The sequence below is a fragment of the Syzygium oleosum genome, unplaced genomic scaffold, assembly GCF_021117445.2.
Source record: "Syzygium oleosum isolate NSW1041296 unplaced genomic scaffold, Sole_v2.1 Sole_v2.14, whole genome shotgun sequence".
Classification (NCBI taxonomy): domain Eukaryota; kingdom Viridiplantae; phylum Streptophyta; class Magnoliopsida; order Myrtales; family Myrtaceae; genus Syzygium; species Syzygium oleosum.
Window position 1 is genome coordinate 9,893,517 of NW_026607498.1, and position 68,268 is coordinate 9,961,784.

A 68,268-nucleotide genomic window follows, 5' to 3' on the forward strand; every position below is an offset into this window, starting at 1 on the left:
CTATTGACTCATTTTCCTAAACGAATCGAAGATCGAAAAATGAGAAAAATATTTATCCCGGGCCTAAATAAGGCTGTGCATGACAACTTGCCAAAAAATATTTGATTTTGTTCTTTTGTTTCCAGAATCAGTTTGGGAACAGAAATGCGTTTGCTTAATTTTTTGATTCTGGGCACAATTTTGTCAAAAATTGTTCCCAGAATCAGTTTTCAAGAATAAAAAAAAGTAGCTTCTTGATTCTGGGAACAATTTTGAGAATCAATTTTTTTTTTCTTCTTCCTTTTCTTGGTTTTTAATGTAGCTTTTAATGTCCTGCCCGAGGATCGCCCTCGCCGGATCTGACGAGAATAAAATATTTTAATAAAAAGTATTATTAAAATAAAAAATATTTTACCGGCCATGGCCGGCGACCAGGCCATGGCCAAAAAAAAGAAAAAAATATTTTACCTGCCATGGCCGGTGACCAGGCCATGGCAAAAAAAGAAAAAATATATATTTTTAATAAAAATATTTTAATAAAAAATATTATTAATAATAATAAATATTTTACCGGCCATGGCCAACGACCATGCCATGGCCAAAAAAAATAAAAATGTATATTTTTAATAAAAATATTTTAATAAAAAATATTATTAATAAAAAAATATTTTACCGGCCATGGCCCAAAAAAATAAAAATGTATATTTTTAATAAAAAATATTATTAATAAAAAAAATATTTTACCAGTCATGGCCGGCGACCAGGCCATGGCCAAAAAAAAGAAAAAATACTTTCTAATAAAAATATTATTAATAAAAAATTAATATTTTACCGATCATGGCTGACAGGCAGGCTTCATGATGCAAAGGCAGGAAAAGAAAAAAAGAAAAAAAAAAGAAAAAAGAAAGAAATATTAAAATATTTAAAAATATTATTAATAAAAAGAAATTTTGTGGTGTTCTCAAATGCATTTGTTCTTTTTCTATTCAGGGATGGAATTTTGGGTAGTTAACAAACGCCTTAAAATGCTCAGAATCAATTTCGGGCACAGAATCAAAAAGAATCATTTCTGAGCAGAATCTATTCCCGAGCACAGAATCGTTGTCATGCGCGGTCTAACTCTCCAAGTTAGCGATGAAGTGGTCGAACTTTATGCAGTCTACAGTGCAGACGTGTAGTCCACGTGGCATCCAATCAGGCGTGGGATGACAACTGGTGGTGGTGGATTAAGGGGCTCTGAAGTCAATGGAGTTGGGAGACCGCGATAATAATTAAAACCTGCTATCACGGTCAAACGCTTCGAGAAACGGTGACTTGGGACCTGCTATTCCGGTGACAAGTCACCGTCCGACCGTAACTTCTATGGACCGGAGCCGAGGTGCTCACACTTTGCCAGATGGCGCCGTGCATCGATCACGGCCGCACGGGCAAAACAAATGCATGTACGCCATAGGATCATGCGAATTTCACGTAAGCCCTCTCATCTCGGTGCATGTAAATTGGGCTCGTAAAATTCAAGTCGGGCTTCTTTTGCGCGTGGATTTGCGAGGGACAGAAGATTGAATGGATTGACTTCCAAGCAACAGCTGCAACCAACCATGCCGGGACAAGGCAAATCTGCCACCTCCTCACGACGTTGACTCCTGATGATAAGAGGAAAAGGTAACTTGGCATAATCCAGCCATACCGCACAGCCACGAACGCAAGACATAAAAATTTAACGGAGACGATATAAGTTCGAGGAGGACGAGACAAAAATAAATAAATAATGCATATGCACGTTATATTAATAAACGCCCTTACCCATCTAACGCGGTAGAGGCGCGACGGCCATCGGTAGCCCCTCTCGAGCTCACCCGCCCAATGTCACGCGCTAATTACCCGTGATGGGGTTACGTCGACGAGAATTATCGCGCGTGTTGTGCAATTGACTCGTTACATCACGCGATCAACGAATTCTAAGATCCGTCAAACGGGTTGATCGGGTCATGAATGGTCCGATCCAAATTGACTCATTAACCCGTTCATGACCCATTTATCCGTGATGCAAATTCCTCGTCCCACGCCCGACCCGATCCCGTGTTGGAAATTGGATCATGTGCATAATCTATCATGGGGCGGGTTGAATAATCACATTGTAACCGTGTGGCCCGATCGAGGGACGGTGGGAACGACACTCGGACACGCAAGTTGGAAATGGGAGACGCAAAGGTGGTTGGTTCGCGTTCGTTGTCGTGGAATCGCGCACACGAAAGCTCTGCACCTCCCGCTTCCTTCCTTCTTCCGCAACTAACCCCCACCACCCACGTCCCCACCCACCTGCGCCCTACCGTCACCCGCCGGTGACCGTTCCCCCCTCACCCTTCACCCCACTTCCGCAGGCACTTTCTGGTCCTTATTTTCCCCAATTTTTTCCGTACCATGCTGTGCTTATGGAATGATTAATTGAATCTCGGTTAAGTCCACACCAGTACTACATACCGGGAGTCGCCTTTGAATACTTGATGTTGGTTATCGAGGGCACCTCACCAAAACAGGAGAAGTCTAAGCTTCTAAATGGTGCTTAATATACATATGGCGGGCTGATAGAACTGCGTCCCTTATTTAACATGTTGATGCCCGCACATCCAGCCTCTCATTTGGAGTAAAAAATTTTCTTTCCTCTCTTTAGAGAATATCCCGTGTTTAACGTCCCAAAGTTCAGACGAAACATTCTATAGAAGTCCCACATGAGTCCTGAGCTCCGGAAAAATACCGGGTTTGGTTTTGGAAGTATTTGACCCATCTAAATTTTAAGGCGAAAAACAAACCAATTAACTGGTGCGAAGTGGGTCGACGAAAGCGACAGCCAGTTGAGCGGACAGAGACGGCGTGTTTCGGCAACACCGAGAAAAATGCCGAAGAAATCATCAAGAGAATCTTGTTCGCGCATATGTTTGGACGGAGCAAGTGAGTAGAGACGACGATAACGGACGACTCATCATCGAGGCTTGTTTCCCAATGACTTTAGTGAAAAGCCAAGGCAATCAAAAGTTGACTGGGTTCCTGATTAAGGCGCGATTAAGAAAGAGATGTTCGACTTGGTTTAGCGTGAGAACCATTTGTGTGTCCAAGGGAACAACAGGTCTTTGCTAATGCTTAGCTGTCCCGCGCCTTTCCAACGGGAGAACAAGGACTGTCGACTCAAGTAGTTGAGGGGATATCCTTATTCTCAGCTTCCAAAGTACATTGGAACAAGCAAAAGGTGCTAACTAATCCTTCTTCCTTTTTTTAAAAAAAAAAAATTAAGGTGGATAGGCTCGTAAGGTATCATTGCACATGTTGCGTACGACCCATATTCTTGTAGATCTTATCTCGGTAAATCCGGCGCGATTTGATTTCGAGAAAACTACGTCAATCGGGGTCTCATAATGGTTCAGAAAAATGCTAAAATGTATTAGAAACCTTTGTTAGATAATTAATTTACCGGTGGCGATGACAGGTGTTTACAAAAATGGCGATATTATTTCCGCACAAAAACAGCACAAGGTTTTTTCTTTTTTTTTTTAAAACATCGGATTAACTCTAGATATGTTTATTTAAGGAGCAATGTTTTTGGTAAGAGTCATGGAACTTCTCTTGATACAAATTGAGATGATTGATCTTCAGCATTCCATGCACCATCCCTAATGTTCTAATGACATACTTTTCGTATGAAATCATGACCAGCATTGCGTGCTGTAATTATGTGTCTTAAAGTTTGTAAAACCTTAATAAAGCAGTGTATTCATAAGGTGGTCCATATGGGCACACTGGTCCAAGTTGCTGGTACATGATGGCATCATTAAAGGAGCAAAAGTGAGAAGGCAGAGAAAAGAAGAAGAAAAATAATAATAATAATAATAAGTAAAGAAGGGAGAGAACCGTTAGGTAGTAAAAAAATATTGATTTTAATTTGTTGAATTTTAGCCTTTTTCACCTCATTGCCTATGGGAGATTTGAATGAACTGCCCTAGGAGAGATTATGCATATTTGATGAGACTTGCTAGTTAATGAGAAACCATGTTGATGGATCCGAGCATTCCCTAATTTATAAGATTAAGGCCACAAAACACCATAAATTATGTTCACCGTGATATCGATACCTCAAACTTTCATTTTGTGCCGTCTTCTTAAATTGTGCGTACCGTGACATCAAAAGTTCAAACTTTTTTTTCATGTCACTAAACCTCTTAAACTATGTTCACTATAATATCAATGCTCCAAAATTTCGCTGTACCGGTACAAGTTTGGGATATTGGTAATAGGAAAAAAAAAATTGGTTACTGAGCGTGGGCAACGTTCTCTTTTTCTTTTTTTTTTGTCATACAGTGGGTAACTTTTAGGATGTTTTTTGTGGTAGATAACTGTGGTTAGCGGTGGTGGAGGAACTAGATTTGAAAAAAGAGAGATTCTAGTAGTAAGATATCTAATTAAATCGTGACTGAAGTTGAAATCTCGTTCAAAGATAAATATATCAGATATCAAAATATATTATACGGGATGATCGATTTGTAAGGACCATGATTTGGATTTCAGGTAGTATTCGTATGACACCGGTACAAGTTTTGTGGTTTTGGTAATGCATCAAAACGTTTGGAGTATTGATATCACGGTAGGCATAATTTATGATTTTTGGCAATATTTTCCCTAATTTATACGTGAAATCTTGCTCGCACCTCTATTATTGGGGGGGGGGGGAATTATATAAACTAAATTTCGGTGTCCGGCCAAAAAAACAAAACCTAAATTTCGGTGGGGGAATATAATAAATTATACAAAACACACCGCGTGAGAATCCCCCGCCCCCACTAAATCCCCCTCCCTCCAAATGTAACGCAACCCCACCAACGAAAAATAGACAAAAAAAAAAGACAAGAATCCGCGTGTTCTTGTCATTTCACGGCTAAATCCGCGGAGGGCGTTATGGTAAAATTCCGTCCAACTCCCCCACCACCCCGCGTCCCCGTCCGTCACCGTACGGCGGTCCAAAGCCTATAAAAACTCCCCGCGTCACCCGCCGGTGACCATAGCAAAAGCCCTCCCCCGCTCGCCGCCTCGCCCTCATCTTCGTCGTCGTCGTCGTAGTTTAACGGCTAAACCACCATAAATACAAAACAAAAGCGGTGCAGATCCTCCTCCGCCGAAGCTCCTCCTTCCTCCGCCGTATCTTCCTCCCTCCCTCCCGCCGCACTCTCGCCGCCTCGTCGATCGTTCCTCCGCTTGCCTTCCCCTTCGAAGCCGCTCCTCGCCGCTCGATTCCTCCTCCTCCTCCGTCTCCTCCTCCGTCTACTCCTCCTTCTCCTGCTTCGCGCGGCGAGATCGCTGAGCGTATATAGTCGTGGGGAGCTCTCCGTATCCGAGGCACAGCAACCGGTGGTTTGGTATTTGGATCGGATTCGGTTGCGATTCGAGCCATGTCCGGCCGAGATCTCGAGCGAGGCCCCGGGAAGGGCCCCGCCGCGGGCGGCGGCGGTTATCCTCCCAGCGCGGGCTACAACCAGACGGCGTACTACCCGAATCGCCGCGGCGACTCCGACAGCCAGTGGACGTCGTGGCTTGTCCCGGTGATCGTCGTCGCCAACGTGGCGGTGTTCATCGTGGCGATGTACGTGAACGATTGCCCGCGGAACAACCCCGGGTTCGAGGGCGGCTGCGTCGCCAGGTTCCTCGGGAGGCTCTCGTTCCAGCCGCTCAAGGAGAATCCCCTCTTCGGCCCTTCTTCCAATACGTGAGTTCGATTTTTGCGCTTCTTCGTGTGATTTTGTATTTCTCGTTGCTGTGCGACTACTCCTGGCGGTTGGGGAGCTCGTGTTCAGCTCGGAATTGAGAAAATCCCGAGCATTGGACTTGTTGCTTGATAAACAGCCTGTCCCGGTGCAGAAATGTGTGCTCCAGTGTGTGTTCCACTTGATCTGTGAAATTCGACAGGCTGGTCTAATGGAACTAAGAACAAGGAATTCTATTGACAATTATGCCTTTTTTTTTGTGTTTATTGGTTTTGGTTTGTTTCAGCGAATTTGATTAGCTATTGTGGGATCATAAGTATGGCTAAGTCTTCTTGTGCTGAACTAGATGGTTCTCGAAACTATGTCTTGTTGAATTTGAGTTCCAGCTCGGGGAAATTTTTTGGTTTTTGAGTTTGTCTTGAAGCTGCTCATATGGAAAATTTGCTGGCTTCCCCCTTTTGAAGGAGTTGACGTGTCTTAATCATGGAGAATTTGTGGTTCCATCTCGTGAACATGGTAAATTATACTATTGGATATCGCTATTGTCTGTATATGTTAATAAATAAATAGATGAATGCAGATATTGGCCAAAGAAAAAGAGATGAATGCAGCTGCGTGTTGATCTGCATTGGCGTTTTGATTCCTCCTGCTTTTTTTGTTTGCATAGTCTATAATTTTAGATTTGAGTTCTCCAAAGTTTCTCATGTTGCGTTTAGTCAAGGCAAATCTTGAAGCATTCCTTATGCAAGGTATTGTCTTTATGTTTGTCCTATTCTTTGTGTTTGAGCTGGGAGGTTTTGTAATGTTGTGAAGCGTCATTTTCTAACAGCTAATTTGTAGTTTTCAATTGACTTAAATTGTCAGGAATAAAGCAAATCGATTGGCGGGACAATCTTGTTTCTTTTTATATGACATGGTTCTTGTTTGATCGTAAATTCTATTTGCATAAAATAATGTTTATGTTCTCTGTTCTTTATAAGTTCTGATGTTTCACAAAGTTGGCCCCTTGACTTTTTCTGAAGGTCTTTTCCTTCGGCCTTTTCAATGAACAAAATGTTCATATGAAGTTTTGTCTGGATTTAAGATGTACTGGTTTCTTTTCTTTTTAGGAGTATCGTTGGGCTGAAAAATTTTCCAGGTTAACATCCAATTTTCTGTCTGACCCTGTTTTATGTCAAAAAACTTCGACTCGGTGCACAATTAAATATGAGAAATTTCATTCACAAAATCTCAGATGATGGAGTACCACTGTTGCTTCTTGAAACCTTTTCATACGTTCAATTAGGCTTTACTGAGCTGATGAAGGACGAGGAGTCCCACAGTATTTTACGACTTTAGTTTAAATGGCTAGAAGTAATTGAGTGACATCTTTAACAGAAACTTAGCAGCATTACTTTCCATCACTAACTAAGCTAACGGATGTAGACATCTTTATAATTTACTGGAGAATCTTTATGGCGATATGGGATCGCTGATGAACTTCATCTTGGTTTATTATAGATTGCAGAAGATGGGAGGTTTGGTGTGGTACAATGTTGTACATGGAAACCAAGGTTGGAGACTTGCCACATGTATGTGGTTGCATGCCGGTGTCATTCATCTGCTTGCAAACATGTTGAGCTTGGTCTTCATTGGAATTCGCCTTGAACAGCAATTTGGCTTCGGTATGTCAACTGCCCATATCACATAATAAGGTCTCAAAGCTGCTCTATAGCAATATTCTGTATGGTGTTTCATTCCATTGCCTGTTGATTAAGGAAGTCTTCTACTAGATGAGTTTCACCACCGTGGACTCTAATTGACATTGCTCTCCTGTGGTTACCCCTGCAGGGAGAGTTGGAGCAATCTATCTAATATCAGGATTTGGTGGTAGCATTCTGTCCTCCCTTTTTATTCAGAACAATATCTCTGTCGGTGCTTCTGGCGCTGTCTTTGGGCTTTTGGGAGCGATGTTGTCAGAGCTTCTAACTAACTGGACCATCTATACCAATAAGGTCTGATGCTCTCTCCATGTCACTGTTTATTCCCCCAACCCAAATACCTCAACCTAACAAGAAATAAAGAAGAACAAAATGGATGTTCACTTCTTCATGCATCATGATTTATGCCTGCTAATGTAGGTTAAAGCGCCATATTAATTACTAATGAGACACACCCGTAGATCTCGATTTTGATTCTTTAAATTTGTTCCTTAGCCGTTCCAATAACATGACTAGAGAATGGCAAAATCCTAACGCCAAATAATTTTTTTGAGGTTGGAATTGAAGATTTTTGGGGCAGCTCTCATTAGCCTATGACTACTCTAGCTTTTTAAGTTTCACCGAATCTAAGGAAAGTAAATGCTTTGACCATGGTGTTTATAGTGTGTTCAACATGTATTGAACACCGTCGGTAGGCAAATTTTTTTCATAAGCAACCTTCTTTATCTCATGCAGGCTGCAGCTCTTTTCACATTGATATTCATCGTAGCCATTAATCTAGCAGTCGGGATTCTCCCTCACGTGGACAACTTTGCCCATATTGGAGGATTCTTGACAGGATTCCTCCTTGGTTTTGTTTTGCTCGTCCGGCCCCAGTTTGGCTGGGTGGAGCGTCGCTATCGTCCTGCCGATGCTCGTGTCAAATCGAAGCACATGGGCTACCAATATGCCCTCTGGTTGATTGCCTTGGTCTTGTTGATAGTTGGGTAAGCTCTTTATCCTGGACAAGATTAACGCATGCATCGATGGACCAAGATCTTTTCTCTTTGCATCATTTGCATGAATAGGACATTTTACCTTATCTTACTAGTGTCATCAATTTCTCTCTTAGACCCTTGACATTGCCTGGAACGGTGTGTCTCGAATGCTTTGCTTGCTAATGGATTTATGAGTGTACCTATGGACTCTCGGTGAGTTGCATGCCGTGAAAGATTGACCTGAGCTTCTTCTCTTAACCGCTGCAGATTTGTGGTGGGGTTGATCATGCTTTTCAGAGGCGAGAATGCAAATGACCACTGCAGCTGGTGTCACTACCTCAGCTGCGTCCCGACTTCGAGATGGAAGTGTAATAACTGAGAAAAGTCCGAGAGTTCTGTATCTCATATGCTCGTGTTCATTGGTACATTTGATTTTCTTTGCATGTCATAACTAGTTCTTTCATTTGTTTATTGCGTGACATCCCTTACCGCTTGTGTAAATCTGTAGCTTCAGACACCTCTTCGTTATTTTGCCCGTCAATTTATAGAAATACAGTATACCCAGGTCTCTCTCTCTCTCTCTCGAACGAATTGCCTCCACTTGGATTTGCAATAAGGCAATGTGTGAAACATGCAGAAAACAGCATTTCCACGACGGTTTGTTTTGTTTGTTCGCGCCTGTTGTCATGCCACAAGCAAATGAAGAGGGCACTGTTTAAGGAATGCACTCGGGTGCGGTAAAAGAAAGTTGCGTAATTCCTATTAAAAGTGATATCTTCCTTGACAATTGTGGATTCCTAATACTTGGTAGAACAAATGTAGCAGAGTCGCGGAAGTTAGATTAAAAAACCGTGCAAACTAAACTAGAAGCTCTCTAGAGCAATGATGACCCTGTCGGATAACCGATATAACACAGGCTTCGGTTAGATATGAAGACCTACCCTAATGGTGACTACTTCAATTCTAAGATAGTTTGATACATGCCAGCAACGAAAAGACCGTGCCCGTCACCTCTAATATCTATATCCGTACCCGTCGCCTCTAACTGGCATCCCAAGCCTGTCCAAGCGACCGGACCCTGGATATGCTTTGTTCGCGAAACTCGAGTGCAAGGACAAGACCTTCTGTGAGATGGACCTCGATTCGCCGAAACCGTGTATAGAATGCCTCTTCGCAGAACTAGATTTCTCGAAGTGAGGCCGCTGTTTAGGGGCGCTCATTGACCTGACCTTGGCCTTCGAAGATTCGGTGTAAGCCATGTAGTTGGGGTGGTCTGAGTAGCCGCTTAAGTAGCTTCTCGAGCCATCGCTCTTGGTGGGAGTGAACGGGCTTCTCCTAGAACTACCGCCCCTAGAAGACGCCGAATAGAATTGGGGGCTGTTATCGGCAGTGCAGAATGCGCCTTCCTCCACCTCATGAGAGAAATCCACCGGGCTTGGAGATTGCACCTCACACGAAGAGGGGCTAGGAACCGTTTGGCGCGCCGTCGAGTCTTTTGAAGTGGTGTAGCTATGACTCGCTTGGTCTGAAGGCAACGCGTGCCGAGACGACTGTACAAGACTTCGGCGCTTGGGTGTGAAGGAGGGTTTCCCTGGATCAATTTCTAGGATCTTATCACTTTTCTCATCATCCGCATGCCCACTGTTCGCTGAAAGTCCCCGTTGATCCCCCAGTCTCTCATCGACCCGACGCTCCGACCAATTGCGGCCCAAGGGTGCTCTTTCTTGAAATCCAACAATCCTGCCACTTGCTCTGGAACCATTCCTCTGCATTTATTGGGATCAAATTAGTAAAGGCGTCAAAGACAAACAAGCACTAAGAGTGTTTCAAAGCAAAGGGGGGTTCAAGCAAATTAAAGGTTCGTTCCTTCAGGACAAACTAGTCCTCGAGCTTTCCTGGGATTTTAAGCGATACATTTACTTTTATAAAGAACACAATAAACGTATAGCACGCAACACTTAGTTAAGGGCCGAGGCATACCCGGAGAACCGGTGACTGATCCTGTCTTGAACTCTTGCTTCGAACCACATACTCTGATTTTTCAGGAGTAGCGGGACCCTGTAATGAGGTTGTTGTCATGAATAGTTTAAAATGTAGCTCTCGAAGGTCCACTTGTTCTCGTACATAAAGAACTTGCCAAAAGCTAAGCATAAGATCATCAATACAAGCGATGCAAACAAATAAAAAATCGCTGGTCCAGAGGAAGACGCAACAAATGTATAAGAAAAAGGGATAAGTGGAGGTATTACAGGGTGGTGAAAGTGAGAGGACTTGCTGCTTGATTGTGAAGATTCAGACACCTGGGCCCTCTCGGCACGTGCCCGAGCCTGGGCTCGCAACACGGCTTGCATTTTGCGCACCAATTGAGCAGTTCGCTTCCTCTCGATGTGCCCTCTCACCAGTGCTTGAATCTTGACCAGTCCCTTTAATGCTCGCAGCGCTCGCCTTGCCTGCCCAACCCAAAGAAGCAGGAGAAGAAAGATTCAATGTACAATAATCTTTTATAAATTACAGAGGGACCCATCTTGATTAAGAAAGAAAATTGTGAGTTTTCACAGCTATAGGTAAAGGTAGCAAAATGGGAATAAAAAGGCAATTCCTCCAGCTCGCTTGAATTTAAAAAACACATCGCCATAACAAGAAAAGGCACCGTCACAGATTATTCGAAACCGCACTCATGTGCAGTAAGTAGATAAGATGGGGTCTGTACGGCAAGGTTCACTTAGTGAGATAGTACTTGCCATGCTTGGGACTAACATAGTGACTTAATTAAATGAGCTGAGCACCTCGTTAGACGATAACATGTACGAAAGCTTTTGATGAGAGAACCAAGTGGGTTTCAATGAGGCACCAGGCCGACGCAACGCTACCACCGAGCAAAAATCAGCCTTGAGCACGTGAGCACAGTTCGGCCCAGGCTAGCGTTTTAACTTTCCTAAAGTACAATTATCTGAGCACAAATCGGTATCCAAAGTACAGCCATTGACAATAGACGTGGCACCGGCACTGGCTAAAAGTGGGTCATGCAGAATAGTGTATGAAGCGTGACACGGGTCATGCTATGCCAGGTAATATCATTCGCAAGTGGTAAATTCATATTGATTTTGCGATTATTGAAAACTTCTAAATGGATTTTGTTGACTCGTGAAGTAAATATATAATTTCCAATATTCTACTTTTTCTCGTGTAATCATGTTACGTGAATTGAATATTTGAAAGAACGGTACATGACATGATACCTAGAAAATGCAAACATTCAACAGTCTTAACATAAACATGTAAATACGTCACAGGGTAGCTACTTTTCCATCCTGCACGAGAACTGCATTTACCATTCCTTGACTTTAAATCGAGATGGGCTTTCCAAAATGGCGCCAAGGGGAAGCAAGTGCACACATCAACATGCGAAAATGAAAGGGAACAGGCGCCATAAAGAGACGAGTTTTCACCCACTCCGCACCCCACCACCTACTTGAAGTTGAAAAAGAAAAACAAGGGTGAGAAGAAGAAGAAAAAGCCTGACATTGCATCGAGAAGACAAAGACGTTTCGCTAGCCGCCCTACAAAAGGCAAAAGAGACTTGGTTCACGAGTCCGTGACCATGATTACCACAACAAAAACTCGTAAAAGTAACCATCTAATCCAACTTTCATCGCCAAAAAGCACATAAACCCACTTAAGGAAATCAGCACCGAGCCCCATCTCCAGAACTTGTGGGGTCAAGGGCCACCCACTCAATATAATCCCGCAAAAAAAAAAGTTCAAAGAAACCAGACCAAGAGTTGACCTACCTTCCCAAGTCTATCCGACCAGCCACCTACTTCGATTTGAATTAGTAGTCCGCACTTACTCGTTTGTCAATGATACGAAAAGAAGTTGATGTGCATGCAATTGCAAGTCTGTTTCTGAATTGCCAAAGTCGTTCACCGTCAAGATTCAATCACTTTAACAAGTAATTTTAGCACAGAGATTCATACGATTCCATTAGCTGGTCGAAATTGCAAAACAGAGACCTCCATAAAGCAAAAGACCAATTACCCATCGACCACGTACGGTTGGCAACCACACGGAACAGAGTGAAACCCATATCTCTCACCCAACGAACGGGAAAGGCCAGGCAACGAGCCTCTACCCACCAGAAGTAGACAAGTGCTCATTATAGGAAAACGATACAGATAAACCCCAGAAGAGGAGGAAGGGCAGGCGACGCAACCGCAAACAAACAAAGAGTAGAGTAGAGTGGGGGAACGCGAAGCACCGAATCCTCTTTCTCTCCCGATTAAATAGCGAAAACGCCATCTCGTGTCGCACGTGACGGGAATTTCTTTTTGTACAAGGCCCACACGGCTTCTTCTTCTTCTTCATCATCATCGTCGTCGTCTTTATGGGATATGCACATCAGATTCTATTTCGGTGAATCTCGGAATCGAAGAAATGGAAACGGTAGCGAAGAGTTTCGGCATCGCTGTTGCATAGCGAGCTTTTCTCAGTAAAACGACAGGAAAGAACAACTCGGACGAAACCGACGGGCGAGAGAGAGCGAAACAAAACGACAGCGTCCTGATAACGGATAGTTCCCTCGCAGGAAAGAGAGGATGAAAAAGGAAGATCACGAGTCGCCTAAACTGTAGGTAGACGAAGGATCGCGCCTCCTTCGTCGGAGATTCTGTTTATCTTATGCTGAAAATCCGAATGCATTCGACTCCATGAACTTCCGCTGAAATTCGATTTTTCATCTTGTGATTGATTCTGCAAACGAGGGACCACGGAGGGACCACGGAGGGTCGGATTTAGCTTTAGCAACTGCAGAAGAAGAGCAGCAGCAGCAGCAGCGAGGGAATCAAACCAGAAAAAAGCGGAAGGAATCTTCAATTTGACAGATGGAAGAAGATGCTCCTGCCGAGAAACAATCATGGAGTGCGAAGTCACCGAGGCTGGAGCAGCTATTAGAATCAATCTCTAGGAGCTCGTGAAGAAATCTAATTGCAAGTAGTTTCACGACGACGGGGCGAGGAAGAAGAAGACAAATGCGGACACGTGGCGTCGCCCGGCCGCTCGCTCGCTCGCTCGCTCGCTCCATCTCGAAGCTAATCCCCGTAACGCCTCACCGAAATCGATACTGAAAACTTCGTGCAGGATGAGAAATAAACGGGGTCAATACGATCGGAGGACTCACCAGATAGCCTCGGAATGCCGACTGGATCTTGAGCACCGCGACCTCCTCCCTGACCGCCGCACAACTCCCGCCGCCGCCGGCGCAGCCGCCGTCTGCGCACCTCCCGCTGCTCGTCAGCCGCACCACCTCCGCCGCGGCGCGCGCGGCCATGACCGCCGCCTCCGCGGCCGCCGCGCTGGCCGCCGCGACGGCGATGGCGCGCTTGTTCGGATCCGCGGCGAGCTCCTCCGAGCGCGCCGCGGCCGCCGAGGCGGAAGCGGAGGAGGAGTACGAGCCGTAGCGCTGATGGCGGTGGCCGCCGTCCCTGTCCCGGTGCGACTTGACGAAGCTCCAACGCCGCTTCTCCCGGCCGGGGGCAGCATGAGGAGGCGGCGGCGGCGGAGGCTGCTTCGCCGGCGGCGGAGGATGGGGCGAGTCGGTCTTCCTGAGGCCCAGGAGGCTGCGGAACCACTTGGAGGCCTTGCCCATGGCGGCGGATGGCGGCGGCTCAGCCGAGCGAGCTCGGGCCGGCGTGTCGGTGGCGGCGCGAGTGGAAGCGATGGAAACTCGAGCTTTGGCTATGGCTATGGCTATGGCTATGGCGATGGAGTTGCATTTGCGCAGAGAGAGAGAGAGTGAGTGAGAGAGTGGGAGTGTGACTTTTATACGGTGGAGATAGTTGACGAGGGGAAGAAATGGTGGACCCCGCGGGGGTGGGGGGGGTTGTGAATGTGTGATCGCGCGTGGAAGCGACTCGCCCGCCACCGCCCAAATTTCGCACGGAAAAAAAAAAATTTTGACATGAACGGTCTCTAAACTTTGGCCGGATGCTCAGTCCGATTCCCGAATTTTTTATCTGTTCAATGAGATCCGTAAAATTAAGTTCAATGTGCATTGCGATCTCTAAACTTTTAATTCGCTCGACGTGATTCCTGAACTTTTACTACGTGTTCAATTTAATCCATGAACTAATAACAACGGTCTCTGAAATTTTTTATTTGTTCAATGTGATCTATGAACTTTTGGTACGTGTTAAATTCAGTCCATGAACTATATAAAAATATTTATAGTCCATGAATTAAATTGAATAAATACTAAAAGTCCAAAGATCACATTGCATGTTAGGCTTAAGGTCATGAACCACGCTAAATAAATTAAAAGTCGAGGGTCAATAATAGACATCTTATCAAAGTTCATTGATCATTTTTATCAAAGTTTTTCAATACTAAATAACACCCCTAAAGAGCTTCCGAAGCAGATTAGCATAAAAAGTAAATTTCAAAACTCGAGATCAAAGCAGGAAAAGTGTTCCAGGTACTCCCGTCACGCTTGACACATCTATCCTTCCGAAAACCGTCGCTGAACGCTCGATCTTCTATCGCCGTCCACAGTTCGCCCGTCGCGTATTTTACCTAACGAGACGTTCCGTGGCCCGCGTAACGAGTATCGACGGGCGATCCTCGTGAAATGTGTACGGCCGTTATTGATTAAGGGGGTCAGTCAATCAGTCAATTACGTGTGAAATGGTGGGCTGGTTCTTCTGGGGCGCGCGAAAGGGATTGGAGACGGATGGCCCCGGATGATGACCCGGTTTTAGTTGGTGGGGATTAGCGACCAACGGAATTGACGCATTTAATTAGTCAATTTAGAAAGTCGCGAACTCCAATTTAAGCCGGGCCTATATACATACCCTCCACCTGCACCCCCCCCCCCGGGCTTGACTCTTTCTTTGTGACAGCCGTTCTGTATTTTTTATTTATTCTTCTTCTTCTTCTTCTTTTTGTACACATTTTCTGGTCTTTCATTTTCTTTTTTCAAATCGCGATGTAATGCCGGTAGCAGCTGAATCGTCATCGCTGGATTATTATTATTATTATTTTTTTTTTATAGGACGTTGCTAGGGAAACGGCACCGTTGTTCACAGGGAATAGCGGCACCTTGTGCGCCGCAAATTTGCCGTTCAACGGGACCGAGCCACCGTAAGATTTATTCACGCTTTAAGTTGTGTAAACCAGGTGTTCGAGTTTTAATTTAGACAACCGTACTCATTTTTGTTAGAGGAGATATTTACTTCCAAGACTACATGTGTGGAAATGTTTTACAATAGAGATGGTGATGTTAATAAATATGCTACATTCATTTTGCCTTATAATGAATATGCTTAACCGTTGTTCTTATATTGAATGTAAAGATGATCCTTTCACTAATGTTTTTTTTTTCCTTTTTACTTTTTAGTTTGATTTATTGGCTTTTTAAATCTAAAGAACACCCCCGCTTGGTGGTACCCACGAAATGAAATTCACAGTTTTCACAGGGAGATCGAACGAGCAATTTGTCCGGTTTCTTCGAGAAAGCTTGGGACGGGGACCGTGCTATCGCCCTCTCATTTTCCATTTTTTGTAATGTCGCGAGACAAACGAGCAATTTTGACAAGTTCATCGTCGTCGACAACAATGGTAATGCAATAATGCATACTAGAAAAATACAATAATGCTTAAAAGGACGATCAAATCAGATCAAATCAAATCTCTTGATAAAACATGTATTGCTTTGATATACTTATTTTTTTCATTTTCATCTTTGTCTTTAACCACGTGAATTTACTTTGATGATTGTCGATTTGGAGATCTCGAACGAATTTACCGATCCAAATCAGCATTTACGAACCCTCTTGATTACCGAACGAGTCCGCGTGTACCTCGGAATGAAATCAATAGTCGAAAATTGGATTTGACTTCTTTGCGTCGTCACTAGACCTGTCAAAATGGGCCATATATCCATTTCTTAACCTATATTTGATGGATTTGGTTGTCATATGAGTTCATTATATTCAGTATATATGTCACACGTATTTAGAATAGTAAAACTCAAAATAATGCGAGTGTTAAATGAGTTCATAACTTACTTAAACCAATCCGCCTTTATAACTCTCTCTTCACTCGATCTCGATCTCGCATTCGTTGATTCCGTGCTCTCACCTAAGTTTGGATATAAATTTTCTTGAAGTAGGTTAAACACGAAAGTGTTTTAGTAATATGGATCGGGACATTGATTAGGTATGAGTTGAGCTTGATACGAGTAACTAAATTTATATTACATAGAAATCGATCAAAACGAATTAAGTGGATCAATTTGGATCGGATTCGATCCGATCCTACCCATCTATCTGTCAGATCGACTGGTCGATCGAGTGACTGCAGCCCGAAAATGAAAATGCCTTACGAGTCCAAATTATGCAAATTGAAAAAGGGGGGCGGGTCACCACATTGGTGCAGAGAGGGATGATCTGATGGACAGCGATGGCTCACCATCCGACCAATGCGTTGCGGTGACCGTTCGATGCTCGCGATTTGCTCTCCACGACATTCGATCCATTGAATGCATGCTGAGCGCTCAATGGATCGTCAATGGATCGGCCCCCACCAAACGGGGATGATAAGTTAGTTGCCAGCTAGGAGGACCAGCTTTCAATTTATTATTTTGGATTTTGTACAATAATTTTTAAGAAATAAGTGTTGGAAATTTAAATATAATTTTTTTTTCTGTTTTTGTTAGGAAGGAATTTTCTTATTGCGCACGAAAAAGAGGCACGTAACTTCAAGATAAATATGCAAATCCCACAAAAAATAAGTAAATCTGAAAAAATAAATCAACTTGGTACAAGCTTAAGCGTTAAAAACAAAATCAAGAGTTTGTTGTTGATAATTGAAATCAATAGCTGAATATTATTAACTTATACCGAAGATAGGGCGATGTTCATTAATGGAAGGATTTAGCGATATATTTGGCAATATGCGAATTGCTATCGATTTTTTTATTATTATGAATTGAGTAATCCATCTCTTACTTATCGTGTCAAGTGGAATTTTGACGAAGCTGATATAAATTAAGGCTATCGAACAAATCTACTCATTGGGTGGTGCGGAATTTTTAGTCTTTAGCACTTAGATTGGTCATTTAACAAACCTAACTTGGTGCACTATGGATAGCCAAAAAAACTCAAATCAAGTATCTAGTTCAAGAAAAGTTGCACGGGGGAACCTAAACATTTCGTCCAATGTGCAATCAAATCATCCTAGTGAGCTGGTCCCACATGGCGTTTTTCAATGTTTTTTTAGCTGATGTGGTATCGCGTCGGAAAAAAGTGAATCAAATACAGCAAAACAGCAAATCGATTCAAAAAAAGAAACGAGGGAGAGAGAGAGAGAGAGTAGTGTTTGTTTGAAAATTGGGGCGGTATTTCTTTTTTTTTTATACGATGTACCGTGTTAGCAAAATGAATTAAACGGTTATCGAGAGGCCGTCAATATCAAAACACTTAGGTTTAGATTGCACGTTTTCCAAAATTTAAAACTCGATTGCACGTTGAACACATCGTTTAATACCGTTCACTGCAATTTTTTATGTATTGGATTTGATGACATTACCAGATGACATGTGCTTCTCGATCCCAACCAACTTTATGTATGAACTTGAAAAATCATTATGTGCGATTGGCTTGGTACTTCACATGTGTCTACGACGTGATGAGACACGTCTAATGGACAAAATGTCTTCTCCATGAATTGTGGTGCTGCGGAAGACGACGAACACACTTTTGGTCATAAAGTGGAGGGTGTGACTCAAAAGCACGTGATGCCGTAAAATAGGAATTTCGTCAAACTTCTATCGTGATTCCTTTGATTTATCATCTAAATTCATGTATTAATAAGGAAGATTTTACGCGACATGAAACCAAAGAATATACTAGTGTCATATTCCGAGATTATTGCAAACCATTTTAAAAGTTTAAACTATCGAATGAATATGTGGTTTAATAATAAAATACTGTAGCACTCTCTCTCTCGTACGTAAGCTGGGATTTGGCTTAAGACTAAACCATAAAAAATATATAATCTAGGAGGTAGATAAGGAGCCCGAAAAAGATTTAAACTAAGAACTTTTTTGAAGTCATATAAAATTTCGTAAGACTATTGTCAATTATATAACAAAAGGTTGATACTACGAAAAGCCCCAAACTTACGCCCGTGATAAATTTGGCCCAAATTAATTTTTTGACCATGAAAACCCAAAATTAGTACATTTGTGATAAATTTGCCAAAAACTAATTTTTTGACCATAAAAAACTCCAGATTGATACACTTGTGACAAATTTACTTTATGTTAAATTAGATTAATATCACGAAAAATCTCAAATTTATCAAAGTCATATTATATTAGGATTTTTCGTGCTATTAACCCTATTAAAAATTCAAGTTATCGTACGAACCCGCAATTTGACAATTGGATGTTGCAACACAGGCATTCTTCATTTATAGATGACCGGGCTGAAATTGGCAACCGACTTTCAAGTTTCGACAAAACTCGAGCGGAAATAAAGACGAGAACAGCTTCTTGGGAATCGAAATACATGTCATCCAATGATCTCATCCTGTGAGAATGTCATCTACATGGAAGAGAAAGCAAAAGTTACCTACCTCATGTCCCACGGCCACATAAGAAGACATGTCCCTACGTTCTCCACGTGGTTATGACTATATGAGGGCGGAGGCAATAATATTTATGACATCATCACCAAACAAATATTCATGTGAAAAATATAAAAGAGCGTTCTCGAGGTACTTGTTAATTCTAATTAATCGTGCTTTGAAAATATAAAGATTTCTTTCGAAATGTGTTACTGCGAAATTCTCAGAGTGTGTCGATACACGTCGTTTTTCTGTCTTCGATGCTCCTAAATTAATACCTTCGAGGCACTTATTCACCAAACTTTTTAGTGAAATGCACGAAACTCGAATCGAGTCGATATGGCTGTTATGTCCCTAGTGTGCGCCCGTGATGTCGAATTAAATTAAAAAAAAAAAAAAAAAAAAAAAAGGGAGGGGCGAAAGAGGCGAGCAAAGTAAATTTTACCATAGAAGAAGCGAGTAAATAATGCTCACTCACGAGAATGTTGAGAACCTCGTCCGTGATTTTTCCTTTTACCCCACGGTTAAAAAGGATCCCCCTATACTCTAGCGAGACGCTTAGGGGCAGGTATCCGAACCGACCAAACAGATGGCGACCGTCGGATCGTGGGCCCCACGTCTCTAGAGAGAGAAAACGGGGAGGATCGGACGGACTGAGCTTCCACGACACGCCCTACTGTAATCCCCCACTGCACCCACCTGCGCCGTAGGCTTCCAATCATAAGAGGCGAGCCCCACCACGTGATGGTTGGGGGGGGGGGGGGGACGGGACGAAGTAGAATCTTAGGCGATATCTTTTTCCCTCCTCCCCGTTGATTTTTCTTTCCTGTTCCATTTCCTGGGAAAACGGGAAAATTAATAAGTGGGCCGGAACGAGAATATCTTTGCGAAGATATCGTTTGCCATCACCTCCTTGCCGACACGTAATCCGAATTGGCACGTCGGTTCCCGATGCCACCGGGGCACGTATTTACCATTGTATCCTCGCGGAGATACATCTACATAGATTTCTGGCCAAAATTGATAAAACATCTGTGCTCGTAAAATAGCAGACATGGAGTGCAACCCCACTTGCCGACCAAAAGTAGCCCTGGTTACAAGATACTATGCAAAATAATCTCACGGCAAAAGCACAGAAAAAAAAAGAAATTGGAAAAGATAAATGTGGTGACCCTCCGATGTGTAATTAGAGATTCCAGCTAGCATTAAACCCTCCGGAATCGAATTTGCTTGTGATGCATGGCTATGGAGTTATGTTAGAAAGCTGAAACCAAAAACCCCAAGACTTGTAGATTGAAAAAAGGCCGCGTGTATGTAAAGAGCACGTAAACCCCGCCCGATAAGCGACGTAGGATACTTCAACTGCGAATATGTCTGTCCTCGAACGTGATTGGGATGGAAGCAAGTGTCGAGTCACTCTATAATTGGAAGGTTAGGAGATGTGGCACGTCGGTTAAAATTACGGCCCACCACTTTGTGAACGAGGGACTCTAGTCTCCTCTACATATATTTATTCAGTGAATTAATTTTACGAATTAGTCATGGTATTTTTCTAACAGTATCTTTAAATAGAGCAAAAATCACAAAAAACCTCAAACTATGCTAATAGTAAAATATTTATCCCAAACTTTGTTCTGCAACGCCAAAAATTTCAAACTCGTACGTGTACAACACATTTACCCTCCGTCAAAATTCTGTCAATGAGAACCGTTAAAAATCTGCCTATATGGACGCCGGAAAATAAATTATGTTGACATGATGCTCACGTAACTTAACGACGTTTTGGCTAAAAATCACCTAATGAAACCTAGATAGAGGGTGAATATGTCACGTTAGGTATAAATTTGGAGGTTTAACAATGTTGAGGGTAAATGTGTCACAATGAATATAGGTTGGATTTTTTATCCAAAAAAAATTTCAATGTGCCGTGCTCATCGTCCAAAAATGGGTCGTCAAGTCTCGGCCTCGGGAAGCAACGGACCCAAACGAAGGAAAAAAGGATTAGGTGGGGTTTTGACCCGAGAGGAGGAGGGCCCCCTACATTCCGGGTAAAAAAAAAAACAGAGAAATGCAACGTCACCGCGAGCTCCTGGCCTCCCAAATTAGGGCCCCCCCATGCGAAGAGAAAGGATTCCGATCTCTGGTGTGAAAACTGCGAGCCACGTTCCAAGGTCAAAGTTCGCTGCCCACCATCGATAGGTGCAGGGCAGGGGAGCAGTCAATGCTCGCTGCGGTGGCCTGTCAACACTTAAATCCAATTTCACCCCATCCCAAGAAGGATGCCCATGCCGATTTTGTTTCTCTCCCCGTACTTTGCTCGTACTTGGCGGATCCACACGCAAAAATTTTCTTGGGTCGTTTAACCGGTCAAATGCATGGGCAATAATAACTTTGGACTACAAGTCTCGCTCAAAGTTTAACTCGCTCAAAGACGAGTTATCGAACTGCGACCGAAAGTTGGTGAGATCTATCCTTTCTATCGAGCCACAAGTAATTTGAATATTTTGGCTTAGATTAATCTCATTGAATCACCAAGGTTACATCAGAAGGTAATAGCCGTGCTTCATGATTTCTATTGCTCTGATTATAAGAAGATATAAGAAATCGTTTACCTCTCTAAATTTCTGTATATCGTTCTTCATGCTTCCTCTGGAATTCCATGGGAGGAGTAACGAACGACCACTTCTGTAGTCAACATCACTAGAAAGTTGCTTAATTCTCGCAAACATAGTCCCAGAGCACCCTCTCTCTCTCTCTCTCTCTTACACACGCGCATAAAACAATGAAAATCTCAACTTAAAGAGAACTTCTATTCTTTCTGAAAAGATAAAGCCCCTCTTTATAACCTATCGAAGAAAATATATCGGGAGGAACGAGGCTGTCAACTGCCAACAGCGTCAAAGTTCTTAGAATCAGTCTACTCAAAGTCTGTAGCAACAAATGCATTGTGAATTCCCAGCCAAGATTGTGATTTCTATAGCATTCAACAATCAAGTGCAGTTCTCGATTATCACAAGACGGGGAAAGTCTCATCTCATCTTGGCATAGTTTTTGGATGAGAGTTCGCCTCTCAGTTCTTATGCACATGGATACTTTTACTCCACTTTCGTTTTAGGATGAAAGTAAAGAAGATAATGTGATTGATTGGAGCTATTCATCTACAGTTTGGATGACTATATGCACAAACAAAACTTTGGTTTCGAGTTGAATTACAACCTTAGCTACCTGGGTTCTTTCGGATGGAGGCAGCTGCACAGCTGCGGACTAGGCTTCTCATTCTCTGGAGGATCAACTCGAAAGAAGGTCGCTTATCCGGGGCACTGCTCATAATTTACGAAATGCCAAAGTCAAAACGAGCTTTAATTGTGTGCTGAGGAAATAATGACAGATACGACGATAAGGAAGCTAAAGGGTGTTTGTTACCTCTGCCAACAGTCGTGGATTAAGGAGGCTATCCCAGGATCAATCCCTTCTGGCACGTCCAATCTTCTATCCATGAAGCCAACCACTCCGACAATCTTCAGTTTTGAGGAGAGCAACTTAAGCAAAAACTAGTAGGCAATGAGTGCGTGAGAGAGAGAGTGGGGTACCTGAAGGGAATTTAAGTTGTTCCATGGAATAGATTCTGTCATCAGTTCCCATAGTATTACGCCGAAACTGTACACATCAGACCTGCGTGACATAGAAGATATATCCATGCGTGAGTTTCTCTTAAATCAGAAAATATGGCCACATGTTGAGTAGAGAGTAGATACCATGCACGATGCGGCCGCTAATTTCATTAATTAGAACAAATCGATCATATTTTTATCAAGAACTTTTTGCGGACTAAGTTTATTGAAACTCGCATTTTGATTATCCTATGTAGAGAAAAGAGAGGTGGGAGTAAATCAAACACTCCTTAGGGAATTATATGGGGTGACTCCTGAAATTACTTTTCATCTGATGGTTCATTACGAAGGACTTCAGGAGCCATCCACTGAGGCTGCATCAGAAACATTGGAGTCAACAGACCCGCTGACAATAGCTTGCAAAGAAAATGAGAGACAGAGAGAGAAGTAATCAAGTAGCGAATGCCTCTGTTTATGCTAAGAATTGCCACATGAAACAAATGACTCAACAAGAGAATGTCATTACAGTTCCTCTTCCAGATTTTGCTGTTAACAGCGTGGCATTCTTCAACCTTGAGAGACCAAAGTCTCCAACCTGACAAGTTGTTCAAATAACATCAAACAATTGGTAAATGCTCGGCTCGATAGAAGTGCACGTTGTCATGTTAAGGGGAAAAAAAAGAACAGAGGTCCTCATGGCACTATATTGAGAATACATTACCTTGACAGTCCAATTTTTATCAACGAGCAGGTTAGAAGATTTGAGGTCTCGATGCACTATTGGTGGATTCCTGTGATGCAAATAATTCATTCCTCTGGCCTGCAATGAGGAATTAATTCAAGTTAACTTATCCGCTAATGAAGAGCGTCTACAATGTCGTTATCATAGTCATGCTTACATGCTTCTTGTAAGTGTGTGCATTGTGCGTCTGCTGTGTGCGTTCGCGTACTAGAGAGAGAGAGAGAGAGAGAGAGAGAGAGAGAGAGAGACTCACAACATCAAGGGCCATTCTCAAACGGTGCCTTGTGTCTAAGACTTGATTGTTTTTGTGTAGTGTCTTGAAGAGACTTCCCCTGATCAATCAAGACAGCAAGAAATTGATACATCTAAGAAATAACGAGGAAAGGAAAAAGGCACCACCCCAACACACTTGCACAGTTATACTCTCAATATCTAACAAACAGCAACTCTTACTTCTGGCATCATTGCTAGACCAGGCATCAGAAACCGCCATAATTTCCTTACCTTGGCATGGATTCTGTTACAATGGCTAGTCGTTCCTTAGAGTAGACTGCTCCCATGAACAATAGAACATTCGGATGTCTCAGTCTCTTCATTATTTCGATCTAAATTGCAGCAAGGGAGAGCCAAAACTGATCATTGACAAGCATGTTTTGAATGTAGTTAAAAGTAACAAGTTCAAGTGTACCTCTTTCTTGTAGTCCTGCAAAGTATTTTCACTATATTCGTTCCCAACATAGACCTTAATAGCAACATCCTGATGGGACAGAATCAATTTGCAAAGATCAAGATATTGATCGTCATACTTATTATGACATTTAAGCATCAGTTAAGGTAACTACCGATCCCTCCCACATGCCGCGATAAACTACTGCACATGAGCCTGCAGCACAGGTCAGACAAGCAGAATTAATTTGCAATTTGTGGAAATCTGCGTTAGGCTTTACATCCCAATATCCTTTTCCCTTGACTATTTTACTGACATTGTAGGTTACAAAAAATGATGCCCTCTAAGACAAGCTTAAAAAAATTCACTTTCATTGGACAGCATGATTAAGCCAATCTTCCTCAAGCTGACACTTTTTATATTTTCAATTGAAACATGTAACTCATAAACCTAGGTATATGAAGTACAGTGTCAGTCAAAATAATATAGAGAGACCAAACCGTACCTTGCCCAATCTCTTCACCCAGCTGTAGATCTTCCCAACGAATCTCGCAGTCAACCATATAACTCAACTCACTATCACTTTTGCTTGATGAAGTGTCGTGGCTGCCAATGCTTTCTCCAGAACTGTGGAATTGTTTGCCATCAGGCGGTTTTTGTACTTCCTCCTTTACCAAGTCTCCTGGCTCAGCAGTTTCCTCACTCACTTGGCTGAGCACTTTCGGCGACAAATTTCCTGGTCTAGGCAAATGAAAACACTTATTGTATTTTCTTGAGGATGCTAACTCAGAAGTCTCACTGAAAGTGGGAGGATGTGCACCTCTGTGCAAATCAATGGATTCTCTTTCAGCTAAAACAGGAGTTTTCCTGCCAGGACATTTCCCCATGATATTGGGATGAAGAGTTCCCTGGCAGGTACTTGATGCCTTCAAATCTGTTGCAATGTTAGGCTCACATGTCACTTCATTTCTCACTGGACCATTACTTGCATGTTTGATCTGTTGGTAACTTTCATCTTCATTTACCACGTTCCGATTACCTTTAATATGCAGCTTCTCCAACAGTTTTGCTGCCTGCGGTCAGTTCAGTCATGAAAAAGTTACCAAAACAAGATAGAATGGCAACATTATCACAGCACGGGCCCATTTTGTAAATGAATAATGTTATATATTTGCACAGTTGTGGATAGTCCTGTAGCTCATGTTCTTATATTCAAAATGGCAGAGCGTTTAGGACTGAAAAAAATGCCAAAGAGGAATCCAAAAATCTTAGTCTACTAACTTATCTTGCTAACCCATATTTCACTGCCTGGAAAGTTTAAGTCAATATGTTAAAGATTAAATAAGTATATTAACTATTCTGTAGAACTTTAACTATTCAATGTTGAACTTTCCCCTGCAACAGAAGTGCGCACCTTAGAAACCTCCCCCTCACGTGTGAACCTGCCATCTAGCAAGCTACAACTGGATCTAAAGTTAGATATTTTCATACACCAACAAATCTCGACAGCCTTCACCTCTAAGTCAACTCTGATCTCCTTTACCAGACCAACCTGTGATGGCATGCACAACCCAACAACCAACTATTTGCAATAATCGTCCTTTGGAAACTCATGCAGATAAACTATTGGCTTTCTAGTTCAAGATCTTGTAATGCGAAATTACAAGAAAGAGCCCAAAGTTACAGCCATTGGCAGACTTAACCAGACAAAATTTCAATTAAGCTGATCAGTTTGGCCAAACTCAGTCGCTTAACTATTCTCTTTACCTTCAATTATCCACTGCGGGACTTCCTACTCACACCTCGGACATGCATCCCAAGATAGAGTGTCCATGCAAACATCATCCCAAAGCAAACATTCATAGAAACTCACTAAAGAGTCAAATAGGCATCGCCCATCTAAAAACTTGACACCGTCAAAATTTTAATAAGGTAAAATAAACTCTTGGAAAGACTATTGAAACACGCTGATAGGCTTTCGTAGATTTGGGCAAGTAAGTATGCCAATTCACCATCCGAGGAATCTCTTCGATCAACCATATTTTCCCAGTGTTCATACTGGGAATACAAGACAATGATTTTCCATCACTTCTTTAGAGATATGAGAAATTCATCTTGCGGCCATAGGATCAGAGGACGGAGACTTACCAATTTACCAGGTTTCTCTAATATAGCATCATCAGTTTCTATTGCATCGTGCTGTCCACCAACACATAGATTCTGTGTATTGTCTCCACATCTGCGTGGTAGAACTTTGGACGCCTGTGAACAAAAAGAATGTAGTCTCTGTCAACTATCTCCAAGCTTCAGGAATTTCCAAAAATAGTAATAGAGGGGAAGATGATAAAGGGGGAAAGAAAACTGGAAGAAAGTGAGAAAATATGACATGGAATGTGTAAGCACCAGGTTTGAAACAGAGGAAGCAATTTGTGGTATAGGTGCAATCTGTGGCCGTGGCTGCCACTGAATCTTTTTCAAGTTCAAACCCCGTGATTTAGGCAAGCCATTAGCATGCTCCTCATTTGCTCTTGATCTGTCCAGGCTTATACCATTAAAAAGGGCCGCATCACTTGAAACAGTGATAACACCAGCAAGCTCTCCACCCTCGTATAATGGGCTTTTCGTCACCATAGCCATAAATATTTCACCAGACCTTTTCTTAAGAGGAAACTGACCTGACCATGACTGGCCAAACCTCAGCTTTTCCATGATATTCTGCAGAGAAGGAAAATGTTCTTCAGCAACTAGAATTTCATCAACTCTTCGTCCAATGACTTCATGGTCTTTCCATCCATAGAGATTCTCAGCAGAGTGGTTCCTGGAATTTGAAAAGCACAAATAGACTTCAGATACAGATGCGGCTTCACTGAGATATTGCAAACATGAAATTTCTCTATCTCAGCCTCTAATCGAAGATTTCCCTGCTTTAAGAAGTGCAAAACCAAGTGTGAAATGTGGCGGAACGATCAAAGCTACACTTTCTTGGAGAATAAGGGCTGAATGCTTTCCAAAAATTGCTGCATTGGTATATGACCAATGTGACTAGCATTCGCTAGAACGTTTTTGAAAATTTCAGAATTGCTCAAAGCCTTATACATTTTTTTACAATTTCTATTCTTTCGGCATATTCGTGAGAGCTTGAAAGTTGAAATAGTAAATATAGCTCAGTATATCATGTAATAAAAGATTTACTTTTAAAGAGATTTTTTAACCTATTTGAAAAATATTTTATGCAAATACTGGCATCTAGCATTCTTTGCTTGACCTTTTAGTTACACAATTCAGAAGCCACAAGTGACAATAGTAACTTGAAAGGGCAAGGGACCTTTTAGTTATTATTTCGATGGACATTGGTAAATGCATAATAATCTGAGCTTCTGTCTATGGATCTGGCATTCAAGTTCATTGAGAGAAGAGATTTTTCTTGGATAATGTTAAAATGGTTCATGTTGTTCCGGATATTACTAGTCTTTAGTCAGACAAATTTCAAACCTCTAAATTTGTCGTTATATTAGTGCTATACTTTCTTATCTAACTTTTGGGAAATTTTGTCAATAAATACAAAAAGTTAAAACTTCGCTCAGAGTATGTTCAGCCCCTCAGCAATAAATCTTTGGCTCTACCATTGTCTGGCCTTCCAACACCAAGAAAAACAAAAAAATATAACTGTGGTTTTCGTTTATAAGGCTGGAAGTTCAATGCGAACTTTTGTCAAACACCTTCACTATCTTGGCTCCTATCGTCATGCATCATGAATAGGAACACCGTCTTGAAATCACCAAACAAGGAGAACAGCCCATTGAGAAATATTCCTATAATTAATTCGGCAGTTTAGACATAGGATTCACTCAATCGTGGTTAAACATCCCAACATGATCTTCCATCAGCTGTGATGAACAGCATAAAGAGACAATTACTTTTAGAGTCAATTAAGCACCAAGTGTCAAAACTTTTTAAGGGAAGTAAACAGCACCTTAGCTTAGCACTTCAGCATTGCACCGCAAAAAGGTCGAACATCTCTATCCCTATGAACTAGTACGAGTTTCGACAATTCGCCGCCACTAATTCCTTCAAATTATCAGTGTCACTTCAACAGACTCTGCACACAAGTGCAACATGATTTTTAGTTTCCCGTGTTATTCTAATTTCTAGAGTAAAATATCTGCATCCACAACAATTACAGAAGTTCCTCCACACTTTCAAACCGGATTTAAAAATCATAAAACGCGCTCTTCAACTTCCAATACACACTCGAAGAGCGAATAGGCAATCGGAATCAAAGTTCGCGCCCAAGTAACTGAACATCCATCGTTCTCCACCACGCACAGACATTAACACACGCAAAACAAGCAGCACGAACAATCGCAAGCCAAACTTCCAACGACTTCGCACAAACAAGCGCGTAAGAAGCTCTAGCTGCTCCACACACTTCCAACTTCGACACCAAAACAATCCTCGACTTCTAATACGAGACATCAAGAGCCAATCAGCCACCGCGATCGCGAGCCGAGATTCCGCAGAAACTCAAATGGAAACAGAAACGCACCAGTACGTGATCTTTCGCGAAGAAGCTCCGCACACGTGAACGGCGTGTCCGATCGACTCCAGAATCCTCCGGCACGGGCCTCCCCCAAGGAAAGCTCCCGGGAACCGTGCGAACGGATCGGACCCCGAGTCCGGCGGCGGTGGCGACGCCGCGCCGGGCTCGGGGCTCTCGCCGGACTCGACGAGCTCGGCGAGTCGCTCCGTGAGCTCGGCTTGGCTCGCCTCGAGCCTCAGGCACCGATCGGCGACGGCCCGGTACCGGCTCGGCCCCGGCGCGGGCTCCGGCTCGGCTTCTCCGGCCATTCTCCGCTGCGCATGGAGGGGTCAGATCACAGGGAGCAAGCAACGCAATCGCTTAGTTTATTATTATTACAAAGGTGGTCACCAAGAAGAAGTCACTCCAACGACAACAGCCACAAGAACAGACGGGTTAAAAAAAAAAAGAACGCAAATTAAAAAACGCAATTGAAAAATAGACAAATTGCATTTTTTTAATTTTACGTGTGAGCGGGCCCGCGGGTGGGAGCAATCAGGTGTTGACAGGAGTACGAGTTGGTGAAGCGAAGGGGGCCAATGGGGGAAGAGGGATTTTCTCGTGGTGGGGCCGGCGCGTGATGTCAGCAGTGCTGGAGAGTTCGCTATTGGTTGAAGGGACGGCCACGCCAGCTTCTTGTTGCGTTTTGGGTTTTGGTGCCTCGAAGGCTGCCCTTGCCTTTTCGGGTTATTTACACGTCCTGCCCTTGCCGCCATTCGTTCGAAACGAAAGAGGAAGCGGGTGGGGGAACAAAAAATCTGTATTTTTTGAATTTTTTTAATCTAACTTTTCATTTTGACCGCATCTATACCGAATAGGAATGGGCATGGTTCCAGGGTAAAACCTGAAACCTGAGAACTTGACTAGTGACAGCATCTATAGATTTCAGGTTTCAAGATATGCAGGGTAGGTTCCAGGTTCTAAAAATTGAGGAACCTGTTTCGACGGGTAAGTTCTAGATTCTAAGTAAGTGGAACCTGAAACCTGGAACCTAAATAAGTTTTTGTGTTTTTTTTTTGTATATATATTCGTGTGATCTTGCGGCGTTTCATGGCATTAGATGATGAATGTATAATCTGGAACTACTAGTCTGAGCTTTCATTTTATGACTTGTTAATGTTTTATATTTTTCGTGTGTCTAAATATAAGTTGTGATTAATGGATCATAACAGCAAATGGTGGTCATTAAAATTGATGATTCACTATAATTGTTCAATTAATAATATAGGTAGAACCTGGGTAAACCCTGGAACCAACCCTCAAGCCTGTGATAGAGTAAGTTCTAAGTTTCAAAAAATGAGGAACCTATTATCATGGGTGAAACCTATATGGAACATAAAACCGCTCACCCGCAGTATCGATTCACGCAATGACTTCTCATTTTAATTATATTTACTTGAACTGTAATGCCAAAAACTAGTCTTTTTGTATTTTATTTGGTGAATGATAAAGCTTTCGGTATTGTTGCGTTCATTTTCGTTTTGTTTAACTAAAAATGAAATTAAAAAAAAAAAGAACGTGTTAGACCCTGGAACCTATACCGGAACCTGTAACAGGGTAGGTTCCAGGTTCTAGGTTTTGACGGGTAGGTTCCAAGTTCCAAAAAATGAGGAATCTGTAACCGATGGTAGGCTACAGGTTTCATGTGGAACCTGTAACAAACCTTGAATCGCTCACCCCTAGTATCGAATACACAAAAAACATAATCGATCTACTTTAATTTATTTTAGACCTGCAAAATAATAAATCAGTAGATCATCGAATTAGCAACTTATATAATTAATCCCTTTTGAAGACCTTGATAAAATATCTTGTGGGGAAAAATAAAAATTGTGGCGTGTAAAGATGAGAAAATGACACAGATGATTCATGAAATTTAGCACACCGTGCAATGTCGTCCCTGAAACTTTAAATTGTTTAACGTGGTCTTTAAACTTTTGGTACATATTCAATTTGGTCCTCTAAATTATATGAAAATATTCAATATTATCCAAGAACTTGAATTGATGAAAGAATAACATTAAACAAAAAGATAGAAAAATTAAAAGTTTAAGGATCAACGTTGTATATTCAGATAAAATTTAATGGACCACATTAAACAAATTCAAATTTTTTAAATTATATTGCAAGTTAAACCAAAATTTAGGAATTATTTGTATCATTTTCTCTATAAAAATTCAAGAGGAATTAAATCATGGCGCGCTTTGGACCAATAAAATAACCGTTCGAAGCGTTTGGCAGTCAAAAAGTCAAAATCATCATCAAACCAGAGATACCGTAATTTCCCAAGAGGCACCCGACCTTCGAATCCCTCAGATTCTGAAGTAGGAGCGGAGCTCGAATCGCTATTCCCTGATCGCGCGCGATTCCTCTCGCTCTGCTTTTTCGGGGCGCGGCGATTGAGCGCTTCTTCTTCCTCCTCCTCGTTGTAGCTCTAACGCTCTCTGAATCGAAGCGACGCCGTGCGCGGTTCTGTAAGAATCTTTTCCGCTTTCTGTGCATCGCTGTTGTCGACGTCGCCCATCGTCGCTTGTTTTCCGACGTGGAAAACGGTGGCGGGATGTCGGTTCGTACAGAAGCGAGCCAGGCGGTAGCGGAGCTGAAGCGTGCGCATCAAATGATGATTGCGGACGGCCCGGAGTACTGGAGTGGGCAATCACCTGATCCGACGGTATTTTTTAGGATGCTGATAGTGTTTTATGTTCTAACATCAAAACAACAGCTTGTCGAGGTGGATTGTGTACAATGACTCTGTTGTTTCGATGCTATGAATTGATTGCGATTCATGGAGATTCGGTGCGTCTTGCTGGGAAGTCTCCGACGCGAAGGAGATATATATATATGCCTGAGACGGCATCGATTCTTTAAGCAATTTCGGATATCGTCCGTCACGCCGGTAGAAGTTAAATATCTCTTCATAAGCAGCGAAAAAGATTACCGGAGTGGCGGTCTCGGTGTTAACAATGGCTTTTGCACCAAAGCATATGATTCATTTGACCTTTTCTTTCCAGAAGTGAGATTCTAAGCTGAATCATAAAGATGGTCAGAAAGTTGTTGGTGAAATTGAAAATGCTTATCTGCTCACTCTTGGAAGTACCGTCACAGGTGCTGTGGGGAAAATGATTGTCGCGGAATTGATAAGAAAAGATGCAGAGTCATAGTACCCATGACCATAGATGTTGGTGAAGGAGCCTCAGTTGGCGTTAGACTTTAGGCTTGAGAAATTATTGTATAGCCCAAGAATACACTTCCCTCTCTCGCATGAGCGTGAATCGTACATGGGCGGGATCCGCATCGCATTAGCGAGGGAGGACATATATTACGAGAGCGCTGTAATTATCTTCTTATCTCTTGTTTGAGTTTATAGGTGATGTGTCTCCTGTTAATTTGACTGGATGTTCCATTTCGTCATTTCTTTTCTCAACTCTTCTTTCGGGCGGGGCGAGAACGTGGAAGAAAGGCTGACGAGCTGCAAATGCTCTATTTAGAGATGGAGATATGTCGTCTCGACCAAAAAGATTGACAGAGGTAATGTGTTTTGCAAGAAAAATTTTCGTTTGCTCAGTGATTGAAGTAACATGTTTCTCCCACTTTCTCTTTAATTCTCTTGAACAAGATGAAAGTAAAAAGATACAGTGTCTGAACTATCAATTGATCTTTGTTGAAAAGACTCTGATAGCTTCTTGCTTCTGTGTATTTTGCAATCTTCTTGCTACGCTTTCCTATTCAGCGTCTCTTCAAGCAATCTGATTGGAGGATGCCAGTACGATTCCGTCAGTTTACACCCGCTCAATGCTCAGACATGACAATGCCATGCATTTGAAGTGTTTATTTTGCTATTCTGGAGCTTTATGCATCTTCCAGATTCAATGCATCTTTCTTCCTGAGCTGAATGTGAAAGCCATCTGGAAATTGTAGACCAGGGGTTCGAACAATGTTGCCTCCCTCGATTATTTGCCACCTGAAAGTTCGAAGAAAAGGTCAGCTCTCTCTCTCTCTGGTCTGTGCATGAATACTCACTCGCCGTGCATAGTCAGTAAAGCTAATCCACAATAAACTTTCATAGCCTGTTTACCTGTACTTAGTAACCAAGCAATGAAGAAAGACCGCCATCTGGACTTTTGTGAAGTCTGTTCCAACACAAAATCTCATACCACCGCCAAAAGCCATGAAATGTTTAGATGCACCATTCACTTCAATTCCCTGTATTTGACCACCAATTTTTATCAGCACATTAAGTGGCTTAGTAAGTTATTTATACAAATTCTTTCGCACCAAATTGCTGGCTGGTGCACCAAAAGTGAAAATCCACAAATGCAGGACCCACCTCCCATCTTTCTGGATTGAATGAAAGAGGATCTTCATATTTCGTGGGGTTTAAGTGTACAGCTGGTGGACATGCCACAACTGCCCATCCTGCTGGTATGGTGTATCCTGCATTAACATCGGGCTTTATGCTTCGTCAAGGTGGGCATGAATTTATTAGCATAGTTACAATAGAAGGCCTAGTGATACTGTTGCACATACCTTTGAACTGGATGTCTCTTAGTGCTCTTCGGAAGACTCCTGGAACTATATTTGCCAGTCTTACAGTCTCATTTATGAACTGAAAGATGAATTTTATTAGAGCCGTACAGATGCACGTATAATCTCTACCTGATAATTTAAACGGTTATAACCCACCTGAAATGTATACGTCATTAATTTGTACTCCTTCCATGAAAGTCCGGAACTAGCATCATCCCTTTTCCTGAGAATGGCCTCATGCTCTTCCTGCCATAATCATAAGGATTTAGGGAAAGTTTGCCAGCACTCAAGAGCTATTGGTAAACTTATACAGTGGAACCAAAAAGGCAGAATTTTACTGACCGTGAGTTGCTTCAGCACCCTAGGATGATCTGAAAGAAACTTGATGGCTAGCGTAAGAGCCAAGGACGTGGTCTCAAAGCTGGCAAAAAGTAGCACAAACATTAAATCTAGAGCGATTGCCTCCGTGAGTATTGTTCCCTCTTTCTTAAGTTCTTCCAGGACATAATCAAAAAAATCACTTTGGTGCTTCCTGGGCGTTGCTCGTCTTTCTTGCATTAGGTTCTTCAGCATTCTCATTGCCTTTTTCCTGCCCTGATTCAAGATCACAAAGGGACGAGGTTGATACCATAATAGGGTACTTCAGCTTGTCAAGAAATGAGTCATTGCCATCTCTTTTTTCCCCTTTTTTAAGGAAAGTGGAACCAAAGAGTAGGAAAATCACATTATTTAATGTTCTGGACTTAACTCAGTTTACCTGGAGACATTCGTGATAGGCTGTTCCAGGCATATCTAGTGGAAAGGAAATTAAACCCTTTATAAAGGCATCAAAATTCGCTCTCAGATTCTCTGACGAGCTCTCTGAGTCATGACTTATCAGCTTCTTTGCTGTCAAATGGAATATCATCTGCAGAGACCATAAGTTCATGCATATGCTTGAATTAGGATGCCTTTTGGAGGAATATGTGAATCAGAGAGCAGAGCTTAGGCTGCATTACACTTGCAGTTGCGTCTTTTACTTCGACCTTGTCCTGATTCGACCAGTGCCTCAACCTTCGAATTGCAACTTCCTCAACTTCAGGGAGCATCTTCTTGAGGCTTTCTGGGCCAAAGAGATAGAGCACCATGTTCTTGAGGTACCTGTACATAAAACCATGCAAAGAACCCACATTCTGTCGCCCAAAGATCTCTGTGAAGGTGTCTGGATACCAGCTCTCGAACAAATGCCCTTCTTGTTGGAAGATGAAGTAATTGAAATCTGGGTCGGCTGATACTACAACCGGCCGACCGACCAAACTGGTACGAAATATTGGCCCGTATCTGAAAAATTTACTGGAATCAGACATTTATCGGAAAAGGCAAAAGTAGCAGCGTCCTAACTTTAGATTTTAGTTACCTCTTCATTCTCTCTTTAATGAATGGAGCGATGTCATGAGTAGTGTTTGGAGTGAAGAACCGAAGGGTCTCGCCTAGAAGTGGCCACCCCATTGAACCTGGCGGGAGCTTTCCGTCGCATCTGGGATTTCTCCATCTGTAGACCCAGTTTGTTATGCTTAAAATGATCAAAGCTCCAATGCACAATGCCCACATTCTCAGTTCTGCTAATATCTTCAATGTGAGAAGTTCTCTATTAACAGATGCTAGCTTCAGTGAAAATCTTATGTAGGCAGCTTTCAGGTTTAACAAAATGTCAAAACAGGAGGAGAAAGTTTGGGAAGGAAGGGATGAATGAGGGCATAGATGCTGACCTATCTCGGAAACCCATTAGAGGAATCTTATATAGGGTTATGGTGATTCACATCTAGCTGGGAAATGACTATGAAATTGGCGCCCTTTGTTATAGGGAAGTTGTGTTTGCTTCAGAAAGAAATTTATACGAGTAGTTGGAGATAAACTAAAATAATCCGGAATCATTCTGCCCGAGAGACCACTAAAATAGTGACTATGAAATTATCCTTCGTCAACGGCCTCTGTGAAATTGTGCAACAGACTTGCATTACATGATAAAGAAGCTCTCTCTCTCTCTCTCTCTAGATTAGATGTTCACTGAACTTGGAAAAGAAACATGAGGTTGGAAGGATTTGTCTGATGGAAAATTTGTATCAGAAAGCGATGCCAATCTTCAGTGCATCATTTAATAGAACACATGAATAGCATAAGGTCTCCCCAACTCATCGAAATCTTAAAAGCAACTGTTCTGTATACAACAGTATCTAAGTGACGCTGATGCCTCAATATATGCTCTTCTTGGTTGCCTCTGTTTTTCCCCCTTAAACATTTCGTTTATTGTCCAAGTTACAGTTGTGACAGATATGTTCCTAGATATTCTCTAGCTGGAATCTTGTTCTTATATTCGTATCTATCGCTCTAAATCTCTGCGCCTGCGTCATCAGAGATTGCAAAATGGATACGGAAGAAATAAGGAGAGAGAGAGAGAGAGAGAGAGAGAGAGAGAGTGAGGAAAAAAGAGTTCTCTCTTATTTCTTTGACTAATGTTTGTGAAGAGTCAGTGGCTAAGCTAATTAGGCTAATGAATGAGGCTGTACTCATTTCGAAGCATAGAGCAGCGCCCCTCCGTCCCATTGAGCCACGGACTTTTACCTCATGCAGTGAGCTCCACTAGATAGGTAGGTCACTGTTTTTGTGACCCAACATTATTTGAATCATTGTTTAAATGTATCACGCGACGGATGGTATTCGTGTCAAAAACTTCTTGACCCACCGCGGATTCAGATGTCTCTACAGTATTCCTATCAACTTGGTAAAATCCTTTGCATTCCTAGGCTTGTTTGTGCACTTTTTATAGGAGCCACGTCGCTCAACGAATTTTATCTGCATCTTTGCGATTTGCTGTCAACAACTCTAGGCACCGCACTGGTGGTGACCTCTGTGTATGCAGAACACAGACTATCTTTATTGCTTACGTTATGTTTTGAGAACATATATATATATATATATATATATAAGTCACGCCCCACACATTTATAGCACAAAAGTGCTTTTGTTGTCTTGGCGGAAAATATTCTCCTTTTGAAAAATATTTTTTCGGAAGTCATTTTTATGAAAAATATTTTCCCAAAACATAATTTTTCGGTGTTCGGCGATCAATATGAAAAAGTTTTGGAAAATATTTTTCACCGGCAGCGACTGGCGGCGGCGGCGGGCGGCTACCGGCGGCGGCGGGCGAATGGCGGCGGCGGTCGGCAACCTTAGTGAAGAAGAAGAAGAAGCTCCGGAAAATGATTTCCACTTTTGAAGAAGCGGAAATCATTTTCCATAGACTTAGGCTATTTTGTGAGGGGGGGAAGGAAAATATTTTCCCACGGAAAACGTTTTCTGCCCCCAAACACTGGAAAACCCGAAAAATATTCTCCTTTTGGAAAATATTTTCCCGGAAGTCATTTTCCTGGAAAATGTTTTCCCGGAATATAATTTTCCGGTGTTCGGCGACCAATATGAAAAAGTTTCGGAAAATGTTTTTCGCCGGCGACGGCGGCGGCGCATGGGCGCGTCCGGCGGCCGGCGACCGCCGGCGGCGCAAGCGACCGACGGCCAACGTCCGGCGGTGGCGCGGCGGGGCGACGACCTGCGGCGGCGGCCGGCTACCCGCGGCGACGGCCGGCCGGCGGCGGCAGCGCGGCGACCGGCGACCTTAGTGAAGAAGAAGAAGAAGCTCCGGAAAATAATTTCCGCTTTTGAAGAAGCGGAAGTCATTTTCCGTAGACTTAGGCTATTTTGTGAGGGAGGGAAGGAAAATATTTTTCCACGGAAAACGTTTTCCGCCCCCCGAACACCAGAAAACCCGGAAAATATTTTCCTGGAGAATATTTTTCGCCAAACGAACGGAGCCTAAAATAGAATATTTCCGTGACAGAATCAGGTGACGAAGATAGCTGAACTCCCTTGTGGAAAGGTCGTGGGCTCACAACAATGACAGCTTGAGTAAGCCCTTTTCCTTTTTTGGGCCAGCAAGGAATTAAATCCTTCTTTTCCCCTCAAATTATAAAAGGGTATCCTCCAAACTCCTAATGGTTGTCGTATCATGTATGAAAGCCTAATCGAAGTAGAGTCATGAGGACCCACATGCTCGGCTTGTCCTTCGCACAGAATCACTTTAGGGCCCGTTTGGTAACGTGCCAAATAGTGAAAATTTCTGTTCTTTTGTTTCCAGAAATAGTTTGGGAACAGAAATGCGTTTGGTAAATTTTTTGTTCCTTGGCACATTTTTGCAAAAATTTATGCCGAGAAACAGTTTTGGAAGAGAAACAAGAAGTAAAAAAGTTGCTTCTTGTTTCTGACAATTTTGAGAATCAGTTTTTTTTTTCTTTTTCTTTTTTTTCTTTTCTTATTTTTGTGTTGTTCTTCCCTCGGCTGGGCCGGCCGCCGGCGACCGGCCACAGCCCAGGGCCGGCGAGGGCGAGGGCTGGACCCTCGCTGCCTGGGTGAGGCGGCCTCGCCCGGATCGAGCGAGGCCGAGCCTCGCCGTCCGTCGCGACGGCGAGGTCGGCCTCGCCCGGATCGGCGAGGCCGAGCCTCGCCGTCGCGACCACGGCGAGGTCGGCCGCCGTGGGTCGCGCGGCAGGCTCGGCCTCGCCCAAATCCGGCGAGGCCGAGCCTCGCCGTCTGCAGGCGAGGCCGCCTCGCCCAGGCGGCGAGGGTCCAGCCCTCACCCTCGCCGGCCCTGGGCTGTGGCCGGTCGCCGGCGACCGGCCATGGCCAAAGAAGAAAATGGGTAGAAAGAAAAAAAAATTAAACAATTCAAAATATTATTTGGGAACAGAAATTTTGTGTAGTTACCAAACGCATTTCTGTTCTTTTCTACTTTAGGAATAGAAATTTTGGACAGTTTATCAAACACCTTCAAATACTCAGACATTATTTCCGGGCACAGAATAAAAAAAAATCATTTCTATTCAGAAATAGCGCCCGGGCACAGAATGGTATTCATGCGCACCCTTAGTGGCCACCCACACGCAGTGGATCCTCGTAAGTATGATCTCCCTGATGTTTAGTTTAATCAAAATACTGCTATGGTTCATGGCCCGCTTGCTCATTTCTTACTTCCCATACGCCGCTTAAAGAATTGCATCTACTACGTATTTCACGTACTTTCGCTCTAAAATTTTAGACTCAAGTTGCAAGAGCATCGTTCCTGTGGGTTTTATTGCGGTTTCGTGTGGGCGCCCCATGTAAAAGTTTGCTAGAACCTGCACCAGTAATATCCGTCGAAGTTGTTCGATATACCGAATTTAGATCTTCAATGACTTCGCATGAGGATGAAATTATTGGTATAGTCTGCAGTGAGGAGTTAATCTGTTGGCTTTTTTCTGTGGTTTCATGACTAACGCCTTCTATTGACGGTAATTTCTCTCTTTTAGCGATCATTCTTCTACTGCGAATAAGCGTGTAATTCTCTTAAGGAAAATTTTGATGACTTTGTTTACATGTTAGTGTCGAAACACATATACACGTCGTCGATAATTGCTCACGATTCTTTTAATAAAGAGTAGAGATAAATTAAGATACACTGTGAGCAACCCTGCTTATATTAACCAGCGGTATCGTGACGGCGAAGCACAAAAAAGTTCTGAATAAAACTTAGTCTATAGCTCAAGTTGCATTTCGTTGCCCATTGTCAATCCATCAATAATGGTCTCAAATTGCATATTTATATCAACAAGCTTGCATGATTGGAAGTGAAGATGCTTTGAACTGTGCAATCAGAGAACTGGAAGGAGTAGTGAACCAGTAAACCACATTGCTTCAGATTGTAAAAACCTGAACATGTAACGGTCAAGCAAGTGCTGCCACTTGCATTTAATTCCCATTTGACCGGAGCAAGGGTAAGACTAAAAACATCTAGGAAAGCAAAACCTCTTTTGACCATATTAATGATGTTTGATTCTGGACACAAATTTTTAGGGTTTGACACTAACATAGCTTGGTAATCTTGGGGTGCCAAGAGGCTTGCCATACGCTTTCTTGTCGGTAAAATGTCTCTGCATTCCTTGCTGGGGTGGTTTCAGGCAATATCATTATCACTTTAAGAGCATTATATGCAGTAGATTGTCGGTTGCTGTGTCCCATATGAGGTAGGGCTTTGTAGCTTCTTGAAATTTGGAATAGGATTACTATATGATGGAGAATCATTAGGAACAAGGGTTTCACACAAGAAAACAAGACTCTTACACCTTTATGTTTTTGAATTTGAATGTCGAAATTTCATTAACTTATTCTATATGTAATTTGGGCTAGCAGAAAAACTTGCATGGGCCAATTACCAATTTTTCTTTGTTGTGTCCGATTATCAAAACTGGCTAGAAAAATGAGCGACTTCTAATGTACTTTGCTGTTGTATTACTAACTTTAGAGTGGAGACAAAATGGAGGGTCATGTGATTCATGTGCTTCTCTCGTTCCTAGAAATGATGAATTCTTTGGACGTTTGTCATCTAATTGATTTTTGCTAATTTAAGGCATTCTTATTTGTTTAATGGGGCTACTCCTAGTAGGTTCATTGAACCCGTCGAGAATCGTCAGATGAAGCTAAACAACTAATAGAAATCTTAACAAACAAAGTGCCTAAAGATCAATAGTGTAGATCATCCATAGAATGATATCATTTTTTAAGAAATGAAAAACAATGCAAGAGTTAAATATGTCAGAAATTGTTTTGAAGGTCGTCCTCTCAACTCTTAATGCAAGAGCATAGATGTAATAGTCAATTACTCATAATTTGGGAAAAATGTAAAATCGTGTCGAGACCACTGAATTATGACAAAATGCTAGAGAAAGAAAAAGAATTATATGATCTTTTTTCATTGCCAAGTCTTAATAAGGGGTGTGCAAAATAGACCGCCCAAACCGGAAATCGCCCGGACCGGACTAGATCGGGCGGTGTGGTCCGATTCCCGGGAGTGTCGGTTCGATTTCTTGTTCCTAAAAGTGGAACCGGTGTCTGGGCGGTCTGGTTTTCGATTCCAAAGGGAATCGGACGGGACCAGACCGACCACATATACATTTTTTTTATATTTTTTTATTTCTTCAAAAAAATTAATGAATTTTAACTAAACCCTAAGTAAAGAACGTTTTTTTATTCGTCTTTTCAATTTGAGGAATACCGCATACATATCACTTTATTCAACAAGTAAAGATGGTATCAAGTAGTGGGAAAAAAAAAGTGATCGGTTTCATTGGACCAGATTGGAATCAGATCGGGAACCGATCGCCCCTAGTCTTTATCATCTATAAAGAGCCATATCACATGCATCAAAAGAGAATGTTTTTAAATGATGGAAATGGAGGAGTGGTTCAAAAAAAAAAAGACGAGACGTTAGTCGGGAAAAGAAGTTAATAAATGATTAAAAAAAAAACTCATCTTTCAAAAGACAGGTAAACGGAGGCCAACGTAGCAAATAATGGTGTGCTTCCAATTAGGTATGACAATTGTTTATATCATATATTTATCAAATTACGGCAGAAATCATTTTTAAATAATTGTACGGAGCAATAAAGAAAGAAATGCTTTTCCGAAAGGAGTCTATTATTTATAGATTGAAAGTTACAGTTGCGAAATAGGCATAAAAAGCTAGTTACTATTTGTCCAAGTATAAGAATAAACAAAACGAAATACTCACGTTCCTGCCTCCTAAGCAAATGGGAGAATAATGCACCGTCTCTTTATCTTCTCTTAAGCTGATGTGAAAGCAAGCATTGGAGACAATCCTTATGACTACTCTGCAATAATATCTTTAATAATGAAAAATTTGGACCAAAGATTTGGCGATTGATCAAAATAGAAACTCAAAAAATTAATTAAAAAACGTTCTAAACCAAATGAGGAGATAATTACACAATCAATCCTAAGCATGTTGTGCGGATGCCAATTCAGGTTTAAACATTTCAATTTTATTAATGTAGTCCTAAACCTTTCCGCGGAATTTCAATATAGTCATTTCGCCCGATTACCGTCGGAAATTACTAAAGCGATGTCCAGTCATCGCCGGCCATCCTATGCGACACGCCGATGTGGATAATTAGCCCAAAAAAGATCGCCCAAAGGTTTAGGATTACGTTGACAAAATCGGAAAATTTACGATTGAACTGGTATCCGTATAATGGGTTCAGGATCGAACTGGTAATTTTTTCCTGCCAAGTGAGGTTTAGGATGCAGTGTGACCGACTTGACCGCCAAGTAAATATGTCAGATTGATTAAATGAATTGGTCTGTCTTGCGGATGGAATAAGAACTCCATAACTTATAACACAAACATCATCGCACGATTTGAATAATATTTGTCTTCCACAAGTAAACAATGGCAACTGAGCTTAAAGAGCTGGCAATCAATGGACCTCGGAAGACACGAAATCTCTAGGTGGCGTTGCTTTGTATAGACATGGGAGCTGTTGCTCTTCTGAACAAAGTAACGAGAAACCTCTCGGAATCGTTCATGAAATTCAATTTTGGCGATTAAGTTGGGCTGAAGCTTTGGGCACATGACAATGCGTACCATAGTATCACCATCGTCGTCAAAAAGATTATTAATTCAAAGGACAACGTAACATAGAAACAGAAGCACGTTCTGGAGGGCATTGCATGGGCAATAATTGAATCGAAGGACAAAATTAGAGAGGCTCCAATACGCATCTCGATCCTGCATTTAACGACGATCAAGAGTGTTGCCCAAGGTTAAGGATTCCCAGATGTGCGTATTAGAATATTCAAATATTGAATCACGCATTTATCTAACAATTTAAACTTTTTATAACAATTGATAGTGATTCCGCCAAATCTCACGTGATATTACATCAAAAGATCTCGAGTTTGATTCTTTTCAGGCTCCTATTTGCCTACCCTAATTAAATATTCCCACGCTTAATACTAGGCAACTTTTCATTCGTTCAACGTGAGCATTCACTTATCATATCACGTTCATTGACCGAGAATATTCTTGAGTGAGCTACAAATATCACATCGACAGACCACCATAATATAAATTCGAGATTGCAGAGTCCTTTTCATTTCATGGGTCAACCTCACGAATCCAGTTGTTGATTGAGCATTGTAAGAATTGGCGTCAGCAGTGACGACCAGACTAACCATGGTGACCGAGCATGATCAAAAGAAAATGAAAAAGTTGGAACACGACGGGATATAAGCCCTCAGTTTCATCACTGCATATCCTATAACGATAAGAACTTTCATAACTTTTTTTCTAGACGAACTCGGCATTTTCCAGTCGACAAGCAGACCGTGTCTGCTATAGATGATGATGTCCCGGTGCTAGACATAAAAAAAAATGATACAAAATCGGCGCAATGTCATAATTAACTCGAGCATTCACTCAATAGCCTATTGAATTTTACGTTAAAATCCACGCAAAACTCGTTATCAAACGGTGAGCTATATAGTTTGTGGAAGAAGACCCAAGACTAAAGCCCTAAACATCTAGCCAGAGAAAGAGAGAGGGAGAGAGAGGGTGCCTGAACATCAAGGATTGATCTGGGCAGAAACCTTTGCACCTTTTCTGCTCCTGAGAATTTTTAAGCGTTGACAGATGCTCAAGGCGGAAAAACTACCACCACCAGTCGCAACAAGGGCCTAAGATTTGCCGTCATCTAGCTGCGCTGTAGTTATTTTTCTTAACTTTCTGTCATGGTTGAGCATTGCACTGACACTCTCCACCACCAAAATAATCTGCAAAATCGGCCATATAAAGGGACAAACAGAATGCGGAGACATCAGTTGGTTACCAATCCTTTCTTTTTCTGTTCTCTTTTCTATCAACTATGACTTATGAGAGAAAGAGCTTCGATGAGATATATATTCTATAGAAGTTTCATGCCAAAGTCTAAAATTCATAATTTCAAGAGAACCCAAAATGAATGATGGACTGGTTGAACAATGGTAGCAACAACTACAGGTAATGACTAAGTATTCAGGACCTCTAGAAATTTCATGTTACAGACTAATGCGCATAAAGAAACAATATTTGTCTGCAAATGATGTTTCATTTCAGCTATCTACTGCTCATTGTCATGCCTGCTGAAAGTGGGCTACAAACTTAAAACATACCTGCAGGCAAGCATAGGCCATAGCAGTGGCAAAATAGAAGTTTGCATTGCCAGTGCCCTACAAATTATCCCACAGAAATTATGATCTGAAGAAAAAACAAGAAAGCTCAGCCAGACAACTAAGAAACTTCCAAGAGTACCATACCCTCCAAATCCATAAGTTGTGCATGACAGGGCTAAGGAGAGACACTCCAACATATCCACAGAAGAGGAAGAAAGAGAACTTCATGTCTGCAAAACATTATATCAAAAAGGTCTTAAGTCTTTAAAGATACAAAACACAATCAGAACAAAGGTTTTTCTTCGCTTGCCTGCCAATTCATTCACGAACAAAGCCAACACAGCCAAGTAAAGAGCTGAATCACCAACCTAACCAAAGTTAAGCAAAAGAATGTGATGGATGGAGAAAATGGAACACAAAAGAATGTAAAGACCAGCCAAAGAAAATATATGTAATTTTAAGAGAAGCTGCAAATGCCTTTATGGCATTGGACATATCATATGGCCATGTTGTTCATATTCTTTGGCTAGACAATCACACTTTTAAGGAAAACTATACCAGAGATCACATACCTAAATCCCAAGCCAGGTAGGTGAAAAATGCAATACTATTGGGGGGCACCAAACAGGTATCAGTGATTTGATTACACATGATTAAATCGATTTTCTCCACTCCAATACATGAGGTATATAACTGTTAGTGGTGGTGTGTGGTGATGAAACATCTTCTTACCACTAATTAAGGCATCTCGCGTCGCTTATCTATGGGGTTACAATGGGCTTTACATTCATATAGACATCCTTCATCTATTAGCTTAAGCCTTTTTGTTGGACTTTCTAATACAGTATTAGAGCCACAATCGTCATCCCAGAATTATTTCGCGTTTGAGGCTCCCTATTAATCAATTTCATATATCGCTCTCAATCTAATTTGCACATGAGAGGGAATGTTAAAATATCTCACATCACTTCCGATGGGCCTTATATTCATACAATTTCCCTTCACCTATCAATTTAAACTTTCGGATAAAACTTCCTAACTGGAACAAGAACAATATGGGAAACGATACATCAGCTCCAGCATCCAAAACAGATCAGCTCTCGATATATATGCTAGGCAACAGTGGTGTGACTTGTTGACCTCAAACTTCTTGAATTGGCTGGAGGCATCAAACTTCTCAAACTTCAGCATGCGGAATTAAACTCTCACTATATAAAGTCCTCGGTGATAGGATTAGAGTCTTCAAATGCCTACTTTTACTTGAGAATGAAACTTATAAAGGAGAAGCAATGGTGAATTATTGGTGAAGATATGAGATTTCGCTATGAAAGTACTTACTGAAGGATAGGATTTGAACATTGAAGAGATTGCAAGATACACGAAAGCCAGAAAGCCAGGTCGGTGTTTCAGCCGTATGGCAAGTGGTAGTATCATAAACAAGATATTCACATGGAAAACTATAAGAAAAAAATCTCTGAAGAAGTCAAAGACTTCAGCAAAGAAGTACCTGCATACATCAAACAAATTGTGTCAAAAAAACAAAACCTGCCATTAAGTTGACTTGCTCCGTTTTAGGAATGCCTATAATAGTTGTCAGTCATACGCACCATAAGACACCTGTATTTGGAGACAAGTCCTTCACGGTCAGAATGAAACCGTAAGTACTGCAAAAACCAGCAAAAATATCAGAGAATCTCAACAAAATATACTAGAAGCCAAACATTTAGAGCAGCAACTATTGAAGAAGATGATTGATTTTTACAAAGAAAAACCAATTCATCATCACAAATCACTGAAGGCAACCGAGGACTACTCAACCACAGTATAACTAGCAAAAAATAAGAAAGTGTGAGTACTTCGATTCCCTTAATACAGAGGGAAAGTAAAAAAGATGGTAATTCAACTAATGTTCACCATGTAAGATTCAACAACCACCACCTGAATCTCAATAGTAAGTAGGTATACGGATTATCAGAATGGCTTGCTTTGATCAAGAACACACTTGGCAAGTTAAGCTCTAAACCAATCTTCAGACTCGGTCAGGATATTTTGAGCATCGAGCTCTTTATAAGCTGCTGCTGTCAGATTGTGGGCTAGCCAGCAAAAGAAGGATTGATTCTAAACCTAAACCTTTTCTCGCATTAGAGAGGAAATGACAGCGAAGTCCCTTAACAGAACATTCTAATGCAAATGCTTCTGTCTCATGCAGATCCAAAGCACATAAAAACTTAAATTAACAATTCATATAGCACAGCAAGTACAACAAATCATATAATAAATCTTTCAGATCTTTAAATTTTCGCCTTCAATATCGAGTGAGTATACCATCAGAAAATCAACAAAAATCCTTAGGTTCTTGTCCTGATTATCCCCCTTTCCTGTCGGTAAGAAATATCAGAAACTAATCTACTCATACAATAGTGAAAAAGGTGAAAGGTAATGAAACAGATCAGGCAACGAATATAATGGTTGCTCTGGTAGTCTCACAAAGTCATGATGTGATGAGAAGCTAGGATCACATAGAATGCAATTGTCACCTTTTAAACATCTCCGAAAGACCACCATACTGCTTGACAGAAATATCACAAAGAAGCAAAAAATAGATTCCCCAGATAAAAGTCCAGAGTAGGAATTGCATGACTCGTCTCCATGAGAAGGTAGTTCGGAGTTCCAACAGGTCTGCCGCATCCTCTGTTTTACGATACTGATCACTGGAAGGGCTAGTTCCACATTTCCTGTAGCTCCTTTGCAGGAACAATTTCCTAGGAGGAGCATCTGGACCGTACCCCAAGAAGAGAATAACCTAAAATCAAAAGCAAGTATAATTATTGAACAACAGCATCGTAAATACAAATAAATAGACCTAAGGAGCCAAACAATACTGGAAAAAGAGGGGAAATGCATACTGGAATTATAAGTATTGCGGGATAAAGAGACATGTGCGTAGCCAAGACCCATCCAAAAGCTGCCAAGGGAACCAGTCCTGCGGTCCAATTCCAACATAATAGCATTTTGGATCAACAAGTACAGTCCAAGAACATCAAACAGAAATACAAGACGAGCTTAGGACCTAATGGGCATTCTGCAATCACATTTCAAATCCTCTATTTACTCTCAGTTCCACTCAATTTGAGACAATCTTATAATGTTATTCTAAATGCACAACTTCCAAGAAAACTTTGTTCTTGACTGATCGATTTTAGCCAAATACTCCTCTTTGCAATGTGTTTATTATGCATCTGGTCAACAGAAATTGAATAACCCAAACCATGAAGACGGATAAATTATGCTCAATAAGTATCAACTCATCTAGCTTGGCCTATGGTGAACACAAGATAAATTAAAAGGAGTCTGTCTGTGCCGCAAGAATAACTAAAACGCTGCTTAAAATTCAAATTTGATGTCTCACACCATGAGCATCAGCCTCGAGTCCTTAACCACGATATGCTTTAATTCCAACATTAAGAGGAATTGCAAATATTTGATTAAGCAAAATATTGGAGTAATAAATTCAGCAAATACATATTCAACACAGTCCCCATATCTCAGTGAAGGCAGACATATACCTTTACAAGCACCATAAAGGGCTAAAAGGATTGCCATATTTTCAACAGGGGATGTCGATAGACCAACACATGCAACTATTGTGAAAGGGTTCCACAGATAGACCAGGGCTGCAATGTCTCCTGATGGTAATATCCCTGAAACAAAATAAGACCTAAACTTAAGCAGCATAGTGTTGTAGCTTTACTAGTTCTTTTCACAAAGCAGCGTATCATCTACGTAGCTTCATACCATGGAAATTAGAAAAATAAGAATTAGTGAATACACAAAGTCCCCAGAAAGAAATGGCCAAAAAAAAAGTTCCCAGAAGAAGAGACTGTAAGTACACCCAAACCAAACTGGTATATAATACATCAAGAGGTTAGACTATATATATCTTCAAAATCCCTTCTCTCACTAACATGGACCTCGCCAAGCCAGCATGTCTTGTTTAGGATAATAAATCGTGAAATAGTCTTCAGTGACTCCAATATGCATGAGATACTCAATTTAGACCAATTTTAGACAAATGCAACCTCAATGCATCCAACTCACCATATGTCTAAGCCTAGGAGATATTAGCTTGTGTAACTTAATGCACTACAATAATAGTCTTACAAAAGGGAGAGAAACAGAAGGATATAGAACTAGTTGTTAGATTCTAGAGAAACAAAATTACCTGATTTTTCTGTCAACTTGAAAAGATCCAGAGCTTCCAGATGTTGCACATATGCCTTTTGCAGACTCTGACCAGTCGAACGAATAAGCATTGCATTGAGAATATCTGCAATCACAAGAAGTAGACTACAACCAAAAGAGCTGTTCTCATGGACTGAGCAACTTATCAACATAGAAGATAATTACATGAAGAATGCAGGGAATAATATTAGATTGCTCTGGAGAAGATCTGACAGATTATACCGACTTATGAAAGACAAAATTCACAAGGTAAGATACAGCAGACGTTTGTAAAAATTTGTGACAATTGTAACAATCCTACGGAATGCTCATTGTAATCCATCGAAGCAAAACAAGAAACAACGGCAAATTTCCAAGTTCATAGGTCTTCTCCAGTCGTGTTCAACTCAGAGAATCAAAGTTAGGACCAGAAGCATTGTAATCTGTACTTAGGTTAGATCCTTCCAGGTATTTCCAATGGATGACTGTCAGTCTATCAGTTGACAAGACACTGAATTACTCATGCTTTGAAAAAAAAAACCACTACAATAAAGACATACCATATATCACACTGCATGAAAATAGTAAAACACAAACAACCTACACAAGCGAAACATGAGAGAAGTAGAGATACCTGCACAGAAGATGCTCCGGTTGCCCTTCAATCCTGCACGGCGAGAAAGCTACAGAACATAATTAACTTCGCAATACATACGAAATCATCAGAACTCCCCTAAAAATGTTCAATTTCCGGAGTAAGAAAACGACTTTTTCGCATAAACCACCGCCTCCACTTCGATATCTTCGAATGAATCTAGTTCAGCTCTAGCCGAGAACCAGCAAAGCTCACACGTATCAGCAATTTCACTCCGATAGGTACCTTTTGACAGTAAGAGGTCCGAGAAGCAGCAATAGCAAAGGAGAACCGTGATACATGGAACCTGTGGAAGGGAACCGAAACTAGATCATCAAGCATCAAACAGCAACACCAATAGCAACAAGTAGCTTCCTTCCTAAAGATCGAACACACGCAGTCGAACCTGCGTACGGAGACATCGACGACTGCTTCAACCAGTAGCCTTCGGCAACTGCAGGGGCGGCGACCAAAAACAAGTAACCAAAAAAAAAACCGAATCAGAATGAACGTCTCTCTAAAATTTCAAGCGAGGGATTGCGAATCGAGTCGATCGACGAAGTGAAGAAGAGAGGCGTTACGGCGGCGAATGCTGGTGAGAGGAGTGGCGACCTCGGGGCGGGAGGACAGGTGGAGGTTCCTGGGGAGGTAAACGAGGACCAGCCTGAACGCGACCGACGCGACGAACCACGTCCAGAACTCCGAGCGCGCGTGCTTCTGCTTCGTCTTCTTCGTCGCCGTCGCCGTCGCCGAACTCATCGTTTCTCTCTCCTCCATTGTCGCCGGAAGCTCGAGCTCTGCTCCTCAGAGGTTCCGACGAATCGACGATCTGCTCAGACCCTTCGACGCCTTGCCTCGGGGGTTGCCCAAGAACTGCGGAACGACGTCGTGGCCGGTGGGCCGTTGAAGCGCACCGTTTTGAGATTTTGTAACGAGCCTTGACAGTAGAAGCTATTAATAAAAGAGTTAATACCATGAAAAACCAAAAACTCGTAAACTCATCAAAAACTCGAACTGATATACTTGTAATAAATTTATCCTCTGTTAAATTATATTGATTCTACAAAAAATCACAAACTGATAAATTTGTAACAAATAAAATCTTAAACTGGCACACCTGTCAATTGCCACGTGTTATCCAACTTAGCAATTTGATAGAAAAATTTAATAGAAACTAACGGGCTGTAAATTTGTCACAGGTGTATTAGTTTTGAGTTTTCGATAGTCAAAAAATTAGTTTAGGGTAAATTTATTATTAGTATATCAATTTAGGGTTTTTTGTGGTATCACCTCTTAATAAAAATCATACATTTTCTTTTCTTTTCAATGAATTATTTTTTCTCCCGTGTCGCATATGATCATCACTTAAAAAATGAAGTATTTCTCATTGAACGTGCTTAACGATGATTTATCTTCGACACGCTTGTTAACAAATTCTCTTTTTAACGAAGAATTATTAGTAAAAAACAAATCGATATTGGCAACTTGTAAACGCAATGGTTAATATAACACGAGTGGACTTGTCTTTACTAGGGGTGAGCAACTTGGACCGCCCAAACCGGGACCGGACCGGACCGATGGGTTTGGTCCGGTTCTCGGGACTATCGGTCCGGTTCCCGGTTCCTAAAAGCGGAACCGGTTTCCGGGCGGTCCGGTTCCCGGTTCTAAGGGGGAACAGGACCGGAGCAGACCGACCGGACCGGACCGACTATTTAATATATATTTTTGTTATTTTTTTCTTTAAAAAAATTAATAAAATGTGAACTAAACTCTAAGTGAACTTCATTATCATAAATTCATTGATAAAAATTAGTAAAATGTGAATTAAACCCTAAGTGAACTTCATTGACATAAATTTATTGACAAAAATTAGTAAAATGTGAACAAAACCTTAAGTGTTTAACCAAAAAAAAAAAAAAAACTAAACTCTAAGTGACCGGTTCCATTGGACCGGAACCGGAACCGGACCGAACCGGTGGTCCAGTCCGATTCCCGGTCATAGAACCAATCAGTCCGGTCCGCGGTTCCCAAAATTGGGAATCGGTTCTCTCGGTCCGGTTCTCGGTTCCACCTTGGAACCGGACCGGATCAGGAACCGATCACCTCTAGTCTTTACGCAAAATTTCTAGCCACTTCAAAAATCAACCTCGTGCCCTCGTGCGTGTGTGTATGTACATTATAAGAATTTTTGGGATAATTATGCTTGGCGGGTGCGAAAGGAATTAGGACAAGTTCCTTAAAGAATAATCTCTTTATATATGGACAAATTTAATACAGCATTGCAAAGGTTTTGACCAGGACAAATTTAGCACGATGTTTCGAATTTCTAGGAAAAAAAATAATCTTAGATACTTTTAACACGGGCTTAGAACCTCTTAAAGAGAAGCACATCGTTTTATCCCGAGATAATTTATCCGTTAGATTTTCTGTGTAAAAATCCTCATTAAAAATCTTGCGTGGTGACTGTCGAGAATGGCAATTTGATAAGGGCTCTTTTTATGCTCTTGCTTGACTTTTAATACATGGAAAAAGTTGTAAAATGTTTAGTGTTTTGATTAGTGACTAGTAACTATTTAGGTGATTAGTAAGTCTCGATGAGCAAAACTAACTTCCTTCCTATCTGAAATTAGTGAACTTTGCGTGTGGTTTTAGTCACTTTCGCAATAAAGAATGAATTTCACAATAAGTGCAATATGCTGACGGTTTTAGTGCGGCTAGCGATTTTGTATACTATAAAAGTTTGTGCCTATATGTGTTTAGGGATGAGTTCGGTCGAGGTGGTAAATATTGTAAAAATGTAATCAAAATTTGAAACTTTTAATCCGTAAAATTCGTGCAATCGAATACCTTCTTTAGATTCGTTTAATTTGAGTGAGATAAAATGCTAACGTGATTTTTTTTAGGGTTAATACCATTAAAAATGTCAAATCGGCATCTTAATGACCTATCTACCCTAAACGTCTTAAAATCTAAAGTTGGTACTCTCGTGACATATTTGCTTCGAAATAATTTTCATTTCACGAAAAATCCCCAAACTGGTTACACTGCAAGTCAAATGCCAGCACTGTTAACAGAGGATAGCTCAAAGGTATCAATTTGGGGTTAATGCGTAATGGATATTAGTTTGAGATTTTTAATGAAATAAAATTAGTTCAAAACAAAAGTGCCATGAAGATACCGGTTTTGTTTTTTTTTGCCTATGCCACCACTCAACACCATTGCGTGAGGCCCTATAGCCTTTACCTATGGACAGTGACCCTTGCCGGTGCTGCCACTCTATTAAGCAAGAGAAGCAACGCCTCCTGCTGTAAGCCTCCGTAATCAATTTCTCTTCCATGTATCGTCCTGGCGAAGCTAACGAAGGTACTAGATTATATGAATTTGAGAAATTTTATGATTTGATTGCACAAATTGAAAGTTTTAGGACTTAATTGTATTTTATTGCAAAAAGAAATATTAATAGGTTTTTCTTAATTTCTTTGTAAATTCCATTTTATTATTGCCAAAATCACACGGTTCCTTCCATTCTTGATTTGTTTGTGGCATTAATTGCACTTGCACCGGGCATATTGATGACCCCGCTTTACTCCAAGAAACATGTCAGGGGTGATGAACTTGCTCACAATAAGCAATTATTAAGACTTAAATTGAATATTCAGATCTAATGTAAGATATTATACCAAAAGTGGTGTCTGTACATTAAATGCATTAAATTTCAATGAAGGGAGTATTTTTCCTTTCCAAATGAAGATTTAAGACTTAAGAAAATGTGAAAGTTTAGAGGAAAATCTCGGCAATAAGTAGTAAAATTGAATTACGAGAACGAGAAAATATTTTTAAAAAATTAAAAGATTTTTTTTAGATATTCACACAATTATAAATATCAAATTGATTTAGTAATGTCTAAAGTATCAAGTAATAAAATTAATTCTACAAGAACAAGAAACTAATTTTATTTATAATTTTATTTAAATTAATATTAATATTCATGCTATACAATCAATATATCTACAGAAAAATCTATCCAAATATCTTTATTATAACAATGAGAGAAAAATTTGCTCTATCGCTTTAAATATAATTCGCCATATAGAGTAGAATTACTTCAATTTAACATGTAGTAAAATACAATATCAGAGCTAACATTACTTAAAAGATAATAATTATTCAAAAAGAAATGATTAGATGATCAATTCGAATCAAATAGACACAATTCATACAAATTCAATATTTTGTAAAAAAATATGATGTCGGGAGGTGTTTGATATGTCTAAATTGAATTTATATACGGGTCAAATGAACCCATAAAATTCAATTACTCTCCAAATAATATATAACATTTTCAAGTGATATCTCTTTTATAATTTCAAGATTAAACTATTGCCATCATTCTAAAAGTACAATTTTCATCCATAAGGGTGAATGTAGAAGAGTCGAGAGATAAAAATTAGGGCTAATTTCTTAAAAAACCCTAACTTTCGGTTAAGGGCGCGTATGGAATCACATAATGCATTCCGAAACAGAAATGCGTTTGTTAAAAAATTTCTAGAATACATTCTGAAGCAATTTTTGCATTCTGGAATAAAAATGCATTTGGTAAAAACTTCATTCTTTTTTAGCTCTTGAATGAATTTTTGCTTCCGGAATGAGTTTTGGCCAAAAAAAGAGAAGCTACTTTTTGTAGCTTCTTTCTTCCAGAATGTATTCTAGCCCAAATTTCCTTCTTTACAAGAAATCAAAAAATTCAAAAAATCAAAAAATAAAAAATTTTCAAAATTTCACAGAATGCCCTAAAATACCCATGGCCGCCTACTTTAAGTGAAATTTAAATTTTTTTAGATGCTCAAAAAAATCAAAAAATCAAAAATTTCAATTTTTTACAAAACGGCTTAGAATACCTGTGGCATCCACTTTTAGTGAAATTTAAATTTTTTGAGGTGCCCAAAAAAAATCAAAAATCAAAAATTTCAAAATTTCACAGAATGGCTTAGAATACCTGTGGCCACTCACTTTGAGTGAAATTTAAATTTTTTTAGGTACCCAAAAAAAAATCAAAAAAATCAAAAATTTCAAAATTTTACAGAATGGCTTAGAAACATGTGGTCACCTACTTTGAGTGAAATTTAAAATTTTTGAGGTGCCCAAAAAAAAATTAAAAAATAAAAAATTTTACATAATGGTTTTGAATACCTGTGGCCACCCACTTTGAGTGAAATTTAAATTTTTTTAGGTGCAAAAAAAAAATCAAAAATTTCAAAACTTCACAAAATGGCTTAGAATACATTTGGCCATCCATCTTGAGTGAAATTTAAATTTTTTGAGGTGCCCAAAAGAAAATTTCAAAATAAAAAATTTCAAAATTTCACAGAATGACTTAGAATACCTATGGCCACCCGCTTTGAGTGAAATTTAAATTTTTTGAGGTGCCCGAAAAAAAATCAAAAAATAAAAAACTTCAAAACTTCCTAAAATAGCTTAGAATACCTGTGGCCACCCACTTTGAGTGAAATTTAAATTTTTTGTGGTGCCCAAAATAATCAAAGATAAAATTTTTTAAAACTTCACAGAATGGCTTAGAATACATGTAACTACCCACTTTGAGTGAAATTTAAATTTTTGGGCACCTCCAAAAGCAGAAATTTCCTTCTGTTTCATCAAACATATTTATCTTCCAGAAATCAATTTCTGGAGCAGAATTAGTCCTGTTTTATCAAACAGATTTCTTCTCCAAAAGTCAATTTCTAGCAAGAATTTCATAAATCAATTTCTGACAAGAATTTGATTTCTAGAATAGAATGGATTCCATGCGCGCCCTAAAGCTCAATCCTGGTCCAATTTTTTTTGTCAAAAAAGTCATCAACTTTCTTTCTAGTTACAAATCTAACACCACTAACATTTTTTAAAATTATCAACATCAGAGCCATTTAGAGATTCATTATCATGACCGAGGGTATACAAAGGAACCGGAATTGGGAATCGGATCGGACCGGCTCGGAATTGTACCGGACCGGCCCCAGATCGGAGATTCCTGTGGAGACCGGTCCGGTTCCCGGTTCTAGGCGTGGAACTGCCTACCCACTCACCTTGACCGGACCAGTAATATATATAATTTTTAAGAAAAATTTCCAAAAAAAAAAAGAAAAAATTTTAAGAAAAATAAAAACCCTAAAATCCCTAATTTGAAGCTCAATGCCCATCAACTGAGTACTCATCTTGTCTCACTCTCACCTTATCTAAGTTGTGTCTCTATCTCTCTCTCGTTATTTGAACTCTCAAGCTCAACACGTATCGACTCATGGCCACACCTCCTGCCGTTCATCGCCTCCCTCTCGCTCTCAGTCACCTTTATTTGCGTGAAGTTTGGTGGGCCCATGAAACGAACGGGTGGTTCCTGGTTTCGATTTTTCGGAACTGGTCCTTAATGGGCGGTTCCCGATTTCATGGTGAGAATTGCCCACCCGAATCATGCTCACCCCTGATTATAACGAGCATCTTCAACAACACCCCAACTTCGTAAGGAACAACAGTAACCTTCCGATGTTGATAATTTTGAAGAGACCGATAACGATTCTCGGACGTAGGACTAACGGGAGCAGACTTGGGATTAGAGTAGAAATTGATGATTTATTTTGAAATAAAAAGAAATCCGGGGTATAATTGAAATTTGACCTAAAATTGAGGGTTTTTTTTTAGGGGAGGCATATATTTTGTTTTGTTATGTATTCGCTGCTACCATCCGCTGCCTCTAGAGAGAGAGAGAGAGAGAGAGAGAGAGAGACGCGAAGAGAAGAAGAAGAAGCTGAGAAGACTTGAGAAGCTGCGGTGCGGTTTCCCCAAATTGACCCCGATAAATACCCCGGTTCCCTCTTCCCATCTTCCCCCACCCACATATATATAGCACACGAAGCTCTTCTCCTCCTTCTTCTTCTTCAGTTTTCCACCAGATATCTCTGCCTTCGGCCAAAAGAAAAGAGCTTCCCCCAATACCGATTCCCTCCCCCATGGCGAGGCCTGATCAGGAAGCGATCGAGACCTTCGCCAGCATCACCGGCGTGGCCGAGGCCGTCGCCATCCAAATACTCGAGGTGAAATTTCGTCCGGAACCCGCCGATCGGGCCTTCTCCACGGGGGTGGGGGGAGAATTCCGTGTTCTTGATTTCTCGACGCGCGGTTGTGGTAGGGGGAAATTTTATGGGCAATCGACTGGTTGGCGGATGCGTTCGTGGAAAGAATAGGGCTTTTTTTCTCTTCCTTCACTTGAGTTGGGTGATCGGTGTGGGTTGCTGAATCGGGTGCGGTTGCTTGTAGTTAGGCGGCGCCTCGTGCGATCGTCTGATTCAGCTGGTTTTTTTTTTTCTGGCTCATTGATTGTGTTGGGAGTGCTTCTGGGTTGTAGCTTGTTGGGTCAATGCTTGCTGATTGGGTTTTCTGCTTAATGTGAGTCGTGTTCGAGCTAGAGGTTGCTTGGGGGTTTTTTTTTTCTTTTCGGTAAAATTCGTGCTTAGTCAGAATTAGAGACATTGGAAGTATGAATATGAAAGCTGGAAAATGCTTACATGAGAGATAAATAAAGTGGGGAACTTTGTAATGCACAGGGAAAATTAGAACTTGCTTGTCGGTACAAGACATTGGAAGTATGAATATGAAAGCTGGAAAATGCTTACATGAGAGATAAATAAAGTGGGGAACTTTGTAATTCGTAGGGCAAATTAGAACTTGCTTGTCGGTACAAGACTGTGAGGTACATATGTCGTAACTTCACTGTGAATAATACCAAAAATAGGTTACTTTGAATCGGTAAACAAGGTAGTTCTCGTCAAATGTAAGGCCATTTTTAGGCAAGAATTTCGGTCTTCTGAATATAAGAGAAGGTTAATGCTTTTGCAATTTGCTTAGCATAGGCAATGGAAATCATGGGACGATGCATAGTGATTGGGGTTTTCTGTTAAATGTCATTTTCAAGCAAGAGCTTGGGCTTCGTGTGGTGTCTTATTCCTGTTTGGGGCCGCTTTTCAGCTACTTCTTACTTTTAACTTACAAGTGTCCCTTCAATATATGAAAATAGAAATATTATTTATGTTTTGAAACTATGGAAAAAACTACATATGATTTTACATGTCAATATTTAAACGTTTTGATTTCGAGTGTTTTCTTTTAAGTAAAAGTCAAAATGTGAGTATTGCACGATTTAAAGAAAGAGAGTCAAAAGTTAAAAGTAGAGCTCACCCAAACTGGCAGAACCTGGAAATAGATATCGGGTTGTTAAAAGTTGGAGACTTTCAAAGTTCGAAGGTGGGTGCCTATGAGTTACTTAAAGCGTGGAACTTTGTAATTTATAGGGGAATCCAGCATTAGAATGTTTACATATTCTGCATGGGCTTGTCACTACTCCCGAGTGAATAGAGCTTAGCATGTTTGTGTTTGCACTATTGGCAGATTAGACAGAGTGGTGTTTCTTTCATATATTTATTTGTGCGTTAATAGTCAATACCCCCCCTTCTGTTGAACTTATTTACATTATTCTTTTTGGCTTTGGACTTTCGTTTCTATTTGCTGAATTGTTAGTCGAAGTGTTCGGTCGATGTTTTTAATTAGTTCTTTTTATTTACTTTAACCAGGAGCATGGTGGCAACCTCAATGAAGCTGTCAATGCACACTTCAGTGAAGGAGATAGAAACACGTCAGTGAATTGTCATATATTTCCATATAGTACCAATATATGTACATGAAGAATTTTCTGTGTTACTGTGTTTTCATGTTCTGTTTTGTCTTGTTTCTTTCTCACTCCTGTTTTGTTGGTTTTCTCTTAACCAGTGTGAACGCAACATCTATTGCACGTCAAGATGATTTCATGGATATTGACGAGCCCTTTCAAGTTGAACGTCCAGAACAACCCCTCTCGCTCCTCTCTGCTGCTAGAGGCAGATCCAATGCTCACTCTCTTCCCAATGAAAGTTTCACTGGGAGATTTCTTGATGCCAGTTCTGATTTTGGGCAACAAGCACCAATTGTCACACATCCGAGGAACGTCAGGGAAATTCCCATAGAGGTTAAGGATGGCAATGGGTCATCTGATCATTCTGGCAGGGGTCCCACCATGGAGGATGTAACTGGTACTGAACATTATCATGGTCCAGAAGTTCGCGGACCTGTTATAGTCGATGAAGGAGATGATGTTCCAGCTGAATCGACTGCACGTGCGACACGAGAAAACGAGGATACCGAGGATTCTACAGGTGTCAGTTCCCGGAACAGAAATGTGGGGCCAAGTCCATCCGGGTTTGACAATTACAATGAAGACATAGAAGAAGAAATGATTCAAGCTGCCATTGAGGCATCGAAACGGGATATCGAGAGCAGCGACCTTTTCCAAAATGTATGTTGTCCTAACCATTTTAGTTTTCCGCTACTGCAGATATGTTATATCAGTTTTCCAGTCTCACATGACGAGAAAATTGTAAACAGGCTGCCGAGCAAGAAAGGGCATTGCATGAGCGAAGGGATGACCTTGGAGACTCAAAAGCAGTGGATCACAATAGTTCAGAGGTAGAACTGAGCAAATTGGCTTCATCGAATGGGAGGTAAGTGATTTGGAGCAGCATCAAAATTTTGACATTTGTCATATTTCATCGTTATTTGCTGCTTCTTTTAATTGCCCCTATAGGCTGGATGCAGGAGGACCATCGAACCAAGATGAAGTTGAAGAAGTGGAGCAACCTCTCATTAGGCAAAGGCCCAGGCGACGCTCTGCCCGTGCTGTTGTAGCTGTCCAGGAAATTGAGGATGATCCGCCGCCTTCTGAACAGAGTATTCATAATCAACATCAGCTCAATGGAAGCACATTCCCTTCTGAGGTGCCATGATATTACCCTTTTGGTTCTCTATTTATTGCAATTACCTTCTCTTTTCCAACTCGTGTTTTTTTTTCCTCCTTTTCTCCCCCTTTTGCCATATTTAAGTGGGGTGGTATCTCCTCCGAGGAACATGATGAAGCAGTTATGCTTGAAGCTGCAATGTTCGGTGGAATTCCTGAAGGGACTGCATATAATTACGCTTATGGACCTCATCAATTCATGCGAGGTGATAGTCTTTATCCCCGGGTATCACCTCGACCTCCATCACCCTCTCTTGAAGCCCAGCGCTTAATAAGGGAACAACAGGTGTGATTTTGGGCTTCTAGTGTAGATTGTTCTCTTTAGCAGGTCCATTGTTCGTTTTAAAAATATTAGGTGTGCAGGATGATGAGTATCTTGCGTCACTACAAGCTGACCAAGAGAAGGAAATGAGGGCCAAGGCAGAAGCTGAAGCTCGTCGTTTGGAAGAGGAAGCAGCCAGAGAAGCAGCTCTTGAGGAAGAAAGACGAAAAGAGGAAGAATCTCGCAGGAAATTGGAGGAGGAGCAGGTAGACTCGTCAGATTTCTTTTTCTGTCTTGTTGTGCTTTTAAGTTATTGACAGCTGATCATAATTGACAATCTCATAGAATGGACAATTGTATAAAGTCCTGTATGAGACATGATGCATGGTGTAGTCATCTTAGGTCATGTTTGGTTGGAGGTGAATGGCAGAAATGGATTGCCATTCGGCTTCCAATATCCTTTCCCTTGTTTATTGGGGAACTTGGAAGCTAGAATGCCCTCTTCAGCAGACTGAGTACTACAAAAAAAAATTTGTCAATCACGGGCTAATGCCTGCTTTATTGGAATGAGAAGTCTGCCTACCAAGGGCATTGTCGTTCCTCTAGAGCCCTGAAATGGCAATTTCATTCAATCTTCCATTAATAGTAAGAACAGTCCCGAAGATACTAAGATTGGTTTACAAAATGCTGTGGGAAAGTCCTAATGGATTTTGAATACGATTCACTTGTTCAAATATCCAGTTGCAGTTTTCACATCACTCAGTAAGTCAATTTTGTGAACCAATCGCAGTATCGCTAGCATTGGTCTTACTTCAAATGTAGCACAAACTTTTGAGTTGTCTAATTAAATAAATTAGAGAGGATTATTTGTTTCACTAATTTGTGGGACCATCAGTTATTAAAATCAAAGTGTTTATTCCGCTCCATTTCTCGGTGAATCTCTTTTGATGACTAATTTGATTCCAACTTAGTTCCAGTCATGGTACATGACATAAAATCAATCATCTTATGTGGATTTTACCTGTGCGGTGCTTTTATCTCGCACTCTTGCCTGAGTGTTTCGCTGAAGAGGCAGTGTATTGCTTTTCTTACCATTACTTTAGCTTTGTGGTTGCATCTTTAGCATTTATGGTTTCTATGACAGGAATTTGAGAGACAACTAGCCGCAAAGGAGGCTTCTCTTCCTCAGGAACCCATGCCAGATGATGAAAATGCGATAACCCTCCTAGTGAGAATGCCAGATGGCAGCCGGCGAGGCCGACGGTTCCTCAAATCTGATAAGTTGCAGGTGAATCAAGTTGAATAGGAGTTCTATTCTTTCGTTTTTTTTTTTTTATCTCAAAGAATTTGCTCATTGTACTTACCTTATCCACGCTTATTCTGGTTTTTGTTTTTCTCTGCAGTGTCTTTTTGACTTCATAGACATTGGTAGGGTAGTCAAACCTGGTGCATATAGGCTGGTAATACTTCTGATCCTTGCTGGATTTTGCTGTTTACTACGTACACTTCACTTGAGAGTGTTGGTTTATTGTTCAAACTTCAAAAGGCATGAATCGTGAACAGATGAAAAGAAGTATGTGATATGGCACCTGGGAAGATACCTTTGGTTTTACCTGCAAGTGCTTATGTGGTTTTTTGAACAGGTGAGGCCTTACCCACGGCGTGCTTTCACCGACGGTGAGAGCACATTGACTCTAAACGAGCTTGGGCTTACAAGCAAACAAGAGGCGCTGTTCCTCGAGGTGATTTAGCGTGACGTCCATGGTATTGTAGTTTCATGCATTGCGAAATGCTGGTTTTTATCTGGGTTTATGCTGTTGGATCGATCAAAAGGAACTTTGAAGTGGCAATATTTGTCAACCGAAACGCTGATGGTTACAAAATTTGTTTATGTACTTATGGCATTTCATTGTCGGGCAGAATTTCCTCTTGTACTTTGGGAGGGTTCGTGCTTGAGGTTAGGTGTGCTGTTATTGACCGCATGCTTGAGCCAATTAGAAACCGAAGCTTGTAAAACTCTCTCTCTTTCTCTCTGTGAATGTGCAATTCATTCTATTGCAAAGCCCGAGCGTGAGCGACGCGGAGAGGCAGAGGTCTGCTTGTGGCCAAGATACTGCAGCGTTTCAATGTTTGGAGTGAAATTGGGCTGAGCTAAGGAAAAGTATCGTGCGTGATGAAGTGTTGCCGTTTCCTATCCTCGATCATGTCCTAATGCCATATCTCTTTTGTGTTTATCTTATGATGCCGTCTTGTAAGATGATGATGATGAAACGTGAGCATGTGTTAGGACTAGGAATCGGACGGACCAAGTGAAGTCGCGGCCTTCGGGGCTCACGGGACCGTATGATCTGTGGCTGTGATCGATTTGGTCCATGTGCGGGGGATTCGGCCCTCCATTTGCCCCTGTTCTCATCGGACTGTCACCCAGCATGTGTTCTTCTGATCAAGTGGAGGCTTCACCTGTATCAGCCCGCGATCGGCCAGTTAATTTATCCGCTCCGGACATTAAGCTGGGGTACGAGGATTACACATATGAGGCGACGTTAGCATTGGCATCTAACAGCCGCTTTAATCTCCTTTGAGTGGATCAGCAAATGCACACAGCATCAATCCGCATGATTGTCTCAAGGATGTCTCATCATATTTCACCTGTGTCGGTGCTTATATCATTTCTATGCATCAAAGGTTAACAAGCGATCGTGTTTGAGACGATAACCGAAACACCGTGCGGGGTAGGGGGATCTTTATAAACTCGACATAGGCGGTTATCGACACAAAGAAAGGTGACGAGGAGGAATTGATAAATAAGGAATAAAGAACTATTTGCTCCGGCATATTGTAAGAAAAAAGACGCCCAATTTTCTGTACCAAATATCGAATCTATGAATTTTTCCCCACGAAATAAAGCAAGATAAAATCGAGGTGTTTTCTCAAATTTTTACTTGATAACTGATGGAAAGTGACTACATAGAATGATAGTCTAGTACCTAATGATCTCTCCCTAATTATATGGACACCGATTAGCCGGCCAAAACGTGGAATGTTGCCTAACACATTAACCCTCATACGCTACTTGACCCTTTGTCCTTCCTAAAACCAAAAGAAGAAGAGAAGATGGAAAATTACCGATCAGTTTTAAATTCATGATTTAGTAAAATTGAAAAATTTAGAATTGAATTAATATCGGTATAATAAATTTATGATTAATTAGATAATTTTTTTTTGAAGAAAAAAAAAACGAAGGTATGAGTTTTTTTATTGTCCCCCCTAAACATGAGGGGCTGAGTGAAAGGCTAATCGATTACGAGCAACTTTAAAGTCTGAGCGGAAATCAATGGCATCAAGGAAAAGATTATCAAAGCATTTTGGAAGTGATGGATTTTGTTTTTTTGGTCGAAGGAAGTGATAGATGACAAGGACCGTTCGTGCAACAAATATTTATAGGTGAATTGAACGGCCCAGAAAGTCACAAAGTACAGCTCCAGCTAGCAAGTTGCAGCGGCATCTGATATGCCGTGGATGTCCATCTCAAGTTCAATTGCTTATCTTATCATTTCTTACCTGTTTTCCTTATCTTCAATTATCATTTTTGTCCCGGCCACGTCGATGCAATTATCATTTTGCCGTCGTTCAAGAACACGAGTATTGTTAAAGTATCGTCTCGCGTCGTTTGACAACGAATCCTAAATACTCTTTATATTCATGTGAACTTCCTCCAATTATTAAGTTAGACTTCCCAACAAATATAAAGGCCCGACAACTTAAAATTTATCCGTAGAAAGCTAAAACGTTTTCGAATTCTAGTAACCCTTTTGATTGCTTGCAGATATTTCTTCATATATTTTCTCTCTATCTCCATCTCTCTCGGGAATCAAGCGTTATGTCACAAGCGAAAGACATCATCGTCAATCATCATGGTGCTTCAATGCTTATTTCGATTATAACGTTGGGGATTGTGTTGTGTTGGCTGATGGCTATTGCTCTGCATCCGCTAAATTGGAATTCCATCGGTGTCACGTTCCCCTCAAAAGTCAGCATCGCATGCTAGCCTTTGCTGAAAATCTTGAAAATGACCTCTCTTGGCCACTAATGGTATCGCAAAGTTGTGGGGTGGAAGGCTTTTTAAGGGAGGTGGGTGCTTGTCGCCTGTCACGATCTCTCTCGATCACTACTCAGTCGAGGTCCATTGGCAATCGCGCATCCAAAAAATTGGCAATGATATCTCGAATGCGGTAGTAATTTCCTTCACACGAGTTAGTAATTAAGATTTTATTATGAAATTGCCTGTTACCATGGTTGCACGGCCTGGTTGGTCGCTTGCGCCATGCCGAACGGTAAAGGATTTAGCTCAACGACCGGAGTATGTCGTGCACCGTCGATTGATCGGGACTCTTTGAGTGACATGAGATAATAACTTCAGCATCTTTTCTCACTTGTAAGTTTGTAACTCGGGTTAGGAACGACTTGTAGGCTTAGAGAATAGCAAAGTTGAATCGTGTTGAATAAAAAATCACTCGCTCCATGAAAATAACTCGTGAGACGTAAAGAAACTGAAATTCACTAGCAAAATTTGTTTTTCGCACGGGGTTTAATGTAGACCACGTGAATAGTGTCACGCATCGAAAACATCAGCTATTTAAATGAATTAAAGAGGTGTGAGAGAAGGAACCAGGCAAAATTAGTAGACTCGGATACTAAGTGGAAAGAGAAGAGCATTGTAAAACTCGAAATCACCCAAAATATAATAATATTGTAGAGATATGATATGTAAATTGAAAGAGATTATACATAGCAAAAGGGCCTGATCGGATAATTTAAAACTGAATTGGTATCCGTATAATAATTTTTAAATTGATTGGACAATTTCCTTGACTAATTGAACAAGTTGCGACTCAATCCAACATTCCCATGTCTAAAAAATATAAATAATTGAAACCTCAAACTCCTATGAAGAATCGATGACATACATGACAATGAAAATCACCCTTTGGGGGCCTATTCTAATTAAATAGTGAAATAATAATGCGTGTAAGATGATTTTTTTTTTGGGTCAATACCACAAGAAACCCTAAACTGATAATTTATTCAAAACTAATTTTTTGACAACTAAAAACCCCCAACTGGTGTACTTATAACAAATTTACCTTTTATTAATTTCCGTTTTAATTGTATTTTTTTTTTACAAAAATAGGAAATTCACTTCTCATTTCTTTCTGACAATTAAATTTTACAGTCGAATTGCTGAGTTTGATGATGCGTGGCAGTTGATGGGTGTACCGGTTTATGGTTTTACCTCTCTATTTGTTACATGTTTACAAGTTTGTGACTTTCGTGGTATTAATCTAATTTAACGGAGGATAAATTATCACAAGTATATCAGTTTAGGAATTTTGGTGGTCTAAAAATTAGTTTTGAGTAAATTTGTCACGGGTTTATGGAGATTTATCATGATATTAACCATTTTTTTTCTTTTATAATGAAAGAAGGAAGAAACGTATGAGGAGCTTTTTGTAGAAGTGGTTTCTCATTGTCAATCAAAATCGGTCCCCAACTAGCACGACAAAGAAACTTAAACATCCGGAAACTAAAATAACTTATCTCAATCCGATGTTTAATCAAATCGGTCATGCCACCATCCCTACATAATTTTTTTAATTGCCACTATTATATCATGACAAAGTACTAAGATCGCGATTAAAAAACGCGTATGTCTAGTACTGAATACACCCGGTGCATGTGAGCCCGATCCATATCCGTCGTCGGATCAGGCAGGTCCCACGTCGAATCCGCTTCGTCCGACGGTGCATGCAAATCGGTCTTTACTAGCATCGGTGTGCAGCTAAGTTTTTTCTCTCGTTCCCGATCGATCCATGTAGTTGATATGATCCACTGATTCGGATATACATATCGAGCACTTGTTCCCTTCTTGATTGTACGTATAGATAACGGTTCGAATTTAATGATTTCAACTTGTTATGTTTTTCTTTCACGTGGAACATCGGTTTGTCAATCTCGATGTCAATTTAAAATGATGGGGTCATGTATTATAATATGGTACAATACTATAGTACCAGCTGTTGTTGTGTCACTTTCGATATGGATTGGTGGTCCTATTGAATTAGGTAACACTTGTGAGGATCGTATCAATGCTACATTGGAATTAGATCTGATCAACGTGGGGATGGATTTGCCAACATTGGAAAATTCAATTCGGATTTGGTGGCGCAGAAAAAAAATTGTCCCTATCATCCAAGGTTGTCTAAAGCCATCCAAAGTTTGAATTAGGGTAATACACTTATAAATAGAGATATAGATTCTTTTTTTTACCCTAGATTGGTCGAGGGAACAAGCACTAGTCGATTAAGTTATGGCGGCCTAGGTTTAAAGTCAACAATTTCGGGTCGTGTTGTTATATTCCTGCCGATTGTCTAATATCACTTCACGTCGTCACCAAAGTTTTGACATGATTATAAAAGTAAGTTTTCTTTTTTATTGAAAATGGATTAAGACGTGTCGAATTCGAGTTAGCTGCTTCGTGCCGAGTTAGATTCGAATTTCTTCGATAACTTCGTAACGTGTCGACACAAGAAGGAACGGTACTTAAAAGCGACACGCCGTAAATTACCGCGGCGCCCTTTTCGCAACTACCCCGAGAAAGGTGACCCCAACCCCCCCGATTATCCCGCCAGCAGGGTTGAGCACACATCCGAGTCATCCTCCACCGGACTTCCAATTTTCTCTTGCATTTTCGTTGGAAAAAACAGGAGACGACAGGAGAGTTCCTCGTCATCTGCTAAGACCAGCTCGGTGTGCGTGCGCCGTCCCAACGAATGATCTTTCCGAAGAGCCAATGGTGACCGCAGGATTTCCCTTCCCAGAAGGAGGAAGTCTCAAACCATCATCCCCCGCCGCCCACAGCAAAATTTCAGAAAAGCGTGCTCGATTTCGACAAGATCATCCCCTGATTTCCCCCCCCACAAAATCAAGATCGATGGGTCAGATGAATTTGACGACTCGTGGTCATCGTAGTCATCATCGCCTTCTCCCCTCCGTCTATATCAAGAACGTCCTCCTCACCGTCCTCCCTCCACTCTCTCTCTCTCTCTCTCTCTCAACAAACGAACGAACGAACAAACAAGCACAGCAGAGCAGAACAGAACAGAACAGAACAGAGCAGAGCAGACAAAACGACCCAAGAGATTAGATTAGCATTAAGTAAAGCAAAATCGAAGCCAATCCGATATGGCTACGCGTCGGTTTACAAAACCCACCTCCCCGTTTCCTCATCTCTCCTGCTCCACGTTCCACCCCGGCTACTAATAAGAAATCTTCAAGAAAGTTCGGATTTTTCCTCCTCGTTCGTTGTTCGTTCGTTCGTTCTCGGGGAGAGACCCTTTTGGCGAAATGGGTTTGATCTTCTCGAGCGAGTCCCTGGGTTGCGCGCCCTCCGCCGGGCCGGCGGCGGCGACGGGGCTGGGGGACCTGCCGGAGGGCTGCGCGGCGTCGATCTTGGCCTACTTGGAGCCGACGGATATCTGCCGGCTGGGGGGACTGAATCGGGCGTTCCGAGGGGCGTCGTGGGCGGATTTCGTCTGGGAATCGAAGCTGCCCGAGAACTACGGTGTTCTCGTCGAGAAGGTGCTCGGTGGTGCCTGTGTCGTTGGAAATGGGTTGAGCAAGAGGGAGATATACACGCGGCTTTGTCGAGCTAACGTTTTCGATGGAGGCACAAAGGTAGACGTTTTGTAGCGGAATTATTGTTAAGAGTCGATGAATTTTTTGATAGAGCAATGAATTTCTCATGATCGTTAAGTGAAGAAATGTTGTGTGTTTGAATTTATCTACTATTTGGATGTTTATGAGGTTTTCGTTTGTAAGGATTGTTGATCTCTTCTTCTGGCTTGGAGCTGATAATCTGATAAAAGTGTCCAGTTTTAGATTCACCAAGGTACTTCTGATACAGAAAATATGTGGAGAAAAGCTGAGATTATGTTTTCAGATGATGAAAAATTTGTTGATTGGGATCTGAGAAATAGGATTATATCAACAGTAGTTGAAATTGAGCTTTTTCTGTTTTTACTCTTATCGAAATCTGCTGGATATATGGGGAGCTTTTGTGGTGAGAGTACTGGCATTAGGAAGTGTTATTTTCTCTTCTGGTGGTTTATTTCAGCTAATAATCTGACCTACCTCGATTTTTTTGGATATTTTTTACTTGTTTCGAGAACTGGGTTCTTTCTCTTTGATGCATGGGTTGCGTGTGATGTTCCGCGCCGAATTATATCGGCATAGGGTTTAATTCGCGAATCTCTACGAGTTAGTCGAGTTCGGATTTATGATTCAATTGCCCAAGCTTTCAGTTAAGCAAGGTTGACGCGGCATAGCTGATGCGGTATTGTTGTTTATCTGTTTTGCCAGAAAGTTTGGCTGGATAAATGTACCAGCCGTGTTTGTATATCTATTGCTTCAAAAGGCTTAGCTATTACTGGGATCGATGATAGAAGATATTGGAGTCACATCCCAACAGAGGAATCTAGGTGAGTCTCGTGTTAATTCCTTGTCAGATTCATTGACGAAATTATATGCGTTTTTGGGAACTTATTGTTTAGGTAAATTTCCCGATAGGGTCCCAAGTGTTCGGGTTTGGGGATTCCTCATTGTAATCATCCTGAAGAGGTCCTTTAATTATCTTAGTATTCAATTTCTTTTTGCAAATTCCGCGGATTTTACGCCTTGATGTTTGGCCTGTTTGCCTATTAGTTTCTGCACGGGATTTTTAGCATTATTTGTGCAAAGCACTACATCATGGAAGTTGCGTTTTCTTTTTTGGATATAATCATGTTATCTTTTTGGATGCTTTTGGTAGATGGCCTTAAGAACCGGAGCTCAGCTTTCTTAACCTCATGCTGAAGGACCTATCAGTTTAGTTTCATTGGTGGACTATTTATCTGATTCTTCTATATTTGTAAAGTTATCAGCTGTCTTCAAGAAGTTATAACCATGATGCTTTTGGAAGAAGAATGGACTCAGTTCTGAGCTTTGATTACGACATCTAGTTGTTATACGACTCAGTTCTGAGCTTTGATTCCTACATCTAGTTGTTATATCTTTTGGGCTATTTATACAGGCAATATCAGAAAATTAAGGACTATTCACTTAGAGCTTTATCTATTTTTTTTTTTAAATATCAAACTCTTTTGAGGCACCAATCAGAATTTGATGCAATTAGATGGTTCCAGTCTTTCTTTGAAATATTAAACTTTTAGACCATGACATGCTTTGTAGCCTTTGCAGCTGAACTTTCCTGCTGTTATTGACAGTTGACATGGCGTCCATCAAGAAGTCAGGGCAACTGTCTCAAAAACTTTATTACCTCGTAAATTTCGTCATCCTTATTTTCTCTCGTTGTTGGAAAGCAAATAAAAAAAAGCATGGAGACTTGTATAAAGTGTAGAATTTGGGTTACACAATGTCATTTGTTACTGAATCTGAAGTGCTACTCTTGTTTCGTTGAGTACCATAGTCTTAGGCCTATCATCTACATGTGCAGTTGGTGCTTGACATCTATTCTGCTATTTTTCAATCTATGGGAAATGGCCAAGTATGGTTGGAAGGAGATAAGGTTTTTTTGGGTTTGTGTCTTCGAAAAACATCGGTGCTCCTTTGTACTTTTCTTAGCCTTTTTTATTTCTTTAGCCTTGTTGACTTATAAATGCTGATGTTTGTTCTGGGAATTGGGTGTGCCAATTGAAAACCTGATAGCGGCATTGTTGGTGAATTCTGTTATACCACATGAGTTATTACAGTCAAATAAAGCTACCAATTGGATTGCTGTCTTTGAGAGAGCACTTGCGTGTTTGGTTAAGTATCATCACCATACCAAGCCTCAGGAGGTGTGGTCATGGGTTAGTCCTACTGAAAAAAACTTCCTTTGGGCCACTCTTGGGTTTCCCCTGCCTTGGTAACTACTTAGTTGCAATGCAATGGGAGACTACCTCGACAGATTAGTAGGGTGCTTTAAGAGGCACCGACGCTTAATGTTAGAAAAAGA

At 41.1% G+C, this 68,268-nt stretch overlaps 8 protein-coding genes across 16 annotated transcripts in view; 3 read left to right on the forward strand and 5 right to left on the reverse strand.

Moving 5' to 3' along the window:
- Positions 1-5,112: 5,112 nt before the first annotated feature.
- LOC115690310 (RHOMBOID-like protein 2) lies at positions 5,113-8,971 on the forward strand. Its single transcript, XM_030616632.2, has 5 exons — positions 5,113-5,728; positions 7,227-7,390; positions 7,557-7,720; positions 8,162-8,412; positions 8,671-8,971. The coding sequence occupies exons 1-5, from the start codon at positions 5,415-5,417 to the stop codon at positions 8,780-8,782; spliced, it is 1,005 nt and encodes a 334-aa protein (XP_030472492.2). The 5' UTR covers positions 5,113-5,414; the 3' UTR covers positions 8,783-8,971.
- Positions 8,972-9,136: 165 nt separating this feature from the next.
- Positions 9,137-14,196, reverse strand: LOC115690311 (protein IQ-DOMAIN 22). Its single transcript, XM_056317709.1, has 4 exons — positions 13,580-14,196; positions 10,653-10,853; positions 10,384-10,461; positions 9,137-10,169 (listed from the first exon to the last, which is right to left on the reverse strand). The coding sequence occupies exons 1-4, from the start codon at positions 14,045-14,047 to the stop codon at positions 9,417-9,419; spliced, it is 1,500 nt and encodes a 499-aa protein (XP_056173684.1). The 5' UTR covers positions 14,048-14,196; the 3' UTR covers positions 9,137-9,416.
- A 7,947-nt stretch (positions 14,197-22,143) lies between these two features.
- Positions 22,144-28,973, reverse strand: LOC115690273 (probable serine/threonine-protein kinase SIS8). 6 transcript variants are annotated; one of them, XM_056317985.1, is made up of 16 exons: positions 28,593-28,972; positions 26,450-26,864; positions 26,195-26,308; positions 25,086-25,119; positions 24,867-24,980; positions 24,552-24,782; positions 24,222-24,262; positions 24,068-24,136; positions 23,884-23,984; positions 23,633-23,711; positions 23,359-23,457; positions 23,164-23,232; positions 22,962-23,011; positions 22,617-22,698; positions 22,450-22,544; positions 22,144-22,346 (listed from the first exon to the last, which is right to left on the reverse strand). In XM_056317985.1, exons 1-16 carry the CDS (start codon positions 28,892-28,894, stop codon positions 22,244-22,246), a joined length of 1,998 nt encoding a protein of 665 aa, XP_056173960.1. In that variant the 5' UTR covers positions 28,895-28,972; the 3' UTR covers positions 22,144-22,243. The 6 variants fall into 6 exon arrangements, with proteins under 6 accessions (XP_056173960.1, XP_056173959.1, XP_056173958.1 ...); XM_056317984.1 differs by having other exon boundaries at positions 24,552-25,119; positions 26,450-26,588; positions 26,700-26,864; positions 28,593-28,973; XM_056317983.1 differs by having other exon boundaries at positions 24,552-24,980.
- Positions 28,974-32,355: 3,382 nt separating this feature from the next.
- On the reverse strand, positions 32,356-34,742 carry LOC115690275 (cytochrome P450 87A3-like). The gene is made up of 9 exons (XM_030616580.2): positions 34,549-34,742; positions 34,151-34,472; positions 33,910-34,059; positions 33,495-33,746; positions 33,309-33,398; positions 33,153-33,231; positions 32,953-33,059; positions 32,701-32,828; positions 32,356-32,586 (listed from the first exon to the last, which is right to left on the reverse strand). Exons 1-9 carry the CDS (start codon positions 34,740-34,742, stop codon positions 32,475-32,477), a joined length of 1,434 nt encoding a protein of 477 aa, XP_030472440.2. The 3' UTR covers positions 32,356-32,474.
- A 7,711-nt stretch (positions 34,743-42,453) lies between these two features.
- LOC115690288 (uncharacterized) lies at positions 42,454-48,977 on the reverse strand. The gene is made up of 14 exons (XM_030616600.2): positions 48,663-48,977; positions 48,488-48,535; positions 48,328-48,388; positions 48,082-48,114; positions 47,449-47,573; positions 46,793-46,927; positions 46,133-46,209; positions 45,764-46,029; positions 44,834-44,890; positions 44,565-44,733; positions 43,537-43,594; positions 43,371-43,456; positions 43,227-43,283; positions 42,454-42,848 (listed from the first exon to the last, which is right to left on the reverse strand). Exons 1-14 carry the CDS (start codon positions 48,856-48,858, stop codon positions 42,753-42,755), a joined length of 1,464 nt encoding a protein of 487 aa, XP_030472460.2. The 5' UTR covers positions 48,859-48,977; the 3' UTR covers positions 42,454-42,752.
- A 5,883-nt stretch (positions 48,978-54,860) lies between these two features.
- LOC115690286 (plant UBX domain-containing protein 8) lies at positions 54,861-60,233 on the forward strand. The gene is made up of 10 exons (XM_030616598.2): positions 54,861-55,166; positions 56,700-56,761; positions 56,896-57,457; positions 57,547-57,662; positions 57,746-57,935; positions 58,041-58,241; positions 58,319-58,483; positions 59,362-59,505; positions 59,621-59,677; positions 59,861-60,233. The coding sequence occupies exons 1-10, from the start codon at positions 55,083-55,085 to the stop codon at positions 59,966-59,968; spliced, it is 1,689 nt and encodes a 562-aa protein (XP_030472458.1). The 5' UTR covers positions 54,861-55,082; the 3' UTR covers positions 59,969-60,233.
- A 5,388-nt stretch (positions 60,234-65,621) lies between these two features.
- On the forward strand, positions 65,622-68,266 carry LOC115690292 (F-box protein PP2-A12-like). Of its 4 annotated transcripts, none has more exons than XM_056317988.1 (3): positions 65,622-65,951; positions 66,636-66,754; positions 67,084-68,266. In XM_056317988.1, exons 1-3 carry the CDS (start codon positions 65,622-65,624, stop codon positions 67,091-67,093), a joined length of 459 nt encoding a protein of 152 aa, XP_056173963.1. In that variant the 3' UTR covers positions 67,094-68,266. The 4 variants fall into 4 exon arrangements, with proteins under 4 accessions (XP_056173963.1, XP_056173962.1, XP_056173964.1 ...); XM_056317987.1 differs by having other exon boundaries at positions 67,503-68,266; XM_056317989.1 differs by having other exon boundaries at positions 67,512-68,266.
- The window catches only part of LOC115690287 (sugar transport protein MST5-like), a 960-nt gene continuing 926 nt past the window's right edge, over positions 68,235-68,268 (reverse strand). Inside the window, exon 3 of the mRNA XM_056317653.1 lies at positions 68,235-68,250. Within this exon, the coding sequence (XP_056173628.1) occupies positions 68,235-68,250 (16 nt within the window). The remainder of the gene's footprint in view (positions 68,251-68,268) is intronic.

Coding starts and splice junctions, on each gene's coding strand:
- LOC115690310 (XM_030616632.2), top strand. CDS start 5,415: ATGTCCGGCCGAGATCTCGAGCGAGGCCCCGGGAAGGGCCCCGCCGCG. Junction 7,391..7,556: donor TGAACAGCAATTTGGCTTCG/GTATGTCAACTG, acceptor TTACCCCTGCAG/GGAGAGTTGGAGCAATCTAT. Junction 8,413..8,670: donor TTGGTCTTGTTGATAGTTGG/GTAAGCTCTTTA, acceptor TAACCGCTGCAG/ATTTGTGGTGGGGTTGATCA.
- LOC115690311 (XM_056317709.1), bottom strand. CDS start 14,047: ATGGGCAAGGCCTCCAAGTGGTTCCGCAGCCTCCTGGGCCTCAGGAAG. Junction 10,462..10,652: donor CCTCTCACTTTCACCACCCT/GTAATACCTCCA, acceptor ACCTCATTACAG/GGTCCCGCTACTCCTGAAAA. Junction 10,170..10,383: donor ATCAGTCACCGGTTCTCCGG/GTATGCCTCGGC, acceptor CAATAAATGCAG/AGGAATGGTTCCAGAGCAAG.
- LOC115690273 (XM_056317981.1), bottom strand. CDS start 28,894: ATGGCCGGAGAAGCCGAGCCGGAGCCCGCGCCGGGGCCGAGCCGGTAC. Junction 26,309..26,449: donor CTTCCTCTGTTTCAAACCTG/GTGCTTACACAT, acceptor TTTTGTTCACAG/GCGTCCAAAGTTCTACCACG. Junction 22,699..22,961: donor AATGAACCATCAGATGAAAA/GTAATTTCAGGA, acceptor TATGTCACGCAG/GTCTGATGTGTACAGTTTCG.
- LOC115690275 (XM_030616580.2), bottom strand. CDS start 34,742: ATGTGGGCATTGTGCATTGGAGCTTTGATCATTTTAAGCATAACAAAC. Junction 34,060..34,150: donor TAAAAGACGCAACTGCAAGT/GTAATGCAGCCT, acceptor TGGTCTCTGCAG/ATGATATTCCATTTGACAGC. Junction 33,747..33,909: donor CCTATCACGAATGTCTCCAG/GTAAACTGAGTT, acceptor ATCTTGAATCAG/GGCAGGAAAAAGGCAATGAG.
- LOC115690288 (XM_030616600.2), bottom strand. CDS start 48,858: ATGGAGGAGAGAGAAACGATGAGTTCGGCGACGGCGACGGCGACGAAG. Junction 44,891..45,763: donor CTTTCGGAGATGTTTAAAAG/GTGACAATTGCA, acceptor TGGTTTTTGCAG/TACTTACGGTTTCATTCTGA. Junction 42,849..43,226: donor TGGCCTATGCTTGCCTGCAG/GTATGTTTTAAG, acceptor CCGATTTTGCAG/ATTATTTTGGTGGTGGAGAG.
- LOC115690286 (XM_030616598.2), top strand. CDS start 55,083: ATGGCGAGGCCTGATCAGGAAGCGATCGAGACCTTCGCCAGCATCACC. Junction 58,484..59,361: donor GGAAATTGGAGGAGGAGCAG/GTAGACTCGTCA, acceptor TTTCTATGACAG/GAATTTGAGAGACAACTAGC. Junction 59,506..59,620: donor TCAAATCTGATAAGTTGCAG/GTGAATCAAGTT, acceptor TTTTCTCTGCAG/TGTCTTTTTGACTTCATAGA.
- LOC115690292 (XM_056317987.1), top strand. CDS start 65,622: ATGGGTTTGATCTTCTCGAGCGAGTCCCTGGGTTGCGCGCCCTCCGCC. Junction 65,952..66,635: donor TTTTCGATGGAGGCACAAAG/GTAGACGTTTTG, acceptor CTGTTTTGCCAG/AAAGTTTGGCTGGATAAATG.